The 72,089-nt window shown below is 47.6% G+C and overlaps 1 long non-coding RNA gene across 1 annotated transcript; it reads left to right on the plus strand.

Annotated features, from left to right (window-relative positions):
- The first annotated feature begins 12,996 nt into the window (after window positions 1–12,996).
- On the plus strand, window positions 12,997–40,454 carry LOC143768711 (uncharacterized). Its single transcript, XR_013213996.1, has 3 exons — window positions 12,997–13,110; window positions 33,032–33,166; window positions 40,202–40,454. It is a non-coding gene; the product is annotated as an uncharacterized LOC143768711 (long non-coding RNA).
- Window positions 40,455–72,089: the final 31,635 nt, after the last annotated feature.

Genomic DNA, 72,089 nt, shown 5'->3' on the forward strand with positions numbered 1-72,089 from the left:
TGGAGTACCAGCTGCTTCAGGCGCAAAGAAGTCGCAGTCAGCGCCGTACAGACTTCACAACCACAGAGTGGGCCACTATGAATGACGTCTGCCAGGTTTTGCGTCCCTTTGATTATTCCACGCGGATGGCGAGTGCAGATGATGCACTAGTCAGCATGACTGTCCCCCTTATCTGCCTGCTTGAAAAATCACTGCAAGCGCTAAGGGATGATGTTGTGGAAGAGGTGGAGGATGAGGATTCACCATTTCCATCATCTTCTGGACAGTCAGCGCCACGTGGTTCCTCACAAACGCGTAGGCAGGGGACAGTTTGTGAGGAGGATGAGGAGGAGTCAATGGAGGAGGAAGACATCCATCCAGAGGAGGGAGTTACACAATTGTCCAGTACTCAGTGTGTACAGCGAGGGTGGGGTGATGACGAGCGGGCAGAGATCATGCCTCCAGCAGGGGACAGCATTTCTTGGGCAGTTGGCAGTCTGCAGCACATGGTGGATTACATGCTGCAGTGCCTGAGAAACGACTGCCGCATCGCCCACATTCTCAACATGTCTGATTATTTCGTGTTCACCCTCCTCGATCCTCGCTACCGGGACAACGTAGAAAGCCTCATCACACCGTTGAACCGGGAGCGAAAAATGCGGGAGTACCAAGACACACTGGTGAATTCCATCATCTTCTCCATTCCAACTGAGAGAAGTGCTGCTAGTGCATTCCAAAGCAGCTCAGTGCGTCCAGGCAGTGGTGGAGGCTCTGCACACAGAGGGAGCAGAAGCAGTGCCTCTGCCCAAGGCAAGACCAGTATGGCCCAACTGTGGCACAGTTTTCTGTGCCCGCCACAAAAGTCTACACCATCACAGACGGCTCCAGTCAGCAGGAGGCAACGGTTCCGTCAGATGGTGACAGACTACATGTCTTGCCCTCTTGCTGTACTCCCAGACGGCTCTTCCCCTTTCAAGTTTTGGGTCTCAAAGCTGGATACATGGCCAGAGCTAAGCCAGTATGCATTGGAGGTGCTGTCTTGCCCTGCGGCCAGTGTATTATCGGAACGTGTCTTTAGTGCTGCAGGTGGTGTACTAACTGACCGTCGCATGCGACTATCCTCCGATAACGTTGACCGGCTTACTTTCCTGAAAATGAACAAGGCCTGGATCTCGCAGGAATTTGCCACTCCTCTTCCTGATTAAATAATTAGGTCACTGTCTACGTTATCCAGGTCTCCTGTTGTGTTCATCTTTCTACCACCTGAGCTTAAATTCCTGGGCTCCAACACCGCCAGTTGAGGCTCAGAAGTGCCATCTGCACAGTCAAAACATACGACCCAGTGTTATTGGGTTTCAGTAACGTCAGCTGATCCCCAGCTGTGTAGCCGGCAATGTGTCCTGCGACCGCCACGCTGACACAACAACTGAAATGTAAGGGAATCTGTCCCCCCCCCCAAGGCGTTTGTTACTGAAAGAGCCACCTTGTGCAGCAGTAATGCTGCACAAGGAAAAGGTAGCTATTTTTGTTTAGCTCCTTGCACACGCAGAACTTAACACTTATAAAATGTGTCCACTGATACCGTAAAACCGTCCCGGAGGTGGGACTTTCCTTCGTAATATGACGCAGCACAGCCGTCATTCCTACCCCCTTGGCGCCGTGCCCCGGCTCCTCAGCGTTGTTTGATTCCGTCCCGGAGCCTGCGCTGTTATGTTATCCCTTGGCCAGGCACACTTAGCGCTGCCCGTCTTCTGACATCATTTGGTGTCAGGATGGCTGCGCCTGTGCGTCCGCGCTGGCCGAGAGCCCGCCTCGCAGTGTCTTCTGATTTAATCCCACTGGGGGCCTGAGATCCATGGACATGCGCAGTGCATATCTGAACCTCCACCTCTCACTCATCTCCCTACGGCTTCTTCAGACTGTGCGGTGTCAGCTGGTCCCTAATAGCATGCCACGGCCGTGACACCGCACAGTCTTAAGAAGCCGTAGGGAGGGGAGTGAGAGGCGAGGATATGCACTGCGCATGGCCACGGATCCCAGGCCCGCGGTGGGATTACATTAGACGACACTGCGAGGCGGGCTCTCGGCCAGCGCGGCCGCACAGGCGCAGCCAGCCTGACACCAAATGATGTCAGAAGATGGGCAGCGCTAAGTGTGCCTGGCCAAGGGATAACATAACAGCGCAGGCTCCGGGACGGAATCAAACAACGCTGAGGAGCCGGGGAACGGCGCCAAGGAGGTAGGAATGACGGCTGTGCTGCGTCACATTACGAAGGAAAGTCCCACCTCCGGGACGGTTTTACGGTATCAGGGGACACATTTTATAAGTGTTTAGTTCTGTGTTTGCAAGGAGCATCATGAAAAGAGCCACCTTTTCCTTTTGCATCTTTTTTGCTGCACAAGCTGGCTCTTTCAGCTACAAACGCCTTGGGGGGGGGGGGTTAAAGGTTCCCTTTCGACTTTCTCCAATCAGGCTTCGGCCTACATTGTGTTCCTCTGCTTCTCCTCCTGTCCCTGGGCTCCAACACCGCTAGTTGTTGTCCAGTAGTGCTGTACGCACAGTCAACAGTCCCTCCTCTGTTATTGGGGTTCAGTAACGTCAGCTGTTCCCCTGCTGTGTGTGTGGCAATCCCTCCTACCACCTCCACCTCCCCCTCCTGTCCCTGGGCTCCAACACCGCTAGTTGCCGTCCAGTAGTGCTGTACGCACAGTCAACAGTCCCTCCTCTGTTATTGGGGTTCAGTAACGTCAGCTGTTCCCCTGCTGTGTGTGTGGCAATCCCTCCTACCTCCTCCACTTCCACCTCCCCCTCCTGTCCCTGGGCTCCAACACCGCTAGTTGCCGTCCAGTAGTGCTGTACGCACAGTCAACAGTCCCTCCTCTGTTATTGGGGTTCAGTAACGTCAGCTGTTCCCCTGCTGTGTGTGTGGCAATCCCTCCTACCTCCTCCACCTCCACCTCCCCCTCCTGTCCCTGGGCTCCAACACCGCTAGTTGCCGTCCAGTAGTGCTGTACGCACAGTCAACAGTCCCTCCTCTGTTATTGGGGTTCAGTAACGTCAGCTGTTCCCCTGCTGTGTGTGTGGCAATCCCTCCTACCACCTCCACCTCCCCCTCCTGTCCCTGGGCTCCAACACCGCTAGTTGCCGTCCAGTAGTGCTGTACGCACAGTCAACAGTCCCTCCTCTGTTATTGGGGTTCAGTAACGTCAGCTGTTCCCCTGCTGTGTGTGTGGCAATCCCTCCTACCTCCTCCACCTCCACCTCCCCCTCCTGTCCCTGGGCTCCAACACCGCTAGTTGCCGTCCAGTAGTGCTGTACGCACAGTCAACAGTCCCTCCTCTGTTATTGGGGTTCAGTAACGTCAGCTGTTCCCCTGCTGTGTGTGTGGCAATCCCTCCTACCTCCTCCACTTCCACCTCCCCCTCCTGTCCCTGGGCTCCAACACCGCTAGTTGCCGTCCAGTAGTGCTGTACGCACAGTCAACAGTCCCTCCTCTGTTATTGGGGTTCAGTAACGTCAGCTGTTCCCCTGCTGTGTGTGTGGCAATCCCTCCTACCTCCTCCACCTCCACCTCCCCCTCCTGTCCCTGGGCTCCAACACCGCTAGTTGCCGTCCAGTAGTGCTGTACGCACAGTCAACAGTCCCTCCTCTGTTATTGGGGTTCAGTAACGTCAGCTGTTCCCCTGCTGTGTGTGTGGCAATCCCTCCTACCACCTCCACCTCCCCCTCCTGTCCCTGGGCTCCAACACCGCTAGTTGCCGTCCAGTAGTGCTGTACGCACAGTCAACAGTCCCTCCTCTGTTATTGGGGTTCAGTAACGTCAGCTGTTCCCCTGCTGTGTGTGTGGCAATCCCTCCTACCTCCTCCACCTCCACCTCCCCCTCCTGTCCCTGGGCTCCAACACCGCTAGTTGCCGTCCAGTAGTGCTGTACGCACAGTCAACAGTCCCTCCTCTGTTATTGGGGTTCAGTAACGTCAGCTGTTCCCCTGCTGTGTGTGTGGCAATCCCTCCTACCACCTCCACCTCCCCCTCCTGTCCCTGGGCTCCAACACCGCTAGTTGCCGTCCAGTAGTGCTGTACGCACAGTCAACAGTCCCTCCTCTGTTATTGGGGTTCAGTAACGTCAGCTGTTCCCCTGCTGTGTGTGTGGCAATCCCTCCTACCTCCTCCACCTCCACCTCCCCCTCCTGTCCCTGGGCTCCAACACCGCTAGTTGCCGTCCAGTAGTGCTGTACGCACAGTCAACAGTCCCTCCTCTGTTATTGGGGTTCAGTAACGTCAGCTGTTCCCCTGCTGTGTGTGTGGCAATCCCTCCTACCTCCTCCACTTCCACCTCCCCCTCCTGTCCCTGGGCTCCAACACCGCTAGTTGCCGTCCAGTAGTGCTGTACGCACAGTCAACAGTCCCTCCTCTGTTATTGGGGTTCAGTAACGTCAGCTGTTCCCCTGCTGTGTGTGTGGCAATCCCTCCTACCTCCTCCACCTCCACCTCCCCCTCCTGTCCCTGGGCTCCAACACCGCTAGTTGTCGTCCAGTAGTGCTGTACGCATAGTCAACAGTCCCTCCTCTGTTATTGGGGTTCAGTAACGTCAGCTGTTCCCCTGCTGTGTGTGTGGCAATCCCTCCTACCACCTCCACCTCCCCCTCCTGTCCCTGGGCTCCAACACCGCTAGTTGCCGTCCAGTAGTGCTGTACGCACAGTCAACAGTCCCTCCTCTGTTATTGGGGTTCAGTAACGTCAGCTGTTCCCCTGCTGTGTGTGTGGCAATCCCTCCTACCTCCTCCACCTCCACCTCCCCCTCCTGTCCCTGGGCTCCAACACCGCTAGTTGCCATCCAGTAGTGCTGTACGCACAGTCAACAGTCCCTCCTCTGTTATTGGGGTTCAGTAACGTCAGCTGTTCCCCTGCTGTGTGTGTGGCAATCCCTCCTACCACCTCCACCTCCCCCTCCTGTCCCTGGGCTCCAACACCGCTAGTTGCCGTCCAGTAGTGCTGTACACACAGTCAACAGTCCCTCCTCTGTTATTGGGGTCCAGTAACGTCAGCTGTTCCCCTGCTGTGTGTGTGGCAATCCCTCCTACCTCCTCCACCTCCACCTCCCCCTCCTGTCCCTGGGCTCCAACACCGCTAGTTGCCATCCAGTAGTGCTGTACGCACAGTCAACAGTCCCTCCTCTGTTATTGGGGTTCAGTAACGTCAGCTGTTCCCCTGCTGTGTGTGTGGCAATCCCTCCTACCTCCTCCACCTCCACCTCCCCCTCCTGTCCCTGGGCTCCAACACCGCTAGTTGCCGTCCAGTAGTGCTGTACGCACAGTCAACAGTCCCTCCTCTGTTATTGGGGTCCAGTAACGTCAGCTGTTCCCCTGCTGTGTGTGTGGCAATCCCTCCTACCACCTCCACCTCCCCCTCCTGTCCCTGGGCTCCAACACCGCTAGTTGCCGTCCAGTAGTGCTGTACGCACAGTCAACAGTCCCTCCTCTGTTATTGGGGTTCAGTAACGTCAGCTGTTCCCCTGCTGTGTGTGTGGCAATCCCTCCTACCTCCTCCACCTCCACCTCCCCCTCCTGTCCCTGGGCTCCAACACCGCTAGTTGCCGTCCAGTAGTGCTGTACGCACAGTCAACAGTCCCGCCTCTGTTATTGGGGTTCAGTAACATCAGCTGTTCCCCTGCTGTGTGTGTGGCAAACCCTCCTACCTCCTCCACCTCCACCTCCCCCTCCTGTCCCTGGACTCCAACACCGCTAGTTGCCGTCCAGTAGTGCTGTACGCACAGTCAACAGTCCCTCCTCTGTTATTGGGGTTCAGTAACGTCAGCTGTTCCCCTGCTGTGTGTGTGGCAATCCCTCCTACCTCCTCCACCTCCACCTCCCCCTCCTGTCCCTGGGCTCCAACACCGCTAGTTGCCGTCCAGTAGTGCTGTACGCACAGTCAACAGTCCCTCCTCTGTTATTGGGGTTCAGTAACGTCAGCTGTTCCCCTGCTGTGTGTGTGGCAATCCCTCCTACCTCCTCCACCTCCACCTCCCCCTCCTGTCCCTGGGCTCCAACACCGCTAGTTGCCGTCCAGTAGTGCTGTACGCACAGTCAACAGTCCCTCCTCTGTTATTGGGGTCCAGTAACGTCAGCTGTTCCCCTGCTGTGTGTGTGGCAATCCCTCCTACCTCCTCCACCTCCACCTCCCCCTCCTGTCCCTGGGCCCCCCCCCTAGGCGTTTGTTACTGAAGGAGCCACCTTGTGCAGCAGTAATGATGCAAAGGGAAAAAGTGCCTCTTTTCGTGGTGCTCCTTGCACATGCTGAACCTAACACTTATGAAAAGTGTCCCCTCCTACCGTGATACCGTCCGGTTGGTGGAACTTTCCTTTGTGATGTGACGCAGCACAGCCATCATTCTTACCCCCTTGGCGCTGTGCGCCGCCTCCTCAGCGTTGTTTGAATCAGTCCCGGAGCCTGCGCTGTTAGGTTAGCCCTTGGCCATGCACACATTTTGCGCTGCCCGTCTTCTGACATCATTTGGTGTCAGGCTGGCTGCGCCTGTGCGGCCGCGCTGGACGAGATCCCGCCTCGTAGTGTCTTCTGATTTAATCCCACTGGGGGCCTGAGATCCATGGACATGCGCAGTGCATATCTGAACCTCCACCTCTCACTCATCTCCCTACGGCTTCTTCAGACTGTGCGGTGTCAGCTGGTCCCTAATAGCATGCCACGGCCGTGACACCGCACAGTCTGAAGAAGCCGTAGGGAGATGAGTGAGAGGTGAGGATATGCACTGCGCATGGCCACGGATCCCAGGCCCGCGGTGGGATTAAATCAGAAGACACTACGAGGCGGGATCTCGTCCAGCGCGGCCGCACAGGCGCAGCCAGCCTGACAACAAATGATGTCAGAAGACGGGCAGCGCTAAGTGTGTGCATGGCCAAGGGCTAACCTAACAGCGCAGGCTCCGGGACTGATTCAAACAACGCTGAGGAGGCGGCGCACGGAGCCAAGGGGGTAAGAATGACGGCTGTGCTGCGTCACATCACAAAGGAAAGTTCCACCAACCGGACGGTATCACGGTAGGAGGGGACAATTTTCATAAGTGTTAGGTTCAGCATGTGCAAGGACCATAATTAAAAGAGTTAAGTTTACCTTTTCCAGCATTAGTGCTGTACACGATGGCTCTTTCAGCTACAAACGCTTGGGGGGGGGGTTAAAGTTTCCCTTTCAACTTGCTCCAGTGCAGGCTTCGGCCTACACTCTAATCCCTCTCCTCCTCCTGCTGACCCTGGGCTCTAACACCGCCAGTTGGGGCCCAGATGTGCTGGTTGCACAGAGCCAAACACCAGCCAATGTGTCAGTGAGGTTCAGCACCGCCAGCTGTTCCCCTGCTGTGTAGCCGGCAACGTGTCCTGCAACAGCCACGCAGGCACAAGAACTGAAATTGAAGGAAACCTGTCCCCCCTCCCCCAGGCGTTTCTACGTTTTACAGCCACCTTGTACGACAGTAATGCTGCATGTGTGCAAGGTGGCTCAGAAACTTATTCTCCTTGCCCAGGTTGAACTGAACACGTCTAAAATGAGTCCTCTGCGACCATTAAAACGTCCGTCAGGTGTGATTTTCCTTTGTATTGACACGCAACAAGCTCCTTGGTAGCGCTGCCCGTCTTCTGGCATCATTGTTTGGCTGCCTGCGCCTCTGCGGCCGCCTTGCCCCACACAACGCCCCTCGGTGTCTTATTTATTTGGACTGCGAGGGTGTGATTGATGGGCATGAACGGTGCATTTCTTCGCCTGTCCCTCATCTCCTTCCGCCTTATTCGGACTGTGCGTCTTCATGGCCGTGGCATGCGATAAGGGATCAGCTGACGCCGCATAGTCTGAAGCGGGTGTAAGAACCCAAGCGAGAGGCGAACATATGTACTGCGCCAGGCCATGAATCCCAGCCCCGCAGTGTTTTAACAATGTTAAGACACTGCGGGGCTGGGATTCATGGTCATCGCAAACCGCACCGGCCGACATTAAATGATGTCAGAAGATGGGCAGCGCTAACAGCGCTAGGCCAGGGGATAACACGACAGCGCAGACTCCTGTACAGCAAATAACAACGCTCAGGAGGCTGCACCCAGCACCAAGGTGGGATTCTTGACATCTGTGCTGCGTCTCATTACAAAGGGAACTCGCGCCTCCAACACAGTTTGACTGTATAAAGGGCTAAATGTTATACGTGTTTCATTCAGCGTGTGCAAGGAGCAAAATTAAAAGAGCAACCTTTGACTTGTGCAGCACTACTGCTGCATAAGCTGTGGCTCTTCTACTTTGTAACACCTGAGGGGGGGTTAAAGGTTACCTTTGAAATTGGTTCAATTAGGCTTCGGCCTACACTCTGCTCCCCCTGCAGAGCCCGGGCTCCAACACCGCCAGTTGGGGCCCGGTACTGCTAGCTGCACAGAGAAAAACACCAGCCAATGTGTCAGTGGGGTTCAGCACCGCCAGCTGTTCCCCTGCTGTGCAGCCGGCAACGTGTCCTGCAACTGCCACGCAGGCACAACAGACCCAAAGCTGCCGCCAGTGCAGGCTTCGGCCTACACTCTGCTCCATCTCCTCCTCCTGCTGACCCCGGGCTCTAACACCGCCAGTTGGGGCCCGGTACTGCTAGCTGCACAGAGAAAAACACCAGCCAATGTGTCAGTGGGGTTCAGCACCGCCAGCTGTTCCCCTGCTGTGCAGCCGGCATCGTGTCCTGCAAAAGCCACGCAGACACAAGAACTGAAATTGAAGGGAACCTGTCCCCTCTCCCCCAGGCGTTTGTACGTTTTACAGCCACCTTGTACAGCGGTAATGCTGCATGTGTGCAAGGTGGCTCATAAACGTATTCTCCTCGCACATGTGGAACTGAAAACACGTCTAAAATGTGTCCTCTGTGTGACCATTTAACCGTCCCGGTGGTGTGACTTTCCTTTGTAATGACACGCTGCAACCCCCTTGGTAGCGCTGCCCGTCTTCTGGCATCATTGTTTGGCTGCCTGCGCCTCTGCGGCCGCCCTGACCCACACAACGCCCCTCGGTGTCTTATTTATTGGGACTGCGAGGGTGTGATTGATGGGCATGATCAGTGCATCAGTTCGCCTGTCCCTCATCTCCTTCCGCCTTCTTCAGACTGTGCGGCTTCATGGCCGTGGCATGCGATAAGGGATCAGCTGACGCCGCACAGTCTGAAGCGGGTGTAAGGACCCGAGTGTGAGAGGCGAACATATGTACTGCGCCAGGCCATGAATCCCAGCCCCGCAGTGTTTTAACAATGTTAAGACACTGCGGGGCTGGGATTCATGGTCATCGCAAACCGCACCGGCCGACATTAAATGATGTCAGAAGATGGGCAGCGCTAACAGCGCTAGGCCAGGGGATAACACGACAGCGCAGACTCCTGTACAGCAAATAACAATGCTCAGGAGGCTGCACCCAGCACCAAGGTGGGATTCTTGACATCTGTGCTGCGTCTCATTACAAAGGGAACTCGCGCCTCCAACACAGTTTGACTGTATAAAGGGCTAAATGTTATACGTGTTTCATTCAGCGTGTGCAAGGAGCAAAATTAAAAGAGCAACCTTTGACTTGTGCAGCACTACTGCTGCATAAGCTGTGGCTCTTCTACTTTGTAACACCTGAGGGGGGGTTAAAGGTTACCTTTGAAATTGGTTCAATTAGGCTTCGGCCTACACTCTGCTCCCCCTGCAGAGCCCGGGCTCCAACACCGCCAGTTGGGGCCCGGTACTGCTAGCTGCACAGAGAAAAACACCAGCCAATGTGTCAGTGGGGTTCAGCACCGCCAGCTGTTCCCCTGCTGTGCAGCCGGCAACGTGTCCTGCAACTGCCACGCAGGCACAACAGACCCAAAGCTGCCGCCAGTGCAGGCTTCGGCCTACACTCTGCTCCATCTCCTCCTCCTGCTGACCCCGGGCTCTAACACCGCCAGTTGGGGCCCGGTACTGCTAGCTGCACAGAGAAAAACACCAGCCAATGTGTCAGTGGGGTTCAGCACCGCCAGCTGTTCCCCTGCTGTGCAGCCGGCATCGTGTCCTGCAAAAGCCACGCAGACACAAGAACTGAAATTGAAGGGAACCTGTCCCCTCTCCCCCAGGCGTTTGTACGTTTTACAGCCACCTTGTACAGCGGTAATGCTGCATGTGTGCAAGGTGGCTCATAAACGTATTCTCCTCGCACATGTGGAACTGAAAACACGTCTAAAATGTGTCCTCTGTGTGACCATTTAACCGTCCCGGTGGTGTGACTTTCCTTTGTAATGACACGCTGCAACCCCCTTGGTAGCGCTGCCCGTCTTCTGGCATCATTGTTTGGCTGCCTGCGCCTCTGCGGCCGCCCTGACCCACACAACGCCCCTCGGTGTCTTATTTATTGGGACTGCGAGGGTGTGATTGATGGGCATGATCAGTGCATCAGTTCGCCTGTCCCTCATCTCCTTCCGCCTTCTTCAGACTGTGCGGCTTCATGGCCGTGGCATGCGATAAGGGATCAGCTGACGCCGCACAGTCTGAAGCGGGTGTAAGGACCCGAGTGTGAGAGGCGAACATATGTACTGCGCCAGGCCATGAATCCCAGCCCCGCAGTGTTTTAACAATGTTAAGACACTGCGGGGCTGGGATTCATGGTCATCGCAAACCGCACCGGCCGACATTAAATGATGTCAGAAGATGGGCAGCGCTAACAGCGCTAGGCCAGGGGATAACACGACAGCGCAGACTCCTGTACAGCAAATAACAACGCTCAGGAGGCTGCACCCAGCACCAAGGTGGGATTCTTGACATCTGTGCTGCGTCTCATTACAAAGGGAACTCGCGCCTCCAACACAGTTTGACTGTATAAAGGGCTAAATGTTATACATGTTTCATTCAGCGTGTGCAAGGAGCAAAATTAAAAGAGCAACCTTTGACTTGTGCAGCACTACTGCTGCATAAGCTGTGGCTCTTCTACTTTGTAACACCTGAGGGGGGGTTAAAGGTTACCTTTGAAATTGGTTCAATTAGGCTTCGGCCTACACTCTGCTCCCCCTGCAGAGCCCGGGCTCCAACACCGCCAGTTGGGGCCCGGTACTGCTAGCTGCACAGAGAAAAACACCAGCCAATGTGTCAGTGGGGTTCAGCACCGCCAGCTGTTCCCCTGCTGTGCAGCCGGCAACGTGTCCTGCAACTGCCACGCAGGCACAACAGACCCAAAGCTGCCGCCAGTGCAGGCTTCGGCCTACACTCTGCTCCATCTCCTCCTCCTGCTGACCCCGGGCTCTAACACCGCCAGTTGGGGCCCGGTACTGCTAGCTGCACAGAGAAAAACACCAGCCAATGTGTCAGTGGGGTTCAGCACCGCCAGCTGTTCCCCTGCTGTGCAGCCGGCATCGTGTCCTGCAAAAGCCACGCAGACTCTTGCTCTTGTACCTTCTGCTCCCCATCCTGGTTCCAGTACCGTCAGCTGGTTCCGGGCAGAGCCTTTGGCTTAGGTGCCTCCCTCTGGGTATCTGAGTTCCACCAACGTCAGGTGGTCCTTGGTAGTGCTTTCAGGCACGGGTACCTCCTGCTTAGTAACCGGGTTCCAGTAACGTCATCTGGTCCTCGGTAGTTCCATTGGCTCTTGGACCTTCGGCTACCCATCCGGGTTCCAGCACCGTCAGCTGGTTCTCGGCAGTGTCTTTTGCTCTTGTACCTTCTGCTCCCCATCCTGGTTCCAGTACCGTCAGCTGGTTCCGGGCAGAGCCTTTGGCTTAGGTGCCTCCCTCTGGGTATCCGAGTTCCACCAACGTCAGGTGGTCCTTGGTAGTGCTTTCAGGCACGGGTACCTCCTGCTTAGTAACCGGGTTCCAGTAACGTCAGCTGGTCCTCGGTAGTTCCATTGGCTCTTGGACCTTCGGGTAGCCATCCGAGTTCCAGTTCCATCAGCTGGTTCTCGGCATTTTCTCAGCCTTCTTGTACCTTCTGCTACATTTCCAAGTTCAAGAGACTAAACACGATGACCTGGAAGACCACCCCTAAGATGACGACGACACCAGAGACGACAACCACCGTGATGACGACGACCCTGGAGACGATGACCCTGAAGACCACCCCGATGATGACGACCCCGGAGACGACGACCCTGAAGACCACCCCGATGACGACGACCCCAGAGACGACGACCCTGGAGACGACGACGACCTGGAAGACCGAGAAGCAGAAGAACAAGAGGCTGCAGAACAAAGAGCAGAAGAACATTAAGCATAAGACTAAATATCAGAGCAAAAAATATTATCTAAATTATAAGCAGAAGAAGACTAAGCAGTGTATGGGGGTGAGTCCGTTCCTCCTCGTGGTGCCCCTGGATAAAGCCTGATGCTGCAGGCCAAACTGAACGCGGACAAATGTAACTGTTTTGTGACAGGCAGAACGGAAGGTGTAATCTTCAAACTTTTATAGATAACAACTACGGGAATGCCTGTCACAAATAAGAATATGATGAAGAAGTAGAATATGATGAAGATAATAGTAAAATAAAAAGAATATGAACAATGTAACCAAAAAAATTATAGGTAGAAGATGAAGAAGAAGATGAATAAGGTGAAGAAGTTGATGTCAAAGAAGCTGATGATAAAGATAATGAAGAAGAAAGTGTGGGAGAAGTAAAAAAGAAGGTGAAGGGCGTGGAAGTAGTGAAACATCAATATCTGACAAAATAAAAAAAAAATTAACATAGTCAAAATCTTTCTAACGCCGAACGTCATAAAAAACAAAACAAAATCCTGCTATTCTATTACATTGGGCTAAACCTCTGTGCCTTTCAGTAGCGTAGCTACTGGGGGGGCAGAGGGGGCGATTGCCCCGGGCCCCGTCACCTGAAGGGGCCCACCGGGAGATCCACTGCCGAGTCTGAGGTGTCAGGGAGAGAGCAGCACAATGCCGGCTGCAGAGCCTCCCTCCGTGCAGAGTGCATGTGGTCTCACCCGAGGAATCTCTTCCTGGTGGCAGCAGCAGCTGCAGATATTTTCTGGCTGTGCAGTGTGTGCACGCTGGGTTTGGCTGAGGCACGCTGTGTCCTAGTGCCCTCCCTGCAACTATCTGGTCACACTCCCTTCCTGGTTCTCCTCACTGTCTGCCTGAAAACTTCCTCAGTAAGTGGGGATGGAATTTATTAGAGTAATTCAGGCATATCATGGTCACTGTGGGGGTGAATGTGAGAGGATTGTGGTATTGTGGGAGAGGAGGACAGGGCACTGTGGGGTAAATGTGAAACGATGGGGGTTATTGTGGGTGTGCAGGGGGACATGGCACTGTGGGGGTGAATGAGAGGATGGTGGTATTGTGGGAGGGGGAGGGGGGTACTGGGGGTGAATGGGAGAGTTTGAGGGTATTGTGAGGGCTGACGTGGGTGAAGGGGCGCTGGGGGGCTGATTATTATTATACTGTTTAATGTTATGAGATATTCACTCCATCATATGTGAGGGTATGTGTCCTCGAGGTGTATTGGCAGCGCTTTGGACGCAGCAGATACCCCGCTCCACCCAAAGCGCTGCCCCCTGTTGTACGTGCAGTGATTCCGCATATATTCAGGTGGAATCACCGCATCCTATTCATAGACTGTTTTATTTATCTTATGGAGACTGAGCATCTCCACAAGATAAATAGACACGCTGCTGTCTAGAAAGACGTGCCACATGTCCGGTTACGCAGGTCTGCCACCTGAGTCTATGTACGCATAGTGGAGATGGGATTTCATAAAATCCCCTCCACTATGCTGTAACATCTGGAAGCTGCAGTTTCGACGCTGCGGATGTACACAGCGTCCAATCCCCAGCAAAAACCCAAGCAATACGCCCTGTGGAAACATACCCTAATAGTTGCTGTCCTGGGGGCTGGAGATGGGGAGGTCGGGGGCTTTTTATTATTGTGAGCTGGGTCTTTTATAAGTATTAGTAAAACGGGCATAGCAAAGAAGGCTAATATTACTATAACAAGAATAAGTATTAACATAAGGACGCAGACAGACACTGTATAACTCATGTGACGATCACATTGCAATCCTCGGACTGGCCCTGACACCTCTCCTGACATAAGCTTGACAGTGTGATAGATTACTATGCAACTGTCAGCCTCAGGTCAGGAGAGCCGACGGTCAGTCCGAGGATTGCGATGCGATCCTCACATGAGAAATACGTCCGTCTGTCTGTCCCCTAACAAGTATAACAATACAGTAACCACGGGCTGCATTCTATGTTATAAGAATAAATTGCTTATAATTAAATTATTATAGGGAACCTGTCACCCCCCCAGGGCCTATTAAGGTAATAGCCAGCCACCTTCAGCAGCACTAAGGCTGCATTCTGTGAAGGTGGCTCTTATGTTTTTGATCCCTAATAACCCTGAAATGTTCACTTTTATAAATTGCATGCCATACCTGTATTGAGTCTGGGGGGTACGTCTTTTGTCCCCGGACACAACCGCCTCCCAGCCGTCCATCATCCCACCGGGCGCCGATGCCTGGGCTGGGCTCTCATTTTTCGGGCATGCGCCGTGTGCGCTGCCCTGGAACTCACATCAGCTGATGTACTGATATCGCGCCTGCATGTAGCGGAGGACCGAGATCCCGCCCCGCAGTGTGTTATGATTTATTCACACTGCGGGGCTGGGAATCTGGCGCTGTGCATAGGTGCGATCTACTTACATCACTTGATATGAGTTCCAGGGCAGAGCACACTGCGCATGCCCGAGAAATAATTGCAGAGCGCCGGTGACGGCACAAGACAGAAATGCAGCGGTGCTCGGTGGGATGATGGACGGCTGCGAGGCGGCTGAGTCAGGGGGAGAAAACGTACCCCCCGGACTCAATACAGGTATGGCGCACAATTTATAAAAGTGAATATTTCAGCATTATTAGGGTGCAAAACCCTAAGAGCCTAAGGTGGCTCTTTTACCTTAATCGGCCCTGGGGGGGTGACAGGTTCCCTTTAAGTTATTAAAGGCTTGGGATAATTGTCTGCAGTCACTCTACAGACTGCCAAATCCTGATGGGGTGCACCTGGCGTCATGAGACCCCAAGACCACTGGTGTGATCAGGCGGTCCTGCGACCACGTTTGCTATTTGCACGTGTTGACTAGACAAGTTTGACTTGTCTAATAGAAGAAAATCGTCACATGCCCTCCTGCTCTCATCAGCGATGCTGGGGCCATTATTACTGTACATAGGGGACTCCTAAATATTAAGTAGGCACTTACAAAGCATTGAAGCCTAACTACTGGGTGGCAGGTAGTGCTGTACCGGCTCTGTCTGTCCCTGGGCATCAGTTACAGCCGCCACTCTCTATACACAGAGCGGTGACTGAAAAATGTTGACGTAATAGTATACACAGTTTGTCAGTCTGGGCCAGGTGGCAAAGATGGGAAAAGTGAATGGCTCCACCAGAAAGAACGTCCTCTGTAAGTCATCTATAACTGTACTGTGATCTCTCTATGTCATGCAGGACTGGTATCTACCACTATATAGTATTACCATATGGCGGTAATATCAGTGCTTGTTATTGTATAGAGATTTATTTTCAATAACAGTGCGGTCATCTCCTGAGGTTCCCCTATACCCACCGTAGTTACAATCATGGTTACCTGGTTAAGGGCCACAGGTGGACACAGACAGAAAAGGGACCATGTGCAAGAACAATTAAGGCTACTATCACACTAGCGTCGTGCACTGAACGTCGCTATGCGTCGTTTTGCAGAAAAAACGCATCCTGCAAAAGTGCTTGCAGGATGCGTTTTTTTCTCCATAGACAAGCATTAGCGACGCAGTGCGACGCATTGCCACATGTCGCAACCATCGTGCGACGGTTGCGTTGTGTTGCGTCGGACCGTCGGCACAAAAAAACGTTACATGTAACTTTTTTTTATGTGTCGTCAGCGTCTTTTCCGACCGCGCATGCGCGGCCGGAACTCCGCCCCCGCCTCCCCGCACATCACAATGGGGCAGCGGATGCGATGTAAAACTGCATCCGCTGCCCCTGTTGTGCGGCGATTTCACTGCTAGCATCGGTGCGCCGCAACGTCGCATAGTGACGTGCGGTGCACGACCCTAGTGTTAAAGTAGCCATATGGGCCCTTTGCAGCCCAAGAACTTCTAAAAATACAAAATTGCACCTTATTTAGAGGTAGAAATTGGCCCCCTTAACTCTTGGGCCCATGTGCTGCCGCATAGTTTGCACTAATGATATGTCCGCCTGTTAGGGGCCCACTCACATGTTTCGCCCCCCCTGAGCTGAACCCCTAGCTACGCCTCTGCCTTTAATGTCTCCGCCACGTCCCCCAATACATCCTACATTATTCTTAGTTGTTTTCCTTCATGTAGAATGAACCTACAAGTTTATAAAGGGTTTATTTTAATTCCGATATTTTCGTCCCATTGACTTGCATTGGGATCGGGTAGCGGTATCGGATTAGATCCGATACTTTGACGGTATCGGCCGATACTTTCCGATACCGATACTTTCCGATATCGGAAGGTATCGCTCAACACTAGTGGAGACCGATAAGTTTGCTGCAATCTCCGATGTGTGTAGATCGTTTGTCACCAACTGCATCGCTTCCTACAACCCTGGTCGACACATCACTATTGATGAACAGGTTTTCCCGTCAAAGACTCGCTGCTGTTTTCTGCAATACATTGCAACAAAACCAGACAAGTTTGGCATCAAGTTTTGGGTGGCTTGCGACTTGAAATCAAAGTACATCTGTAATGTAATCCCATATCTTGGCAAGGACCCCAGTCATCCCAGTGGGGAGAGACTGTCCGAAACTGTAGTGATGAGGCTGATGGAACCATTCATGGACAAGGGCAGAACTGTAACCACGGACAATTTCTTTACATCATTGTCACTTGCACAACGACTGCTTAGCCGGGAAACCACTATCCTCGGCACAGTCAACAAGAGTCGCCGGGAAATTCCTCAATCCGCTAGACAGATGGACAGCACTGAATTCACCACTCAGGTGTTTTCAACCACTGGTGCCACACTGACAGTGTATGCACCCAAATGAAAGAAGGCCGTCTACATTCTCAGCAGCATGCACAGCGTGGTTGAGACTGAGGATACCAACAAAAGGAAGCCAAACACGGTCACACAATACAACCACACAAAGTGCGGTGTGGATGTAATGGACCAAATGGTGCGGGAGTACAGCGTGCGTGCAGGAACACGGAGATGGCCAGTCGCCGTGTTCTACAACATGATTGACATGGCAGCACTCAATGCTCATGTTCTTTATCATAGTAGAAAAAATGGAACAGCACACTCCACTACTTATCTTCGGGTGCAAAGCCCAGACAACCCGTCCTCGGTTGTTTCCAATTCATGAACTTCACAAAAACAGGCAGCACTCCATATTCTTTTAGTCAATATGCAGGTGTTTATTGTGCCCACATCTCCATGCAACGTTTCGGCTCTAACTGAGCCTTTCTCAAGCCTTGAGAAAGGCTCAGTTAGAGCCGAAACGTTGCATGGAGATGTGGGCACAATAAACACCTGCATATTGACCTAAAGAATATGGAGTGCTGCCTGTTTTTGTGAAGTTCATGTTCTTTATCAGGCATGCACTGGGGTGTGCAGGAGAGACGGGTGGACTTCCTGGTTGAGCTTGCAAAAGAGTTAGGTGGCTGTCTTGTGACTGAAAAGAAGGCACGCAAGGAGAAACTCCTTTGGCAACTTCCTTCCACACCCAGCCCTGGCACCCTGGTGAAGTGTCAGGTCAACCATCGATGCACGAACAATTGTGCAACTGAGAGATGTGTTGACTGCTACAAATACACGTGTGGCAAATGTACCAGGGACATACCCAGGCAGTGCCAGGTATGTTCTGACATGTTCAGACAGACTGCTGAGTGAGTGCTGAAATGCTAGTCACACAAGGACATGCCACTCACACACACACAGCCCCCCACTGCAGCCTATTGAAAATATGTGTGGAATTGTTTTATTCCTTGTATTTTTTTAACATTTTTATAACAAAAATAAAAAGCATCCTTTGATGCGTGCTCCTTTACTCCCCTACCCCCATGTATTTGTCTTTACCCTTTCCCCCCTCCCCTCTTCCCACTCCTCCACCAACATCCCTCCCTGTTGTATAATTTGATTATATTGTTTTCTTGTTCACTGTTTTATCACATTTGTTTGGCCATGCCGCTTATACACTGCTCATCTTGAAAATGTGACTATTTGTTTGATGTTGGTGTGAAATAATCCTTTAGTGAAAAAAAAATCTTATTGGTTTTTAAAAAAAAATAAAAAGCATCGAAACAAATAACAGTTGTTCTTTTGTATATTTTTCACACTAAACTTTCAGTCCTCTTGTGCGAATTTTCTTCGCGCCAAACTTGCACAAGAATGAACATGCTGCGATTTTTTTTCGCTAGTGTGATTGAGGCCTAAAGGTACAGTTACACGTTACAATCTCGTTGACGATATCGTTTGAAAACGTCACGTGATCACGTCGTTCATGCGATGTTGTTTTCACATCGTTGCGTGTAACGTGAAGATATCGGACGAACACATCGTTGGATCGCTGATCGCAGATTTGAGGTCAGGATCTCAAATCTGACGATCCTCGTCCAATTATGTGTCAGAAGATGTGCAGCATCGTTCAGTGTAACGCTGAGATGAACGATGTCGGTCTAAATTCTCCTATTCCTGCCATTGTGAAAAATCGCTCTGCAAACGTTTGCAATGAGGCTAACGCGGAGCAAAAATTTATATCGTTAACAAGATAGTGGCATGTGACGCCTCTTGGACGATGTGAAACTGATTGCACGAACGATGTGATCACGTGACATTTCTAACTATATCGTCGACGAGATCGTAACATGTAACGGTACCTTTGACCGCTGCGGATCCGCAGCAGTTTCCCCTGAGTTTACAGTACAATGTAAACTTATGGGAAACAAAAAAAAATAAAACTAAACTAAATACAATATGTATAGTCTTTATATTATCAAATACAATAAACTGAACAGAACCAACTTGAAACTTGAAACTACATGGGTAAACTCGATGGAAAACAGCAAACAACCTCCTGTGGTGCAACAGTAATGGCCTTAATTACAAAACAATAGACAGTGTATAGAGATAAGATTAGCTATAGATAAAATCCTTTAGGTCATTTGACCCTTCTCTGGGTTTCAAAGGTAGAAATGTCAAATGACCCGTCTCTGGCACTTCTAGTGTTAAAAGTGACCACTGTGCCCAGGGCCATATTTGCCACTAAGCACTTGAGGGCTCGTGCCTTGGGTGGGGACAATGCAGGGGGCGGCACCTGAGCAAGGTTTTTTCTTTTTTTTATAAGTCCTGGGTCACCTCCCTCCCGCCCGCCCCCCCCAGCTGCCCGCCCGCCTCCCACCCACACTCCTTGAAGACGATACTCACCCTGCTCCAGCGATGCCTGGTCTCGGTGTCTGGAGCTCGTCCTGAATGAGCGGTCACGTGGTACCGCTCATTAAGGTAATGAATATGCGCATATTCATGACCTTAATGAGCGGTATCACCTGACCGCTCACGCAGGAAGAAGGTGCTGCGCCGGGAGTCGGGACAGAGCCAGAGAGATGTTGGCACAGCCACGCGGTGAGGGACAGGTGAGTATGAAGGACAGGGGGATGGGGATGAAGGAGGACATAAGCCGGCACGCCATGCAAGATGGGAGCGGGAGTGGGGGGGTGGAGAGATAAGCCATGCATACAGGGGGATATCAGCCATGCATACAGGGGGTGGGAATATGAGCCATGCATACATGGGGGGAATATGAGCGAAGCATACAGGGGAGGAATATGAGCCATGCATACAAGGGGGGGAATATGAGCCATGCATACAGGGCGGGGAATATGAGCCATGCATTCAGGGGGGAATATGAGCCATGCATACAGGGGGGGAATATGAGCCATGCATTCAGGGGGGGGGAATATGAGCCATGCATTCGGGGGGGGATATGAACCATGCATTCAAGGGGGGGGATATGAGCCATGCATTCAGGGGGGGGAATATGAGCCATGCATTCAGGGGGGGAATATGAGCCATGCATACAGGGGGGAATATGAGCCATGCATACAGGAGGGGGAATATGAGCCATGCATACGGGGGGGAATATGAGCCATGCATACAGTGGGGGAATATGAGCCATACATACAGGGGGGGAATATGAGCCATGCATTCGGGGGGAATATGAGCCATGCATACAGGGGGGGGGATATGAGCCATGCATATGGGATGGGAGGTAGGTGAGCCATGCATACAGGAGTGGGGGGTCATTATACAGTATTGACCGTGACACCACAAAAACACTAGTGCATGCCCTTATCATCTCCCGCCTCGACTACTGCAACCTCCTACTCTCTGGACTCCCCTCTAGCGCTCTGGCACCACTCCAATCCATCCTACACTCTGCTGCTCGACTAATCTACCTAATGTAAACAAAAACCGTGTGCACTGCTCAAATAACTGGTGCCCAGGTAGGTTCCAAAACCGTGTGATTCATATAGTAAAAAACCTGGCACTCAACTCGCATGAAGATGCTTTTTAATAGGTATAAGCGGGAACACAGTGACAGCAATAGCAAAACGTTTCGGTCATATATTGTCTGACCTTCATCAGTTGCTGTAAAATATATATAACAAAAACAATCCATATATGGTACAAACAAAATAAAGTATATACAAACAATGCGTTCAATTTCATGGCATTATGGAAAATTGTAGAAAATTGATTCGAAGAACCAAAAATAAACACATAGAGGCACAGTCACATAGCAATTAAGAGTTATGGCATAGAGTACGTACCAAATAGAGGTTGCTGATAGCGTGAATGATGTCACTAATAGGTGATATGTGGTACAGATAGCTGTAGGAATAATCAGTGGAGGTAATATTAAATATTAAATAAGGCAAGGTAAAAAAGTGGGGACGTGACTTTCAGTGTGCAGTGGTAATTATGAGAAAAAGAAAAAGGAAAAGAATATGCCTGCATACCCCTTCAATGGAAAGGCACTGTATGGTATAATGTATCATGAGCGCAGCCTGTATTGAAATAAGATCACTATTAGATGATAAGCGCCGGTGTGGGTATATTCGAGGGTGGGTAAAAAGCGGTCGGGTAACTTACCCTGCTGTGGTGCTGCCTGACGCGGAGTCCACCGCTTGTCTGTGGCAGGTAGTATCCCTGTCCTGTTAATATGCAGGGAGAGGGCGCGCAGATGCCGAAAACCGGAAGTAGGGCGGGTACTGTGAGTGCTGGTGTAAGCTGGGAGCGGACGTGACCTCACAGTAATGGAGGTGCGTTTCAGCACATGCAGTATGCGGTCCACTGATGTCCGGAAGTAGGGCGGGTACTGTGAGTGCTGGTGTAAGCTGGGAGCGGACGTGACCTCACAGTAATGGAGGTGCGTTTCAGCACATGCAGTATGCGGTCCACTGATGTCACAAGTTGTGACATATCTATCATAATGCGTCCTCATATTAATAGAGGAGCGTTCCGGCATGTATACTTTGCAAATCACTCATAGTGAAGAAAAAAATCATAGTAAAACTTTGTTTAATACAGTGACTCATGTGCGTTATCACATATAGCCTATAGGAGTCACTGGCATATATATGTTTCAGTATTATCGTGTAAGTATGCATCATATCCATAGAGGAGTCAGATGCGGCTTATTAGATGTCCCCCCAAGTACATGTATTCTATCAGAGAATATAAGTCTGGTGTTCAGGAACGTGGTTTATAATGATACTGTTAGTTTAGAAAAGACCTCTTTAGGAAGATACAGGGTGACTTATCTAAAGATATAATCTTACACACGGTGCAGCGGATAGAGAGGTGCTCGTGTAGCGTGATGTCGGTTGATCAATAGAGGTGACTCTACGGAAATAGAGAAGACACAGTTAGTGGCAACGTAAATGCAAGCAGGCATGAATTATAAAAATGCTAGTAAATCATAATCCCTATTCAATCCTTTGGGAGTTAGTGTTTCCAACGTATGGATCCAATAGGCCTCACGTTTTTTTAGGAGGGATATTCTATCGCCACCTCGTCTAGGCGGAGGAACGGAATCAATAACCTGAAATCTCAATTGAGAAATGGAGTGTCCCTGGGAGTGAAAGTGCTGTGGAATCGGGAGTAGTAGGTTTTTGCACCGTATTGTGGACTTATGCTTTGAGATTCTGTCGCGTATTGGTTGCGTAGTCTCTCCAACGTACAATAGACCGCAAGGGCATTTTATCAGATAAATAACATATGAGGCCTCACATGTATAATACTGCCTAATGTGATACTTCTTGCCTGATTGTGGATGGTAGAAGACATTGCCCTTTTGTACGTTCCCGCATTGAGCACAGTGTAGGCAGGGGAATGTGCCCATTTTCGGTGTGGATAGAAACAGCGTTTTTTTTACGTGTGCAGAGCCTACATCTGCCCTAACCAGACCATCCCTCAGATTTCGGGGTCTTTTAAAGCAAGGCAAAAAGGGCGTTTTGAATTCTGGAACGTTTGGATACGCTGTGGACAGGAGTGGCCAGTGCTTCCTAATGTTCTTATGGAGGATGAAGGAGACAGGATGATATGTGTGTACGAACGGAATTCGCTTTTGTTGGTATGTGTGTCGGACACGGGGTTGTGGGTCAAGTTGTCCCTTAAGTACTGAAGTAGGATAGCCCCTACTGGTGAATTTAGAGGTCATGTCACTAAGACGTTGGTTACGTGTGGCTTCATCCGTGACAATACGCTTCACACGTTGGTATTGAGACCGTGGTATTGACCTTTTCACTGCTGTCGGGTGGAAGCTTTCATAATGTAAGATGCTGTTTCGGTCCGTGGGCTTGATGTGGAGGTCTGTTGTAAGATGACCTTCTTGGTCCTTTATGACAGTTGTGTCCAAAAAACTGACTGAATGGCTATCATGCGTCATAGTAAATTTAATGCCGGGCCAGGAGGTATTGAGGACGGTCATGAATTGTTCCAAGGACTCCAACGTGCCCCCCCATAAGCAGAATACGTCATCAATATAGCGGGTCCACCGAAGGACATTGCTAATGAAGAGGGGATGCTTATAGATCACTTGTTCCTCATAATGTGCCATATATGCATTAGCATAAGGGGGCGCTACGTTGGAGCCCATGGCGGTCCCTCTCGTCTGTAAATAAAAGCTGTCCTGAAAGAGGAAAAAATTATTAAATAGAACTAGTGTGAGGAGGTCTATGCATAGATTGATCTGGTCTGGTCCCATTTTGGATGAAGTCAGAAGATGGTGTACGGAGTTGATTCCCTCAACATGTGGTATGGACGTGTACAGATCTTTAACGTCCATCGTCACTAGTATGGTATGTGATGGTACAGTATTGAGGTTACGGATGATGGTAAGAAATGCCCCAGTGTCCAACAGAAAGGATGGTGTCTTTTGGATCATGGGAGTAAGGATTTTCTCTAAAAACATAGAGATAGGAGAGAGGATCGACTCAGTTGATGCCACTATAGGCCTTCCCGGGGGGTGTTGTAGGTCCTTATGAATTTTGGGTAATGTGTAAAACACCGGGGTAACCGGGTTCTTTTTCCTGAGGTACTCAGTGGTCTTGGAATCAAGGATTCCCAATTGGGCATGTTTTTGTAAGATACTCTCTATTTTACTTTGTATATCATGTGTAGGGTCCTTGGTGAGTTTCTGATAGATGGATGTATCCGCCAGTTGTCTGGAGATTTCTGACAAATAGTCGGATTTGTCCATCACTACCAGTGCACCCCCCTTGTCGGCTGGTTTTAATATCAGGTTAGTGTCGCTCTGGAGTGACCGAAGGGCTTGATACTCAACGGGAGGTAAGTTAGGAGGAAAGAAGAGTCTTCCCCTCTCTATATCTTCCCGTATTGTGTGGAAGGAATTCTGTATGAGGCCGATAAATGTTTCCACAGCATGGGATCCATAAGGAGGCCGGAAATTGCTCTTGTTTCGCAATCCCAGACTGGTTATCGACAGGGTATTTTGTATGGGGGTAGGATCAACGTCAGGAGGAGGAGTCGAGGAGAAATGGACTTTCAATCTAAGGAGTCGGAAGAACCTTTGCAGGTCCATTTCCAGCTCAAACGTCTTACATTTGTAAGAGGGGCAAAAGGAGAGGCCCTTCTGTAATACGTGCATTTCGGCGATACCCAGGGATCTTGATGAAATGTTTATAACCAAAGATTCCGTACCTGGGATCTCGTGACTCTCATTCTGTCCTGGTTGTAGTCTCTGGTGGCGCCCCCGTCTCGTCTTCTTCTTGTAGGGCGGCGTTTCTGTCCTAAAAAAGGAGGAATATGGGTAGAGGGTGATGTATTCCTTTCGTGTTCCGACCCCGATGTAGAGGCGTCTGTCGAGAGATGTTGGTTGCGGGATGGTGATCTTCTGGCTGAAAAGCTGTCTTGCCATCGATAGACTCTATTTGACTCGTAGTCTGAGGTATCTCTAGAAAATTTGCTTCGTTTGCGACTTTCAGTGTCTTTTCTGTGCTGTTCCACACGAGACTGGATTTGAGTTTTGAGAGTGGCGAGTTCTTCTGTCGTGCCTGCTGTTGCAAGTTGGGACTCAATATTCTTGATCTGGGTAGAGTTGTTCTCAATGCTCTTGTGAAGATGTTCCACCGTAAGCGTCATTAAGTCAAAAGAACATTTGTTTAGTTTAGACAGCTTTTCAGCCAGAAGATCACCATCCCGCAACCAACATCTCTCGACAGACGCCTCTACATCGGGGTCGGAACACGAAAGGAATACATCACCCTCTACCCATATTCCTCCTTTTTTAGGACAGAAACGCCGCCCTACAAGAAGAAGACGAGACGGGGGCGCCACCAGAGACTACAACCAGGACAGAATGAGAGTCACGAGATCCCAGGTACGGAATCTTTGGTTATAAACATTTCATCAAGATCCCTGGGTATCGCCGAAATGCACGTATTACAGAAGGGCCTCTCCTTTTGCCCCTCTTACAAATGTAAGACGTTTGAGCTGGAAATGGACCTGCAAAGGTTCTTCCGACTCCTTAGATTGAAAGTCCATTTCTCCTCGACTCCTCCTCCTGACGTTGATCCTACCCCCATACAAAATACCCTGTCGATAACCAGTCTGGGATTGCGAAACAAGAGCAATTTCCGGCCTCCTTATGGATCCCATGCTGTGGAAACATTTATCGGCCTCATACAGAATTCCTTCCACACAATACGGGAAGATATAGAGAGGGGAAGACTCTTCTTTCCTCCTAACTTACCTCCCGTTGAGTATCAAGCCCTTCGGTCACTCCAGAGCGACACTAACCTGATATTAAAACCAGCCGACAAGGGGGGTGCACTGGTAGTGATGGACAAATCCGACTATTTGTCAGAAATCTCCAGACAACTGGCGGATACATCCATCTATCAGAAACTCACCAAGGACCCTACACATGATATACAAAGTAAAATAGAGAGTATCTTACAAAAACATGCCCAATTGGGAATCCTTGATTCCAAGACCACTGAGTACCTCAGGAAAAAGAACCCGGTTACCCCGGTGTTTTACACATTACCCAAAATTCATAAGGACCTACAACACCCCCCGGGAAGGCCTATAGTGGCATCAACTGAGTCGATCCTCTCTCCTATCTCTATGTTTTTAGAGAAAATCCTTACTCCCATGATCCAAAAGACACCATCCTTTCTGTTGGACACTGGGGCATTTCTTACCATCATCCGTAACCTCAATACTGTACCATCACATACCATACTAGTGACGATGGACGTTAAAGATCTGTACACGTCCATACCACATGTTGAGGGAATCAACTCCGTACACCATCTTCTGACTTCATCCAAAATGGGACCAGACCAGATCAATCTATGCATAGACCTCCTCACACTAGTTCTATTTAATAATTTTTTCCTCTTTCAGGACAGCTTTTATTTACAGACGAGAGGGACCGCCATGGGCTCCAACGTAGCGCCCCCTTATGCTAATGCATATATGGCACATTATGAGGAACAAGTGATCTATAAGCATCCCCTCTTCATTAGCAATGTCCTTCGGTGGACCCGCTATATTGATGACGTATTCTGCTTATGGGGGGGCACGTTGGAGTCCTTGGAACAATTCATGACCGTCCTCAATACCTCCTGGCCCGGCATTAAATTTACTATGACGCATGATAGCCATTCAGTCAGTTTTTTGGACACAACTGTCATAAAGGACCAAGAAGGTCATCTTACAACAGACCTCCACATCAAGCCCACGGACCGAAACAGCATCTTACATTATGAAAGCTTCCACCCGACAGCAGTGAAAAGGTCAATACCACGGTCTCAATACCAACGTGTGAAGCGTATTGTCACGGATGAAGCCACACGTAACCAACGTCTTAGTGACATGACCTCTAAATTCACCAGTAGGGGCTATCCTACTTCAGTACTTAAGGGACAACTTGACCCACAACCCCGTGTCCGACACACATACCAACAAAAGCGAATTCCGTTCGTACACACATATCATCCTGTCTCCTTCATCCTCCATAAGAACATTAGGAAGCACTGGCCACTCCTGTCCACAGCGTATCCAAACGTTCCAGAATTCAAAACGCCCTTTTTGCCTTGCTTTAAAAGACCCCGAAATCTGAGGGATGGTCTGGTTAGGGCAGATGTAGGCTCTGCACACGTAAAAAAAACGCTGTTTCTATCCACACCGAAAATGGGCACATTCCCCTGCCTACACTGTGCTCAATGCGGGAACGTACAAAAGGGCAATGTCTTCTACCATCCACAATCAGGCAAGAAGTATCACATTAGGCAGTATTATACATGTGAGGCCTCATATGTTATTTATCTGATAAAATGCCCTTGCGGTCTATTGTACGTTGGAGAGACTACGCAACCAATACGCGACAGAATCTCAAAGCATAAGTCCACAATACGGTGCAAAAACCTACTACTCCCGATTCCACAGCACTTTCACTCCCAGGGACACTCCATTTCTCAATTGAGATTTCAGGTTATTGATTCCGTTCCTCCGCCTAGACGAGGTGGCGATAGAATATCCCTCCTAAAAAAACGTGAGGCCTATTGGATCCATACGTTGGAAACACTAACTCCCAAAGGATTGAATAGGGATTATGATTTACTAGCATTTTTATAATTCATGCCTGCTTGCATTTACGTTGCCACTAACTGTGTCTTCTCTATTTCCGTAGAGTCACCTCTATTGATCAACCGACATCACGCTACACGAGCACCTCTCTATCCGCTGCACCGTGTGTAAGATTATATCTTTAGATAAGTCACCCTGTATCTTCCTAAAGAGGTCTTTTCTAAACTAACAGTATCATTATAAACCACGTTCCTGAACACCAGACTTATATTCTCTGATAGAATACATGTACTTGGGGGGACATCTAATAAGCCGCATCTGACTCCTCTATGGATATGATGCATACTTACACGATAATACTGAAACATATATATGCCAGTGACTCCTATAGGCTATATGTGATAACGCACATGAGTCACTGTATTAAACAAAGTTTTACTATGATTTTTTTCTTCACTATGAGTGATTTGCAAAGTATACATGCCGGAACGCTCCTCTATTAATATGAGGACGCATTATGATAGATATGTCACAACTTGTGACATCAGTGGACCGCATACTGCATGTGCTGAAACGCACCTCCATTACTGTGAGGTCACGTCCGCTCCCAGCTTACACCAGCACTCACAGTACCCGCCCTACTTCCGGACATCAGTGGACCGCATACTGCATGTGCTGAAACGCACCTCCATTACTGTGAGGTCACGTCCGCTCCCAGCTTACACCAGCACTCACAGTACCCGCCCTACTTCCGGTTTTCGGCATCTGCGCGCCCTCTCCCTGCATATTAACAGGACAGGGATACTACCTGCCACAGACAAGCGGTGGACTCCGCGTCAGGCAGCACCACAGCAGGGTAAGTTACCCGACCGCTTTTTGCCCACCCTCGAATATACCCACACCGGCGCTTATCATCTAATAGTGATCTTATTTCAATACAGGCTGCGCTCATGATACATTATACCATACAGTGCCTTTCCATTGAAGGGGTATGCAGGCATATTCTTTTCCTTTTTCTTTTTCTCATAATTACCACTGCACACTGAAAGTCACGTCCCCACTTTTTTACCTTGCCTTATTTAATATTTAATATTACCTCCACTGATTATTCCTACAGCTATCTGTACCACATATCACCTATTAGTGACATCATTCACGCTATCAGCAACCTCTATTTGGTACGTACTCTATGCCATAACTCTTAATTGCTATGTGACTGTGCCTCTATGTGTTTATTTTTGGTTCTTCGAATCAATTTTCTACAATTTTCCATAATGCCATGAAATTGAACGCATTGTTTGTATATACTTTATTTTGTTTGTACCATATATGGATTGTTTTTGTTATATATATTTTACAGCAACTGATGAAGGTCAGACAATATATGACCGAAACGTTTTGCTATTGCTGTCACTGTGTTCCCGCTTATACCTATTAAAAAGCATCTTCATGCGAGTTGAGTGCCAGGTTTTTTACTATACGACTAATCTACCGGTCTCCCCGCTATTCCCCAGCCTCTCCCCTATGCCAAGCCCTTCACTGGCTTCCTATTGCCCAGAGACTCCAGTTCAAAACCCTCACAATGACCTACAAAGCCATCCACAACCAATCTCCTCCATACATCTGTGACATGATCAACCGGTACCTACCAACACGCAACCTCCGATCCTCTTAAGACCTCCTTCTCTACTCCCCTCTCATCTCTTCTTCCCACAACCGCATCCAAGACTTCTCCCGTGCTTCACCCATACTCTGGAACTCTCTACCCCAGCACATCAGACTCTCGCCTACCATAGAAACTTTCAAAAAGAACCTGAAGACTCACCTCTTCCGACAAGCCTACAGCCTGAAGTGATCCTGAACCTACTGAACCGCCGCACAACCAGCTCTGCCCTATCCTAGTGTATCATCACCCATCCCCTGCAGATTGTGAGCCCTCGCGGGCAGGGTCCTCCCTCCTTATGTACCCGTGTGCCTTGTTTTTTGCTCATGTTTAATGTATTTGTCTATATTTGCCCCGTATTTCACATGTAAAGCGCCATGGAATAAATGGCGCTATAAAAATGAATAATAATAATAATAATAATAATAATGTGGGATCATTATACAGTATGGAGAACTGTGTGTGGCCATTATACAGTATTGAGCATCATGTGTGGCCGTTATACTGTATGGAGCATCATGTGTGGCCGTTATACAGTATGGAGCATCATGTGTAGCCAATGGCTATTATACAGTATGGAGCATCATGTGTGGCTGTTATACAGTATGGAGCATCATGTGTGGACATTATACAGTATTGAGCATCATGTGGGATCATTATACAGTATGGAGAACTGTGTGGCCGTTATACAGTATGGAGCACTATGTGTGGCCATTATACAGTATGGAGCACTGTGTGGCCATTATACAGTATGGAGCACTGTGTGGTTATTATACATTATGGAGCATCATGTGTGGTCATTATACACTATGGAGCATCATTTGTGGTGGCCGTTATACAGTATTGAGCATCATGTGTGGCCATTATACAGTATGGAGCACTGTGTGGCCATATTTTTTTGTTTATAATTATTGTATATAAAACAGTGTGATCAGCAGTGCTAAATGGCTGTGGTTGGGATGTGGATATGGGTGTGACTAGTTGTGAAATGGGTGTGGTCAGAGGCGTGGCCTAAAATTTGCCATGGCGCGTGACACGCGCTACAAACTTTATACCTCCTTCCCTTCTTCAAAAGTTGGGAGGTATGGTACCGCATTTGCCAGATCATGGCACGTGCTGCAAATCCCATAGGGAATGAATGAGGCTGAACGCAGTGTTGCCGTAATTGATCCGTTACGCGGCACATGCAGAAAAACTGCTGGATCTGCTGCAAAAGGCGACTTTCACATCAGCGATTCTTGCCAAAGTCACTGCCGATAGTGTCATACTCACCAAAGGGGGAGGCAGCACTAAAAGTGCCTAGGGCAGCAGAAACTCTAAATACGGCCCTGACTGTGCCCTGCTTATGCGGGGCCTGGCTAGCGGTGCAGTCCTTGGGGGCCTGGACTTTGACCTGCAAATCCCTCTTATTGAAGGCTCTGCGCTGGGCCTGGTGTTGTTCCTCTTTTTCCTCCCATCTGCGGGCAAGCTGGGCCTGGTAGTCCTCCCAACATAAGACCTCCACAGTCTCTCCTTTCTGCTTCTCTGTCCTGTGGAACCCCATAAAGTCTGACCCGGGATTCACCCAGCGGTACATGACTCTCTCCGCATGGATCTCACTAGCCAGGCTGGCGGGTTGGATCTGGGCCTTTAGAAACTGCTCCATCCCCGTGGCCTGGTCCTAGGGCGCGAGGTGTTGGAGCTGGCTGGACCTGTGGGGAGGTGGCGCTGCTACCGGGTCTATCAGCAGCTCCTTGGTCACCGGGACAGGGTCAGCGTCCTTACCTGCCGCAGCGGTGTCTTCGGTGCCGGTCGGTTCCACTGGCGGCGGAGTCTGCAGCTGTGCTGCCAATGGCTCTGGAAGCGATGCAGGGAGCGGTGCAGGAGGCGGTGCTGGTGGATCCTCCGCAGGCGTCGTCCAGCATGTGGCCTTGGTGCTCAGCCGCATCTGCAGGAGCTGGTCTACTAACTCCTCTAAGCCGGCCTGCAGGAAGTCAGGGCCAACTGGTAATTCCTGGCTGCGGTGCCTCTCCAGCTGGCTGGGGGAGTCCTCGGCCTCTACCCCATGGTCTGGTTCTGGACGGCTGGCCATGGCGTCCTCCACGTGGCTTGCTCCTTCCTTGTCCTTTTCTCGCTCTCTTCTCCTGGGGTGGTTTCTTTTTCTTTTTCTCCTCCCTTCATTCAGGATCAGGAGGCGGATCTCTGCTGCTGACGGACACGTCCTCAAGGTACAGAGGTATTTGGACTGGGAGGCCATTTTTTTTCACGCTCTCAGTTAATTCATGCCCACGATGGCACGCCCTTCTTCTTCTCCTGCTCTCCTCGTGGCGCTGTAATGGTGGCAAATGGCAATACACAGTCTTTCCACAAATCACAGTTCAGGCACAATTCTGGCACAGTCTCTAGGTGCACATGACCTGATTTTTCAGGCTTAAGTAGATCCTGTTCGTGACGCCAATATTTGGAGCGCCCCCGTAGGGCAGTGAGGTACTCGGTACTGGGTCCTTCGGTTCTCAGGGGGATGTCATGGTGGCTGACCCGGTCCGTGACCCTAGGGACATCCATGTAGAAAAGGGGAAAGGTCTTTAAAGGGGAAGTGTTCGTGATGCCACCTGTGGTATTCGGTCAGGGTGACCGACGCTGCTTTAAGGGGTCCGCTGGGGTGATGTTATTACAACTAGATGGTATACCTTCCCACAGGTGAAGTATATCCCCAGGGCTTCCCAGTGTGTAGATGGTGGTATGGTGAGAGGCACAGTGAAGAATGAGGACACAAGGTTGCAGTCTCTTTACCTTTTACTGTAGGCTTCAGCATCCACAGTCCAGAGCACCAGACCACAGGGTAGGCAGAGTTCGGATGGTTTGGAGGCAAGTCCATAGTCCCCTTATCCAGGTGGAATTCAGTAGTCTTCCTCTAGCACCGTGGTGTTGTAGTACCTTACAGCTAAGTGTCTCATAAGGTCCCCACAGATGTTGTAGATGCTATGTCTCTCTCTGTCCCCCAGATAGATAGGACAAACCAGTATGACCGGTGGCTTGAGGTGTTTTACAGGGACTCTATCATGCCCCAGCCTCTCGTGGGTGCCACCTTGCCTCCTGGGTATGGGGGCGGACAGGTAACATGAAATTATCTGTCCTGCCGGTCTCTGGAGCAAGACATAAAGGACTATTGCTCCCTCGGTGTTCCGGCTACCAGGATCCTGCGCCTCAGAAGGAGGAAGCCTGTGCAGGGCAGAACTCCTTCTGGTATCCACTCCTTTGCTATGACTTCTTCACCCTCTCTACAATACAGTTCGCTTTTGTGTCCGTTCTTAGGAACTGCCGCACTTAGGGCAGGCACAGTTCCGTGACCTTCCGTCTAGGCCTCTGACAGGCTCCCACCCCTGTCAGGGACCAACTACCCGAGCAAAGCCCAGCCAGCAACTGCCTAAGGGTACCTTCACACTGAACAACTTAACAACGATATCGCTAGAGATCCGTGACGTTGCAGCGTCCTGGATAGCGATATCGTTGTGTTTGACATGTAGCAGCGATCAGGATCCTGCTGTGACATCGTTGGTCGGAGCTAGAAGGCCAGCACCTTATTTCGTCGCTGGATCTCCCGCAGACATCGCTGAGTCGGCGTGTGTGACACCGATTCAGCGATGTCTTCACTGGTAACCAGGGTAAACATCGGGTTACTAAGCGCAGGGCCGCGCTTAGTAACCCGATATTTACCCTGGTTACCAGTGTAAATGTAAAAAAAAAAAAACACTACATACTTACATTCCGGTGTCTGCCGCGTTCCCCGGCGTTCTGCTTCCCTGCACTGTGTCAGTGCCGGCCGGCCGTAAAGCAAAGCACAGCGGTGACGTCACCGCTCTGCTTTAGAGCTGGCGCTTACAGTGCAGGGAAGCAGAACGCCGGGGAACGTGGCAGACACCGGAATGTAAGTATGTAGTGTTTGTTTTTTTCATGAGTTTGATAAAAAAAAGTGCATTTCTCACAAAACAATTTAACATTCTCAATGAATTCGTACAACATGCTAGTAAAACCCTCAACAGACTGTAGTGCACATCACTACCATGGCCATGTATAGGCACATATAGCATAAACTCTCTCCCGACAAAGTTCAGTGAAGTTATGCGTCATTCCATTCATCTTAGGATGTATTAAGCCAAGAGCAAGGGCAATCCTTCCAACAAGAAGAAGGGTGGATGATGACAGATCTTCACAAGATCAGACATGAAAAATGTTATTGTGTAAATATTTATTGAAACAAATCTTCTTTTAACTTCTTCTGTTTGACTTTATTACCAGAACAAGGACATAACCCCAATGGACTGGTCTGTCGATCCTGCATGTCTGCTGACTCTACTTGGTGTTACACTGAGAATACAATAGGGTGCACTGGGGAAGAGAATATGTGTCTTTTCCAAACAACAAAAATACGAGGTACTAAAAATACTTTCTTTTACAGGGTGGGTCATTTATATGGATGCACCTGGGTGGGCCATTTATAAAGTTGCATCCAAAATGGACAAGTTCAAAAGGGCCGCCATGGTAAGACTCACCACCCATCTTGAAAAGTTTTCCCCCTCCTATATACTAATGTGCCACAAACAGGAAGCTGATATCACCAACCATTCCCATTTTATTTAGGTGTATCCATATACATGGCCCGCCCAGGTGTATCCATATAAATGGCCCACCCATGTGTATCCATATAAATGGCCCACCCTGTATTCTTTAATTCACTGTAGTATCATATGGGTGTATGGAACCAACATTGGAGCGGAATTGGCTCCATCTGTGTTATACAGCTGGCACCGGGCCATAACAACAAGAATCAGTGCTAACGCTGATCGCTGCTCTTTAAATACTTAAATTTTGCTCTCAGTTTCTGACAGCAGCATTTCAGTCAGCCAATCCAGCAAGTGCCAATAAGTTATCATGTCAGCCATGGAGATCTATGGCTACATAGGGGATCATTCATTTTACAATGTACCCACATGGTCTTATTTACTGCATAAGTAGTGCTGTCCTAGAAACCAAGTAAAGATACATGCAATCTTGATTCCTTGGGGATGTTCATATGTTGTGATTTAATTACTGTATTATTGAGACATACTGTAATAGCAACATGTAAATGTAGTCTTACAGTATTTAGATCTGGTTCACATATGATATTTTAGTTGTAACTTAAAGGGAACATGTCACCCCCAAAATTGAAGGTGGGCTAAGCCCACTGGCATCAGGGGCTTATCTACAGCATTCTGTAATGCTTCCTAGGCTATTAATATCAGCTCACACCTGTATGTATAGCTTTTACTGGTTAGTAAAGGAGGGACCCCTCCAAAAAATGAAGTGGAGTCCCCTCTAATATTACTAACCAGCAAAGGCTAAACAGACAGCTACGGGATGATATTAATAGGCTGCAAAGGGCCCATGATTATTGGCCCCCGATCAGACTAAAAACACCTGCCTCCAGCCACCCCAGAAATGGTGCATCTATTAAAATCGCAAAATGTGATTCTCATCCACTGTTCTTCCCACTTGCCCTGGTGCAGTGGCAAGTTGAATAATAGTATTGGGGTTGATGTCAGCTTTATTATGTCAGCTGATATCAAGCACAAGGGTTAGTGATGGAGAGTTGTCTATAAGTCACCCTATTACTAACTTCATAGTCAAAAGTAATTAAGACACATGCAGAGAAAAGTCCTTTAATTGAAAAAACTCCCCCACAGTAACCCTCTTTTACCCCTTTATTAATGTAAAACAAATCACAATATCCCTCCATTGTTGGCTGAAAATCTATATGTCTGGATTAGTGTTGAGTGATACTGTCCGATACTTAAAAGTATCGGTATCGGATAGTATCGGCCGATACCCGAAAAGTATCTGATATCGCCGATACCCGATACCAATACAAGTCAATGGGACACCAAGTATCGGAAGGTATCCTGGATGGTTCCCAGGGTCTGAAGGAGAGGAAACTCTCCTTCAGGCCCTGGGACCCATATTAATGTGTAAAATAAAGAATTAAAATAAAAAATATTGATATACTCACCCGTCCGGAGGCCCCTGCACCTTACCGCTGTTAACCGGCAGCCTGCTTTGCTGAAAATGAGCGCGTTCAGGACCTTCCATGACGTCACGGCTTCTGATTGGTCGCGTGCCGCTTATGTGACCGCCACACGACCAATCACAAGCCGCGACGTCTGTTGTGAATTTGGATTCTGGGCTCCCCCGGTGGCTACTGGTGGAATTGAACTGGTGTTGTCATCTTCTCTGTTCACCTGTTCCCATCAAGATGTGGGAGTCGCTATATAACCTTGCTGCTCTGTTAGTTGCTTGCCGGTCAACAATGTTATCAGAAGCCTCTCTGTGCTTGTTCCTGCTCCTAGACAACTACTAGATAAGTTGGACTCTTGTCCATGTTTGTTTTTGCATTTTTGTTCCAGTTCACAGCTGAAGTTTCGTTACTGTGTCTGGAAAGCTCTTGTGAACAGGAATTGCCACTCTGGTGTTATGAGTTAATGCCAGAGTTTTAAAGTAATTTCTGGATGGTGTTTTGATAGGGTTTTCAGCTGACCATGAAAGTGTCCTTTCTGTCTTCTGCTATGTAGTAAGTGGACCTCAAATTTGCTAAACCTATTTTCATACTACGTTTGTTATTTCATCTTAATTCACCGCCAATACATGTGGGGGGCCTCTGTCTCCTTTCGGGGTATTTCTCTAGAGGTGAGCTAGGACTAATATTTTCCTCTGCTAGCATTATTTAGTCCTCCGGCTGGTGCTGGGCATCTAGAATCAACGTAGGCATGCTACCCGGCCACTGCTAGTTGTGCGTTAGGTTTAGTTCATGGTCAGCTCAGTTCCCATCTTCCAAGAGCTAGTTCCTATATATGCTTATACTATGTTCTCTTGCCATTGAGAACATGACAGACGTCATTCTCAGGTCCTAAATTCCTAGAATGAGGAGTTTAGGGCCTGAGAATGACGTCGCGGCTTGTGATTGGTCGCGTGGCGGTCACATGAGCGGCACGCGACCAATCAGAAGCCGTGACGTCATGGAAGGTCATAAACGCGCTCATTTTAAGCAAAGCGGGCTGCCGGTTAACAGCGGTAAGGTGCAGGGGCCTCCGGAGAGGTGAGTATATCCATATTTATTATTTTAATTCTTTATTTTACACATTAATATGGTTCCGATACCGATTCCCGATACCACAAAAGTATCGGATCTCGGTATCGGAATTCCGATACCGCAAATATCGGCCGATACCCGATACTTGCGGTATTGGAATGCTCAACACTAGTCTGGATGCATTGCTGAGTGGTGGCATGATGTGACTGTTCAGCCCTGCATCCGGGATACTCTGAGCTGAGAGTGAGAACGTGGCTACATTTTATCTGCAGACATCATTAAGGTTACTGCCGGTCACCTGCAGCTGCATTCTCACACTCAGCTCAGTGTATCCCGAATGCAGGGCTGAACAGTTACACCATGCCATTGCTCAGCAATGCATCTAGATGTAGTAGAGTTGGAGCATGTCATGGAACATATGGGTTATCAGAAGACAGGTGAGGAATACATGATTTTTATTTTTACATTAATAAATTAATAAAAGAAGGCTATTGTGTCGTAGTGTTTTATTTCAATTAAAGGACTTTTTTCTGTGTGTGTCTTTTGTACTTTTCATTGCGGGGTTAATTAGGTTTCTGATAGATGCTTCTCCTTTACTAACCCCTGGGTTTGATGTCAGCTGACATTACAAAGCTGACATCAACCCCAAACTATGACCTAACTTGCCTCCATACCAGGGCAAGTGAGAAGAGCCAGGAAAAGCAACAAAATTGGCGCATCTAATAGATGCACCTTTTCTGGGGCGGCTTCTGGCTACTATTTTTAGACTGGGGGGCCCAATATTCATGGCCCCTTCCTAGTCTGAGAATCTGAGAATGCCAGCCGCCAGCTGTCTGCTTTAGCTTGGCTGGTTATAAAAAATAGGGGGACCCTATGGCCTTTTTTTTAATTAAAGGGCCACTGTCACCCCCCTCCAGCCATTATAAACTAAAAGAGCCACCTTGTGCAGCAGTAATGCTGCATTCTAACAAGGTGGCTCTTTTAGTTTTAGGTTCAAGCATACCCCAAATAAAACGTTTTTATACTTAGCCACAATTCCTGTCTCTAGCCAGGTAGGCGGGTCCTCACTCCCCAGCTTGGCCAGCTCCTCTGCCGTCACTCACATCTTCCTGCGCTTTTGGCGCCGCCCCCTCAGCGCTGTTATCGTTTCAAATCCGGCACCTGCGCTGTGTACTGGTGTCCTGCGCAGACGCAGTAAGCTCTGGCCGTCTGATGTAATGGCTGATACCAGAGAACAAAAGACATCCACAGAACACCAGGATGGATCTGCTGCACAGCAAATAGCTGTAGGACCTGCGATGATGTCACGGCCATGTGATTGCCCTAATGCAGCAAAAATAAAAAAAGATACCAATAAAAGTAAAATTAATTGAGACATCAGTAGGTTAAGTGTTTTTGAATATCCATATTGAATCAGGAGCCCCATATAATGCTCCATACTGTTCATTATGGCCCCATAAGATGCTCCATACAAAATAGACCCCATATAATGCTCCATACAGTTCATTATGGCCCCATAAGATGCTCCATGTACAAAAATGCCCCCCATATAATGCTCCATGCAGTTCTTTATGGCCTCATAGATGCTCCATATAATGCTCCATGCAGTTCTTTATGGCCCCATAAATGCCCCATATAATGCTCCATGCAGTTCTTTATGGCCCCATAAATGCCCCATATAATGCTCCATGCAGTTCTTTATGGCCCCATAAATGCCCCATATAATGCTCCATGCAGTTCTCTATGGCCCCATAAATGCCCCATATAATGCTCCATGCTGTTCTCTATGGCCCCATAAATGCCCCATATAATGCTCCATGCAGTTCTTTATGGCCCCATAAATGCCCCATATAATGCTCCATGCAGTTCTTTATGGCCCCATGTAATGCTCCATATAATGCTCCATGCAGTTCTTTTTGGCCCCATAGATGCCCCATATAATGCTCCATGCAGTTCTCTATGGCCCCATAAATGCCCCATATAATGCTCCATGCAGTTCTTTATGGCCTCATAGATGCTCCATATAATGCTCCATGCAGTTCTTTATGGCCCCATAAATGCCCCATATAATGCTCCATGCAGTTCTTTATGGCCCCATAAATGCCCCATATAATGCTCCATGCAGTTCTTTATGGCCCCATAAATGCCCCATATAATGCTCCATGCAGTTCTCTATGGCCCCATAAATGCCCCATATAATGCTCCATGCAGTTCTCTATGGCCCCATAAATGCCCCATATGATGCTCCATGCTGTTCTTTATGGCCCCATAAATGCCCCATATAATGCTCCATGCAATTCTTTATGGCCCCATGTAATGCTCCATATAATGCTCCATGCAGTTCTTTATGGCCCCATAAATGCCCCATATAATGCTCCATGCAGTTCTTTATGGCCCCATAAATGCCCCATATAATGCTCCATGCAGTTCTTTATGGCCCCATGTAATGCTCCATATAATGCTCCATGCAGTTCTTTTTGGCCCCATAGATGCCCCATATAATGCTCCATGCAGTTCTCTATGGCCCCATAAATGCCCCATATAATGCCCCATGCAGTTCTTTATGGCCTCATAGATGCTCCATATAAGGCCCCATGCAGTTCTTTATGGCCCCATAAATGCCCCATATAATGCTCCATGCAGTTCTCTATGGCCCCATAAATGCCCCATATAATGCTCCATGCAGTTCTTTATGGCCCCATAAATGCCCCATATAATGCTCCATGCAGTTCTTTATGGCCCCATGTAATGCTCCATATAATGCTCCATGCAGTTCTTTATGGCCCCATAGATGCCCCATATAAAGCTCCATGCAGTTGTTTATGGCTCCATAGATGCCCCATATAATGCTACATGCAGTTCTTTATGGCCACATAGACACTCCATATAGCATTGTGCCACATGTAATGCTGCTGCTGCATAAAAAAAAAATGACATACTCACCTCTCGCCGCTGCTCCTCAGCGTCCCTCCGCACTGACTGTTCAGGCTGAGGGCGGCGCACACACTAATACGTCATCGCGCCCTCTGATCTGAACAGTCAGTGCAGAGGACGCGGAAGACGAGGCGGCGGTGGAACGCGGAAAGGTGAATATGACATACTCACCTGCTCCCGGCGCTCCTGACGCGGTCCCCGAATGTCCCACGTCTCCGGGAGCGGCAGCTTCTTCCTGTAGTGAGCGGTCACGTGGCACCGCTCATTACAGTAATGAATATGTGGCTCCACCCCTATGGGAGTGGAGTCCATATTCATTACTTTAATGAGCGGTGCCACGTGACCACTGAACAGGGGAAGAAGCTGCTGCTCCCAGAGACATGGGATATGCGGGGACCGCGTCAGGAGAGCAAGTGAGTATTTGACAGGCGTCACTCCCCCTCACCCGCCGACCCCCCGCCTTCCATGACTCGAGTATAAGCCGAGAGGGGCACTTTCAGCCCATTTTTTTGGGCTGAAAATCTCGGCTTATACTCGAGTATATACGGTACTATTAATATTAGGAAAAAATTGGCACTCAGTCTACGAAATAATTGTTTTTGCTTCCTTTTATTAATGCATCCAGACCAAAAATAAACGTTATCGGTCCAACAGTGTACCATTATCAGACAAATCTTGATATGGAACTGTATGTCCAGGTCTGAGATGCAGGAGTGCCGTAAAGCAGCAGGAACGCGTTTCTTAATATTGTTTGATGGGTTGGAGACCCTACTTGAGCACCAACAACAATTTTTCCTATTGAGTGCCATGTTTTCCTCTATTATTTAGATATATAAAGTACATCATAAAGTGCATATAATATGGACAGGGCATATTCTGGATGCATTACATAGCTGGCATTAGCCTCTAACATTAGCAATCAGCATTACAGACGATCATTGATATTAACTCCTTAAATGACTCTGTCAACAACTAATAGGGGAATCTAACACCGTGATCTAACCCAGACGTCCTTTGGGTTTTGTTTTTCACAATTTCAAACCATTTGGAATGTTTTTCCTATTTTCCCATATATTATGATACTTCAACACTTCCCTCAATAAAGAACTGCTAAGGTTTGTCGCTGAAAAAAATTAAAGCAAATAAAGGGAATTAAAAACAAAAATGAAAATTGTTTGCAAATCCATTTTCATTGAAGCAATTTGTTTGTTGCTATTTATCAGGTCTTTAATTGGGGTAATTGATTTAAAATCTACTAAATAAACCTTGTTTCTTAAAATTTTCAAGAGAAAAAAATAAACCTTTTCTTTAATAGTAGCACAATTGTTCTCCTTGGTTAAAAATGCTGAATGTTATGTTCATTTATTTTACGTTGTGTTGGATTAAAATTCTTACGTGCATATTTGCAGAACCAGTCTCATCTTCCGTAGCCCTTAGAGGGTGCGCAACAGAATCTATCTGTCATCTTGGCAACCAGTATTACACCATCGGAGACTTAACAATGGAAATGGAGTTTAGTTGCACCAGTGAAGGCACAAGGGTCCACAAAGTCGTGTCTTCAACTGCTGAAATTGTTCTAACAAGTGTTTTGTTACAAAAATCCTGGGATGAGTGAAGTACTGATGTAATAAATCATTATATAAATAGAATCATCAATAAAGCTATAAAACAGTAAGAAACTTCTGTCCTGCATGTTCTCCTTTCTCATAATTCTGCTACATTTATAACAAACATTTCCAATAGAGGGCACTGTTGTTGATACTTATAAATGGTACTGCGTATTCTTTTTGTTTCCTTAGTGGAGCCAGTGCTGCATCTATATCATAGTACTCTGTTAATAGTCACTGGCGTTTCTCAGATTAGACACTACGATTCTGACTGTAAGGCCGGCGTCACACACAACGTATAAAAAATCGGTCCGTTTTCACGGATGAGAATCGCACAAATGTTTCATGAAGAGTGATCCGTATGTCACCTGTGTGTAGTGCGAGGATGCGATTTTCTCGCATGTAAGCATCCGTGTGACATCTGTGTGACATCCGTATGGCATCCGTATGCCGAGATTTTCTCGACGGCTTGCAAAATGGACATATAATGGATACATTAGTAGTGTGTGTGTGTAAAATTTGGGAGCTGTAGGTGTTAAATTAACCCCTTCCCGACTTTTGACACCACGTAGGCGTCATGAAAGTCAGTGCCAATCCGACCTGTGACGCCTATGTGGCATCATGGAAAGATCGCGTCCCTGCAGATCGGGTGAAAGGGTTAACTCCAATTTCACCCGATCTGCAGGGACAGGGGGAGTGGTACTTCAGCCCAGGGGGGGTGGCTTCACCCCCCCGTGGCTACGATCGCTCTGATTGGCTGTTGAAAGTGAAACTGCCAATCAGAGTGATTTGTAATATTTCACCTAAAAAACTGGTGAAATATTACAATCCAGCCATGACCGATGCTGCAATATCATCGGCCATGGCTGGAAACACTTATGTATCCCCCCCACCGCCGATCTCCTCCCCGGTCCTCCGTCCGGTGCTCCGCTCCCCTCCGTCGTCCTGTCTGCTCCCCCGTCCTCCTGCCCGCTCCCCCGTGCTCCAATGCCACCCCCCGTGCTCCAATGCCACCCTCCGTCCTCCGATCCACCCCCCATGCTCAGATCCCCCCCCTCATACTTACCGGGCCTCCCGGTGTCCGTCCGTCCTCTCCCTGGGTGCCGCCATCTTCCAAAATGGCGGGCGCATGCGCAGTGCGCCCGCCGAATCTGCCGGCTGGCAGATTCGTTCCAGGTATAGTTTGATCACTGTGATATAACCTATCACAGTAATCAAAATAAAAAAAATAGTAAATGACCCCCCCCTGTATCACCCCCATAGGTAGGGACAATAATAAAAAAAAGAAAATATTTTTTTTTCTTTTTCCACCAGGGTTAGGGTTAGAACTAGGGTTAGAACTAGGGGTAGGGTTAGGGTTAGGGGTAGGATTAGGGGTAGGGTTAGGGTTAGGGCATGTGCACACAGTGCGGATTTGGCTGCGGATCCGCAGCGGATTTGCCGCGGATCCGCAGCGGATTGGCCGCTGCGAATTCGTAGCAGTTTTCCATCAGGTTTACAGTACCATGTACACCTATGGAAAACCAAATCCGTTGTGCCCATGGTGCGGAAAATTCCGTGCGGAAAGGCTGCATTGTATTTTCCGCAGCATGTCAATTCTTTGTGCGGATTCCGCAGCGTTTTACACCTGTTCCTCAATAGGAATCCGCAGGTGAAATCCACACAAAAAAACACTGGAAATCCGCTGTAAATCCGCAGGTAAAACACAGTGCCTTTTACCTGCAGATTTTTCAAAAATCGTGCGGAGAAATCTCACACGAATCCGCAACGTGGGCACATAGCCTTAGGGTTAGGGTTGGAATTAGAGTTAGGGTTGGAATTAGGGCTAGGGTTGGAAATAGGGTTAAGATTAGGCTTGTGGTTAGGGTTACGGATAGGGTTAGGGGTGTGTTGGGGTTACAGTTGTGGTTAGGGTTGGGATTAGGGTTAGGGCTGGGATTAGGGTTAGGATTAGGGTTAGGGTTGGGATTAGAGCTACGGGTGTGTTGGGGTTAGGGTTGTGGTTAGGGGTGTGTTGGGGTTAGGGTTGTGATTAGGGTTATGGCTACAGTTGGGATTAGGGTTAGGGGTGTGTTGGGGTTAGTGTTGAAGTTAGAATTGAGGGGTTTCCACTGTTTAGGCACATCAGGGGTCTCCAAACGCAACAAGGCGCCACCATTGATTCCAGCCAATCTTGCGTTCAAAAAGTCAAATGGTGCTCCATCCCTTCCAAGCCCCGACGTGCGCCCAAACAGTGGTTTACCCCCACATATGGGCTACCAGCATACTCAGGACAAACTGGGCAACAACTGTTGGGGTCCAATTTCTCCTCTTATCCTTGCAAAAATAAAAAATTACTTGCTAAAACATAATTTTTGAGGAAAGAACAATTATTTTTTATTTTCATGGCTCTGCGTTATAAACTTCTGTGAAGCACTTGGGGGTTGAAAGTGCTCATCACACATCTAGATAAGTTCCTTGGGGGGTCTAGTTTCCAAAATGGGGTCAATTGTGGGGCGTTTCTACTGTTTAGGCACATCAGGGGCTCTGCAAATGCAACTTGACGCCCGCAGACCATTCCATCAAAGTCTGCATTTCAAATGTCACTACTTCCCTTCCGAGCCCTGACGTGCGCCCAAACAGTGGTTTACCCAAACATATGGGGTATCAGCGTACTCAGGAGAAACTGGACAACAACTTTTGGGGTCAAATTTCTCCTGTTACCCTTGGGAAAATTAAAAAATTCTGGGCTAAAAAAATATTTTTGAGGAAAGGAAACACATTTATTATTTTCACGGCTCTGCGTTATAAACTTCTGTGAAGCACTTGGGGGTTCAAAGTGCTCACCACACATCTACATTAGTTCCTTGGGAGGTCTAGTTTCCAAAATGGGGTCACTTGTGGGGAAGCTCCAATGTTTAGGCACACAGGGGCTCTCCAAACGCGACATGGTGTCCGCTAATGATTGGAGCTAATTTTCCATTCAAAAAGCCAAATGGCGTGCCTTCCCTTCCGAGCCCTGCCGTGCGCCCAAACAGTGGTTTACCCCCACATATGGGGTATCATTGTACTCAGGAAAAAGTTGACAACAACATATGGGGTCCAATTTCTCCTATTGCCCTTGGGAAAATAAAAAATTCCGGGCTAAAAATAATTTTTGAGGAAAGAAAAATAATTTTTTATTTTCACGGCTCTGCGTTATAAACTTCTGTGAAGCACCTGGGGGTTTTAAGTGCTCACTATGCATCTAGATAAGTTCCTTGGGGGGTCTAATTTCCAAAATGGGGTCACTTGTAGGGGAGCTCCAATGTTTAGGCACACAGGGGCTCTCCAAACGCGACATGGTGTCCGCTAACGATTGGAGCTAATTTTCCATTCAAACAGTAAAATGGCGCGCCTCCCCTTCCGAGCCTTGCCGTGCACCCAAACAGTGGTTTACCCCCACATATGAGGTATCGGCGTACTCAGGAGAAATTGCCCAACAAATTTTAGGATCCATTTATCTTCTTGCCCATGTGAAAATGAAAAAATTGAGGCTAAAAAAATTTTGTGTGAAAAAAAGTATTTTTTCATTTTTACGGATCAAATTGTGAAGCACCTGGGGGTTTAAAGTGCTCACTATGTTCTAGATAAGTTCCTTCGGGAGTCTAGTTTCCAAAATGGGGTCACTTGTTGGGGAGCTACAATGTTTAGGCACACAGGGGCTCTTCAAACGTGACATGGTGTCCGCTAGCGATGGAGATAAGTTTTCATTCAAAAAGTCAAATGGCGCTCCTTCCCTTCCGAGCCTTACCATGTGCCCAAACAGTGGTTTACCCCCACATGTGAGGTATCGGTGTACTCAGGAGAAATTGTCCAACAAATATTAGGATCCATTTTATCTTGTTGCCCATGTGAAAATGAAAAAATTGAGGCTAAAATATTTTTTTTGTGAAAAAAAAGTACTGTTTCATTTTTACGGATCAATTTGTGAAGCACCTGGGGGTTTAAAGTGCTCACTATGCTTCTAGATAAGTTCCTTGGGGGGTCTAGTTTCCAAAATGGGGTCACTTGTGGGGGAGCTCCAATGTTTAGGCACACGGGGGCTCTCCAAACGCGACATGGTGTCGGCTAAAGGTTTGGAGCCAATTTTTCATTCAACAATTCAAATGGCGCTCCTTCCCTTCCGAGCCCTGCCGTGCGCCCAAACAGTGCTTTACCCCCACATATGAAATATCAGCGTACTCAGAACAAATTGGACAACAATGTTCGTGGTCCAGTTTCTCCTTTTACCCTTGGGAAAATAAAAAAATTGTTGCTAAAAGATCATTTTTGTGACTAAAAAGTTAAATTTTCATTTTTTACTTCCATGTTGCTTCTGCTGTTGTGAAACACCTGAAGGGTTAATAAACTTCATGAATGTGGTTTTGAGTACCTTGAGGGGTGCAGTTTTTAGAATGGTGTCACTTTGGGGTATTTTCAGCCATATAGAACCCTCAAAATGACTTCAAATGTGAGGTGGTCCCTAAAAAAAATGGTTTTGTAAATTTTGTTGTAAAAATGAGAAATCACTGGTCAAATTTTAACCCTTATAACTTCCTAGCAAAATAAAAATTTGTTTCCAAAATTGTGCTGATGTAAAGTAGACATGTGGAAATGTTATTTATTAACTATTTTGTGTCACATAACTCTCTGGTTTAACAGAATAAAAATTCAAAATGTGAAAATTGCTAAATTTTCAAAATTTTCGCCAAATTTCCATTTTTTTCACAAATAAACTCAGAAATTATCGACCTAAATTTACCACTAACATGAAGCCCAATATGTTATGAAAAAATAATCTCAGAATCGCTAGGATCCGTTGAAGCGTTCCTGAGTTATTACCTCATAAAGGGACACTGGTCAGAATTGCAAAAAACGGCCAGGTCATTAAGGCCAAAATAGGCTGGGTCATGAAGGGGTTAAAGGATTAGTTCACAGAAAAAACTGGAAAGGGCTCCCACGCAATTTTCTCCGCCAGAGAGGGAAAGCCAGTGATTCAGGGCAGAAATTAATAGACTAGAGAGGGACCATGGTTATTGCCCCCCCCCGGCTAAAAACATCTGCCCCCAGCCACCCCAGAAAAGGCACTTAGCCTCTCTCTTCCCATTGCCCTGTAGCATTGGCATATGGGGTAATAAGGGGTTAATGTCACCTTGGAGGGGGAGCGGCAGGAGTCGGCGGCTGTCACATCATACTCACCCACTCCTCGTGCGATCGCTGCAAGTCCTCCCTGCATCACTCTGTTGTCCTGGCGCCTGCCTGCAGCTCTTCCTGTCTTCAGCGGTCACGTGGTACCGCTCATTAAAGCAATGCAAATGGACGCGTCTCCACTCCCATAGGCGTGGAGCACATATTCATTACTTTAATGAGCGGTACCACCTGGAAGGAGCTGCCGGCCCGGGACGACAGAGAAGCAGGGATGTGCCAGGAGGGGGTGAGTATGATGGGGGCTGGGTGAGCCATGCGATATTCACCTGTCGTCTTTCCACCACCACGCTGTGCCTTCTGCGTACTCTGGCTGTGATGTTCAGGTCAAAGGGTACAATGACGTGTTTAGTGCGTGCCCTCTGCCTGAACAGTCACTGCAGAGACCCGGAAGACAAGGCGGCGCGCGGCGGTGAAATGGAGACAGGTGAATATCTCAAGTGCCGAGGGCCTGAGCCAGCAGCGACACCGGCACCTCACCCCCATAGCGCGCCGGTGTCCCCGCCTACTCAGGACACTGGCACCTCTCCCCCAGCGACGAGAGGTGAGTATGTCTTTTTTTTTATCGCAGCAGCAGCATATGGGGAATATTATTCTATGGAGCATTTTATGGGACCATCAACCTTTATGGAACATTAGATGGGGAATATTATTCTATGGAGCATCTTATGGGGCAATCAACTATTATGAAATATTAGATGGGGCATATTATTCTATGGAGCATCTTATGGGGCCATCAAACTTTATGGAGCAGTAGATGGGGCATATTATTCTATGGAGCATCTTATAGGGTCATCAACCTTTATGAAGCATTAGATGGGGCATATTATTCTATGGAGCATCTTATGGGGCCATCAACTTTTATGGAACATTAGATGGGGCATATTATTCTATGGAGCATCTTATGGGACCATCAACCTTTATGGAACATTAGATGGGGCATATTATTCTATGGAGCATCTTATGGGGCCATCAAACTTTATGGAGCAGTAGATGGGGCATATTATTCTATGGAGCATCTTATAGGGTCATCAACCTTTATGAAGCATTAGATGGGGCATATTATTCTATGGAGCATCTTATGGGGCCATCAACTTTTATGGAACATTAGATGGGGCATATTATTCTACTGAGCATCTTATGGGGCGATCAACTTTTATGGAACATTAGATGGGGCATATTATTCAATGGAGCATCTTATGGGGCCATCAACCTTTATGGAGCATTATATGGGGCATATTTTAATATGGAGCACCTTATGGGCCCATCATTAACCTTTGCGTAGCATTATATGGGGCGTATTTTGTATGGAGCATCTTATGGGGCCCATCATGAACTGTATAGAGCATTATATGGGGCTCCTGATTTAATATGGATATTCAAAAACCTTTAACCTACTGATGTCTTAATTAATTTTACTTTTATTGATATCTGTTTTTATTTTTGAACTTTACCAGTAGCTGCTGAATTTCCCACCCTAGGCTTATACTCGATTCAATAAGTTTTCCCAGTTTTTTGTGGCAAAATTAGGGGCCTCAGCTTATACTCGGGTCGGCTTATACTGGAGTATATACGGTACTTTATTCTTAATGTTTGGGTGTATTTTTAACCCTTTCATACTATTGGATTAATAATGGATAGGTGTCTTATTAACACCTCTCTATTATTAACCGGGCTTAATGTTACCTTACAATAGCAAGTTGACATTAACCCCTTATTACCCAATATGCCAATGCTACAGGGCAGTGGGAGGAGAGAGGTTAAGTGCCGGAATAAGCGCATCTTACAGATGTGCCTTTTCTGGGGTGGCTGGGGGCAGAAGTTTTTAGCCAGGGGGGGCAATAACCATGGTCCCTCTCTAGTCTATTAATTTCTGCCCTCAGTCACTGGCTTTCCCTCTCTGGTGGAGAATATTGTGCGGGAGCCCATGCCAGTTTTTTTTCCGTGAATTAATCCTTTAATTTAACACCTACAGCTCCCAAATTTTACACACACACACTACTAACATTATTAGTGAGGGACATATAAAAATCTAACTGTTCTGCAATGGTTTACTGTATGTAAACCATGTCTCATATCCTGTCGGGTTCTGCAATGATTGTACTGAAGCTGATAATTGAATTATCGGCTATTCTGCTATCTAACTCTCTATGAAATATAAGATATATACAGTATATACGTGTGTCAATGATATATATACAGTATATATATATCTGTACTATGTGTATATATCTATTCTATCCTATTCTTCTAACCTGTCAGTGTGATTTTACTGTACATCGCACTGAATTGCCGGCTTTTCAATAGGACACCGGTGCGTATTTTTCACAAGTCACACTGATGATCCATGTGCTGTGCGAGTATTTTTTTGCACCCATAAACTTTAATTCGTGATTCTCGGCCGAGATACGGTGGAAATCGCAGCGTGCTGCAATTTTTCTTGCACGTAGAATACGGCCGAGAAATCAACGGATGAAGGGAACTGCCCCATAGATTAACATTGGTCCGAGTGCTATGCGATTTTTTTATCACATAACACTCGTCCATATTACGGTCTAGAGTGACTCCGGCCTAACTGAGATCACAGTGCCATGGCAGCATAATGCATGTGAATAGGGGGTCCCATCATAACCCTCAGGGTATGTCGATTGCAACACCCGAGTTGCAAAAAGTCAGAACCATTTGATATTTTTGTTCCTTGTTTATAGTAGTACCTTGGGTTTCGCAATGCCATCCCATTCACCTGTATTATGCTGCAATGTTGTATTATTATTATTATTATTTATTTATATAGCACCATTAGTTCCATGGTGCTGTACATGAGAAAGGGGTTACATACAGAGTTACAGATATAGTTTACAGTAAACACGTTTACAGTGACAGACTGGTATAGAGGGGAGAGGACCCTGTCCTTGCGGACTTACATTCTATGGGATAGTGGGGAAGAGACAGAAGGTAGAGGGCGAGGCGATGGCGATGCGGTGGCTCTGGCGATGGAGAGGCGGCGGCTCTGGCGATGGTGAGGCGGCAGAATGGTTATTGCAGGCTGTAGGCTTTCTTGAAAAGATGGGTTTTCAGGTTCCATCTGAAGGATCCGAGGGTGGTGGATAGTCGGACGTGTTGAGGCATGGAATTCCAGAGGATGGGGGATATTCGGGAGAAATCTTGGAGGCGGTTGTGTGAGGAACGAATAAGTGTGGAGGAGAGTAGGAGGTCTTGGGAGAATCGGAGATTACGTGAGGGAAGATATTGGGATATTAGTTCAGAGATATAGGGAGGGGACAGGTTGTGGATGGCTTTGTAGATCAGTTTTAGTAGTTTGAACTGGATTCGTTGGGGAATTGGGAGCCAGTGGAGAAATTTACAGAGGGGAGAAGCAGGGGAGTAGCGAGGAGAGAGGTGGATTAGCCGGGCAGCAGAGTTGAGGACAGACTGGAGTGGTGCAAGAGAGTTAGCGGGAAGGCCACAGAGGAGGGTGTTGCAGTAGTCGAGGCGGGAGATGATGAGGGCATGCACAAGAGTTTTGGTAGATTGTGGGCTGAGGAAGGGATGGATTCTGACAATATTTTTGAGTTGGAGGCGACAGGAGGTGGCAAGAGTTTGGACGTGCAGTTTGAAGGACAGGGCAGAGTCGAGAGTTACCCTGAGGCAGCGGATTTCAGGTGCGGGAGAGAGCGTGATGCCGTTTACCATAATAGATAGGTCAGGTAGGGGGGATACGTGAGATGGGGGAAAGGTGATGAGTTCGGTTTTGTCTACATTGAGTTTTAGGAAGCGAGAGGTGAAGAAGGAGGATATGGCTGATAAACACTCCAGGATTCTGGACAGCAGAGAGGTGACATCTGGGCCAGAGAGGTAGATCTGAGTGTCGTCCGCATACAAGTGGTACTGGAAGCCATGGGAATTTAGGGTATACATGGAAAAATGTAGGGGCCCTAGGACAGAGCCTTGAGGGACTCCAACAGAGAGAGGGCGGGATGAGGAGGAGGTGTGGGAGTGGGAAACACTAAATGTGCGGTCGGAAAGGTATGAGGTAATCCAGGACAGGGCAAGGTCTTTGATGCCAAGGGAAGTAAGAATCTGTAGCAGTAGGCAGTGATCGACTGTGTCGAAAGCAGAGGACAGGTCAAGAAGGAGGAGGATGGAGAACTGTCTGTTAGCTTTGGCTGTGACTAAATCATTAGTAATTTTGGTCAGAGCAGTTTCGGTGGAGTGGTGGGGGCAGAAGCCAGATTGGAGGTTGTCAAGGAGAGAGTTAGATGAGAGGTGGGAGAAAATTTGAGCATGGACATGCTGCTCAAGGAGTTTTGAAGCAAACGGGAGCAGTGATATGGGGAGGTAGCTGGGCATAGCAGTTGGGTCAAGGTTAGTTTTTTTGAGGATGCGTGTGATGGTGGCATGTTTGAAGGCAGAGGGGAAGGTACCAGAAGATAGCGATAGGTTGAAGAGATGGGTTAGGGCTGGAATGAGCATGTTAGTGAGGTTGGGGAGCAGGTGGGAGGGGATGGGGTCAAGTGCACAGGTGGTGAGGTGCGATTTGGAAAAGAGGCGAGTAAGCTGTCCAGTGATGTTGGAGAGGGAGGTAATTAAGGAAGGGCAGAGGACTGGTATATGGAGTGGTTGGGGTGGTAGAACAGTTAGGGTTTGCCTTGTTTGGTCGATCTTGTTTTTGAAGTAGGTGGCAAAGTCCTCGGAAGAGATGAGGGGAGTTGGAGGTGACAGTGGTGGAGGAGGGAGGTAAATGTGCTGAATAGTTGTTTTGGGTTGTAGGATAGTGAAGATACAAGGTTAGTGAAATAGGTCTGTTTAGCGGAGGTGAGGGCTAATGTAGCTCGTTTGAAAGCAGTGAAGTCGTCTGGCAGGCGTGTTTTCTTCCAACGCTGCTCCGCAACCCTAGATGCTTGTCGAAGTTTTTTTGTGAGATTGTTATGCCAAGGTTGCCTATTGGTTCTTCGCACTGTGCCATGCATGAGAGGGGTGACTGTGTCTATGGCTGATGTGAGGGTAGAGTTATAAAAAGCGGTGGCGCTGTCCATGTCGTGGAGTGAAGATATGGAGGACAGAGGTAGAAGAGAGTCTGAGAGTCTGTGAATGTCTAGATGTGCGAGGTTTCTGCGAGGATGTGGTAATGGCTGGACATGGGGGCAGGTGAGGAGGACAAGGATGAGAAGGTGAGTAGATGGTGGTCAGATAGGGGGAAGGGAGAGGTTGTGAGGTTAGATAAGGAACAGAGGTGGGTGAAGATGAGATCTAGTGTATGTCCGTCTGTGTGGGTGGCTGTGGAGGACCACTGAGTGAGTCCAAAGGATGAAGTAAGGGCCAGTAGCTTGGAGGCTGCTGGCTGGCGGGTGTCAGTAGGGATATTAAAGTCACCCATGATGATGGTGGGGATGTCAGCAGAGAGAAAGTGAAGGAGCCAGGTGGAGAATTGGTCGATGAAGGCAGTGGCTGAGCCTGGTGGTTGGTATATGACAGCCATTTGGAGATTGGAGGGAGCGTAGATACGGACAGAGTGAACCTCGAAAGAAGGGAGAATAAGGGAGGGTGGGGGTTGGATAGGGTTGAAGGAACAGTTTTTAGAAAGAAAGACACCCACTCCTCCACCATGTCTGTTGCCAGAGCAAGGAGTGTGGGTAAATTGGAGGCCACCGTAACTCAGTGCTGCAGGCGAGGCCGTATCAGGGGGCGTCAGCCAGGTCTTATTGAGGGCCAGAAAGGAAAGTTTGCGGGAAGTGAAGAGATCATGGACCATGTGGAGCTTGTTGCAGATGGAGAGGGCATTCCAAAGTGCCCCAGAGAGAGGAAGCAGGGGGGTGGGGGTCAGTGGCACAGATTTTAAGTGTGAGGGGTTGCGATAGTTTCTCATGGTGTGAGAAGGATAGGGGTGAGGATTAGTGATGAATGAGGTGGGGGGCAGGATTGGGGGGATGTGTCGCCAGCAGTGAGAATAAGCAGAGAAAAAGAAGAAGGTGGGTGAAGGAGAGTGATTGGCTTATATTATATTTTGGTAGTAGCAGCAAACAAAGATTTGTGTTATATGATTCAACTAAAATCACTGTGTAATCCCAACCTTATTCGTCCTTTTATATATTACAGTATTAGTTGTTTTACACCTTTAGACAGAATGCTGGTCAAATGGTTCCTACCTGCTGTCACGCCACAGCTATGCAGGTAGATGCACGCTCCACTAGATGGCAGTAGAGTGGAGGGAAGACTGCAACACTTGCGAGAGCAGACCTGCAGTGCTGCAGCGAGGCCACCACCAGGTGGCAACAGGGTGGTCAAACAAGCTGCGTCAAAACCAGGAGAGTAACGTAGTACAAAGGGGAAAATCAACTCAGAGTCAGAGACGCGCCAGGGGGTCAATGCCTGACGGAAGCAGAAGTACCAGGAGCAAAAGACAGAGTCAGGTCAGAGACAAAGCTGAGTCAAGTACCAGAGAGTCCAAACACAAAGGGAAAATACTGAGTCGGAATGGGGGAAGGGGAATGAACTGACACAGGAACAGTCAGGAATCGCAGCAGGATAAATCAGGATATAACCAGAGTCAGCTACTCAAGCTGAAAGCAGAAGTTATAACTGACACCGCCTACAGGATGCAGCGGAGACAAATAGCAAACCTGAGACCAGACCGAGGCTGAGAAAAGTTAACCCCTGACATGATCAGACCAGGAAAAGAAAGACAGGATTCAAAACCCGGTCTGGGTCATGACACCTGCATTTTCTTGATTATATTTAAAAGACATGGTTAAAAGCTAACCATTGATGTGATTTGCCACAGCCAAGACTCAGGGGGTAATGTGGTCTATAGTTAGAGGCTCTCTGCCTCGATTCATCAATATTTCGATGGGTGCCTTGTCTGCGTATCTCACTTCAGATGATGCCAAAGTAAGTGAACATCTTCTAGGGTAGAACTCTTCAAATCTCAATCATCCTTTAGCTGTTTCACCTTGGGTGATTGTCTTATCAATCGAAGTCTCGTTAGCTTGAAGTCAGAGTCTGCAGACCTTACATTCTACTGGAAAATGTTTTCATGCACTTTCAATCAATTGTTCCTTTAATAATTACATGGTGTCAAGGTTCCGAGAAAACAAAATATCCCCAACCATTTTGCTCCTTCCACTATGAAGCTCTGTCTACTACGAAGCTCCTTCATCATCCTTAACAATTAGGATGAGATTCCGACATTCGTTTACAGTTTAAGAAGTAACTGTTCTCTTTGTGGAAAGTGAAAAGCCAAGCCTGGCACGTCAGAGTGAGGAGACTTATAAGCCATGCATGCTCCCCTGGGAAACTAAATCTGCAAATTGTCTCTCCAGAGAGGAAGAGGCCTAGAACTCTAGTGCCACCTACCAGAAGCAGAGACCCTAAATGTCAATATTGATTCTTTAACAAGCCTTGCATGTTTTGGGTTGGTCGTTATGATTTAAGAGGAGAAAATACAATAGTTTGACAATAAATGGCTTCACCCAACCACTAACCATGAGTGGAGAAAACGTTTTGGTGTTATCATTCATATTCTCTGAAAAAAGGCCAAGAAAGCAAAATTCTGCCGGGGTATGTAAACTTTTCAGCACAACTGTATATAGATACATATATATACTGTATATATTAATTATAACCTGTTCCTGTCCCTTTTAAATCCAGCAAAATGAAGACCAGTCAGCTGCCTTCTAACTCAATTCACATCATGACTCACAAATAATCAAATTCACACGTATCCAAATTTTAGTGAAACTTAAGACGAATTCAATTACTCTCATATTGATTCGCTCTTCTCTACTTTAGTAGGATTTAGTGGCTTCATACATCTCTATAACACATCTTCTGAGACCTTCTAACTTCATAGTTCAAACTAACTAATGTTTCTCGTGAAAAACTTTTTTGTCCTTAACCAGGATTTTTGAGCCTTATTTTATGGACAGTACATGTGCAAAACCCACATTCTCAAACCCAAATTGCTTATTAAACCTTGGAGAAATTTTATTACAACTCTTAAAAGTTCACCTACAGTACTTCTCCCCACACTGTGGAACGATTACTCAATGTGCTTGATAAAAGTCAAGAATGGGACAACGAAGTGCTATTCGTTTGGTTACATTGTGTTGGTCCATTACTATGACTTAGATAACAATTAGAGCACATTTTTTTAGTTATCAATGTAGAAATCCAAGTAGTATCTTGGGAAGTAAAGAGGTTGTCCACTACTTCATCATTGATGACCTATACTTATTGATTTGAATAGGATGCGCAATACCCAGCCGTGGCCACTATCAGAAGACAGTGCAGCTCCGCGTTTGAGCATTTACAGCTGGCGGCCGCCGACATCGAGAACATTTGATCAGAGGAGGTGCCTGATGTCGGACCCAACCTATCAGACCTAAAGATAGGCCATCAATGATGAAGTAGTGGACAACCTCTTTAAAGGGAACCTATCACCCCGTTTTTTAAAAATTAGATAAAAATAGTGTAAAATAGGGGCAGAGCTGGGCTTTACATTAGTGCCTTTTTGGTGCCTTTACACCCCCGTTAGGCTGCCGAAATACCTTTGTGAAGTGGCCGTTTTGTCCTGTCACTCAAGTTGGTCAGGTCGGATGGGCGTGGTCACAGCGCTGTTTCTCCCCCAGATCAGGCTCATCATTACGTTGGTGGCGTAGTGGTGTGCGCATGTCCAAAGAGAAGATCCACTGCCCAAGAGATTCAAAACAGCGCGATCTACGCTATTCGCCATTTACCGGTGGGCGCGGCCATCTTTCCTGTGGCCGCGCGTGCGCAGATGGAGCGCTCTGCTGCCCGGGGCTTCAGGAAAATGGCCACGGGATTCCGCGCGTGCGCAGATGGAGATCGCGGCGGCCATTTTCCTGAAGGCCCGGGCAGCAGAGCGCTCCATCTGCGCACGCGCGGCCACAGGAAAGATGGCCGCGCCCACCGGTAAACGGCGAATAGCGAAGACCGCGCTGTTTTGAATCTCCTGGGTAGTGGATCTTCTCTTTGGACATGCGCACACCACTACGCCACCAACGTAATGATGAGCCTGATCTGGGGGAGAAACAGCGCTGTGACCACGCCCATCCGACCTGACCAACTTGAGTGACAGGACAAAACGGCCACTTCACAAAGGTATTTCGGCAGCCTAACGGGGGTGTAAAGGCACCAAAAAGGCACTAATGTAAAGCCCAGCTCTGCTCCTATTTCACACTATTTTTATCTAATCTTTAAAAAACGGGGTGATAGGTTCCCTTTAAATACTTTTCCTTTCAACTGTAACATAACAGTTCTGTACCCATAAGTTCACCATTTAGTTACGTTCATTGTTATTATTGTGATAGACTTACATATTATGTTTTACTTATATACTGAAACCCTGTCCATCTCCCTGGAATATTTACCGATATGTATTATACCAGGAATTTTTATCTGGTATCATTACTTGAACTTACACTATATGTAAGTTGAGATAAGGAAAACCCTGATCAAGAAAAAACATTTGCGACCATTTCCAAGGTTCATTAAGCAATGCATCGATCACCAGACTATGTTAGTAGTAGGAATACCGTAGCAAACATTCAGATTTCCTCATTTCAGGTTATGTGAAAAAAGTACAGTAGGAAAGCACAAAAATGTGCCCAGTGTACATTCTTACTACAAACTGGTTATGCTAAAGAAGCAGCATTTTATTCAAATGAATGCTACCTTTACTGGAACCTTCACATTACGGGAACCGACAAGATGATTGATACGGGTTTGTTGAGATCAATAGCTTCCTGTAAAAATGTCTAAAGGGAAATATTTATGCTATTGTTAGTGTTAAAAAATGCAAAAAAAATTTAAAAAACTGTCTCCGTCCCTCCGCCCCAATAACACTTTGTTATCCTTATATGTGCCAGCTTGTTACCATAGAGACTTTCAGTCTCAAAATTGTTTTCACAGAAGCTCAAATGACTGCTTCATAATGATTAATGGGGATTGGAGATGAGAAAATGTAATTGAGTTGAATTGAATTCTACTTTAATTTTATGAAATCCATATTCACCAAAATGCAGATTTTTTGCACTTCCCCTTCACGCAGATTTAGAAGAATGGCGGCTCGGTGGACGCCATTTTGCTGAATCATAAAGGGCCACCAAAAGGTAATGAAAAAACCATTCTTATACTCTGTAAGGATCACCTGGTGAAATTGACCCACAAAGCTCCGAGTCCAGGTGAGCCCACATACCCCAAGCATCAGAGAAACTGTCAGGATGACACATGGAGAGCAAGGATAAGACAACCTCAGGAATTTTGAGAACAGCAGGATGGATGCAGCAAAGTCATCAGGGCAGCAGGGATAGTAATAAATAAGATTGTGTGCAAAGTACAAGGAGAGTAACATTCTGAAGACACAGATGTGTGTCCTAATGGGCCTTATAAGGCCTAGCAAGAAGATATTGAATGCCAGGCCACCTGTAAAGCCCGACTTGGAGCACAACAGAGGGCAGCAGACAGGGGTGAAGTGAGCAGAGCCCAGAGCCGGGATAGGTGTTTAACAGTTTAACATACTCAGTTTGCTGCTCACCACTTCAGCCCTTCGGCTTCTCACCATCAACCTTCCAGGCCCTGTGAGCGCTGAAATTCCAGGGCTCTTCATACTAGGCCAAGGACTCCTGGCTCTGATGGGGCCTAGGACGATTCTGCACATGTGCGAGCAAGGTCACAATTTTGCATTATGTGCTGTGACCTTATGGAATTTCAGCATTTAGGACCTTGATGACAAGAAGCAACAAGGAGTGAAGGGGATATAGAAGGGAGTAATAAAGTGAGTATAGTTTTTTTTGTTTTTCTAACATATTATGTTTACAATGCTCTGCAGTCTGGAGAGACCCCTGTACATATTAAAAGACACTTAATTCATGGAGAACAACTTGAATTAATTTGTAAATAGAATTTGTTGGAAAATCGTCCAGATCTGGCAAATTTGGTTCTGTAATGAGAATGTCAACCGTCATCTTCTAACAAATCTTAAAGTTTGTCTAAGGCTGTCAGTTTGAAAAGCCCGACTTAGTGATATCCACTTGCTCTGGCATTTCCTAGAGTCACTCCGGCCTTTACTCTTTAACCCATACAAAGAAAAAAGAAATTTTGACTTATAATGGGGCCCTATGGGTTGTTTTCACAAAGTAGCTGCTGGCCAGAGGAGCAATCTTGAAAAATGTATGATACAACACAAACGCTAGAAGGGACAGAACATGAGACAAAAACAAACAGCAAAGTCAAAGTCAAAGGAATAGGCAAGGTCAAAAACAGAAGGTCGGTCACCAAGAAGAATCAGTCAAACCTGAGCCAAAATCAAAATCAGAAAGCATTAGAGAGTCAGACGTAGCCTAGATACAGACTTGATCAAGATTATAATATAGAAGATAGTTAACAGCATGGGAGAGTAAATAATATAATAATAATAATCTTTATTTATATAGCGCCAACATATTCCGCAGCACTTTACAATTAAGCGGGGACATATACAGACAAATTCAATACAAGTTAAGACAATTTAAACAGTGACATTAGGAGTGAGGTCCCTGCTCTCAAGCTTACAATCTACAAGGAAATGGGGTTGACACAATAGAGTAAATAGATAAGTCCAAGTGCAATAACTGGAATCTCGCAGCAGTATTCTAGGAGTTTAAGTAAGGAGTGGTATTGCCCATTGGCCACAGCAAGATGCTGATCACTTCTTCTGAGCTCATGGACAGCATACACAACTATTCTTCCTGACTGGGTTATATTAAAGAAGCAGCACTTTATTTAAATTAATATTACCTTTAATGGAAGCTGCAACCTTAACATTACGGGAACCTACAAGATGATTGATACGGGTTTGTTGAGATCAATAGCTTCTTGTAAGAATGTCCAACGGTAAATATTAAGACTGTTGTTAGCACTATAAAAGTGTAAAAAAACAGTCTCCATCCCACCTCCTAAAATGACACTTTGTTATCCTTAGATGTGTCTGCTTGTTATCATAGAGACTGTCAGTCTCAAAATTGTTTTTACAGAAGCACAAATGACTCCTTCACAATGATTAATGAGGATTGGAGATGCGAAAATGTAATTGAGTTGAATTGAATTCTACTTGAATTTTATGAATTTAGAATTCACCAAAATGCTCATTTTTTGCACTTCCCCTTCACACGTATTTAAAAGAATGGCGGCTGAGTGGACGCCATTTTGCCAATGGGATGCTAGTGATGCAGAGCTGACAGTGTCTAGAGCAGTGTTTCTCAACCCAAGTCCTCAAGACCCACCAACATGTCATGTTTTCAGGATTTCCTTAGTATTGCACAGGCGATAATTTCATCACCTGCTCAAGCATTAATCCCATCACCTGTGCAATACTAAGGAAATCCTGAAAACATGACCTGTTGGTGGGTCTTGAGGATTGGAATTGAGAAACACTGGTCTAGAGTGACAGTTTAGCCATCCAAACCAGGACCAGGGTGTGCGAAGCTTTATTCAGGTGTTCTTTGTCTAGAGTAATTGCCTGGAATTTAACCAACTCTCTGCGTTTTATTGCTGACAGTTGTAGCTTTGATAATGAAGTGTATGCTTTCTCTTTGCTCCTTGCCTGGTATTCTGATCTTTGCTGCTTAACCTTGGATTTGCCTTGACCATCCATTGCCTAGCCCTTTTGTCAGCAAACCCTTTTTTGGAATTCTGACCTCAGACTGTTTCCTGACTACCAAAACAGAATCTTTGTGTCATGATCAGCTGCAGCTGCTGATGCGGCCCATCCCATAGACGCCCCCACGCCAACCGACCACGACAGCGTGGGGAGCGCGTCCCCCATGGATGCAATACAGACCCTTTACATTGCAGAGGGGTACCCAGGCCTATCCGGAAATAGGGGAGGGCAGAGACCGGGGTACTGTGGAAGCTGAGCATGTGGACAAGGAAAGAGACACGTAGGACTTGATTACACCGCACAACTTCAGGTATAGAGAAAGTAAAGTTTACTAAAGTAAAGTCACACAGTACATAAACCAAACATGATTATGCCAGGCTCCCGATTCCACACTTCCCAGAAGGGTACCACCCAGTGGACCCCAAGGCACCAACGGATCACCGAGGCACAGATAGGCGGGACATCAGGACACAGGCAGGACGTCAGGACATCAGGGTACATGAGGTCATCAGGACATCAGGGTACATCAAGTCATCAGGACATCAGGGTACACGAGGTCATCAGGACATCAGGATACATGAGGTCATCAGCATGCAGGCAGGACATCAGGGTACAGACAGGACATCTGGACACAGGGTCAACAGCAGATATCAGACAGGAGTTGTTCGGTTCCGGACATCCAACACGACCTACAGGCACCACGACAGTCATCAGGCTCCAAACTCCAGGCAGCTGTCATCAGGTTCCAGACAGCGGTCGTCAGGCTTCGGGCATCGAACCTAGGAAGGAACTCAAGCGGGATGGTGCTAGAACCGCAGGATTGCTGGGCCTGACAGGAGCTAGCACCGCATGGTAGCCAGAGCAAAGAGTAGTAGATGCTCAGCAGAAACACCGGTTACAAGAGACTCAAAGTCACTGGGTGCGAGGCTCCAGACGCAGAGGGATTCCAGGAACATAGCACAGCAGACACAGTTCAGGCAGGGTAAGGTACAGGACAAGCACAGGATCAAGGATTTAGGCCTGGATATACCGCCTCCAGGACAGGCTCCAGAACAGGACATAACAGGAATCAAGGCAAGGACTTTGGTACCAAAACATAGATAGAAAAGGTGCAGGAACACAAGCCACACATTGCAAAGTTCAGGAGCTTTGTGAGTAGCTCAGGCCCCGCCCATAGGGCAGGGGAACTTTATATAGGAGCTGCCCCTCAGAAATTGGCTGGGGACAGCATTTCAAGTACACACACTAACCCTGATAAAAGCAGGGGAGGTGTGGCCAAACACACCCTTAGTACAAACAGAAACCATTAGAGCACAATCAGTGCAGGAACTGAGGCTCAAGGCACCTGGCAGCGACTGCACGTCCTGACACAGGTAGAAAGTCATGCACCAGCTGCAAATGACCTCGCAACCCGCGGACAGCTTCCACAGCGGCAACCAGAGACCGCACATGAGGATGGCCAAGCAGCAGAGCAAAGACCTAACCACCCTTGTACGGCTATGCAGCAGAGCAGGGAACTAAGCAGGCTCCATACAGGTAACAGCCAACAGTATCCCAGCTCAATTAGGGGGAAAGGAGCAAATGGTTAAAGCAAAGACATGCATTGTCACGCCAAAAGCCAGATAAAGACAGAATGGTGTGACACTTTGTGCATTTCAAATTCTTTGTTTTACGCTCTTGTCTCTTTCTCTTGCCCAATTCCAGTACCATCAGTAGACTCTAGTCCCAATGGTAAAGTCTGTCCATCCTGCATGACTACATCTTCTGCTTCATGTGACTCTTCAAACTCTTTACAGTGCAACGGGAATGAGAATATGTGTATTCTCCACTCAACAAAATCAACAGGTAACAAAACATTATTCTTCATTTTTACAGAATACCAAGTAAAATCTTTAAAAGAAACCTGTCATGTCAAAAAACGCAACTTGGAATTAATCTTCCTGTTAATATCATTTTAAAGCTTTGCGGTCTCAGCACTGATAGGCCGGTTACAGGGAAATAATCAACATTCTTCCTCCCAGCAACTTCCAGCTTTCAGTCATAGAGGCGTGGCTTCAGTTAACGCTCAGTACTGTAGCCACACCCCAGCACTGACTGACAGCCAGCTCTGTAGTGCATCAGTGCAGAGATGGCTGTCATTTAGTGCTGGTCTGGCTGCAGCCGCCAAGCTTTCAGTGCAGCAGCCACACAGCTGTATAACACTATTAATCTGCAGATTAACCCTATATCTGCAGGTTAATAGTTTTTAGGGACATTTCCTTTTAAAGGAAATCTGTCAACATATTTTTCAACTTTACCAGAGAGCAACATGAAGTAGAAACAGAGATCCGGATTCCACCGATTTGTCACTTACTGGGCAGTCGTTTTCAAACAAATCTCTTTTTTATCAGTATGTGATTACCACTAAAAAAACCTGGTAAACCTGGTTCCGTGTAGTTCAACCACACCCCTAACCACTGATTAGCAGCTTTCTGCCTATGCACAGTGTACACAGAAAGCTGGCAATCAGTGGTGTGAACGCGGTTATACACGGCTCAGCAGCAGATCGGATTTTACCAAAACTGCAGAAACCAGTAAAACAAGTCATTCATCTTTGGAATCCGAATCTCTGCCAATACATCATGCTGCTTTCTGCAAAAGCCTAGTGACAGAGTCTCTTTAATATATATTAAAATCTAAATATATGCTAAAAGGTAATATATTACAATTAAAAAAAACTTATCCATCTAATAATTCCTTTGACGCTCCTGCACCTCCGCTCCAGTGATCCTCCCGATATTTGCAGGAACGGAGTGTCAGGGGACCTATTAATTTATTATTTTGGCAATTACAGAACCAGTAAAATAACTTCCCTTTCTTCTGATAAGGGGTAATAACAGCACTGACGCATGGGGAACTTTCCTGTTATGTGTTGGTCTCAACACCTTTCAGCAGTAAAGATAATAACACAGCAGTATTGGGAAATTCAACCACAGATTGTAGCTTATGACATTTTACAACTGGATGGTAAAAGTGACTAAGCCAAAGATCGATCACCTTCAGCCTATTGTTGCCTGTTATTTCTAGATTGAGGAAATGCCTAGTGTGATATTACATTTACTCCACACTTACTCCTTGCAGGCAAAGGATAAAATCTAATCCTTCTATAGAAAACTGAGCCGTTTTATTAGAAATGAGTTATAGGGTTGAGCGACTTTCATTTTTTAAAGATCGAGTCGGGTTTTGCGAAACCCGACTTTGTCCAGAGTCGAGTCGAGTGCAGTCGGCCGATTATCGCTAAAAGTCGGGGATCGACCGAAACACGAAACCCAATGCAAGTCAATGGGGAAGCATAGTCGGCAGTGAGTGGAGGCCAGGAAAACACCTACAGTGCCCATTTTAATGCCAAAAACATCCATTCTTGTTTCTGAAGCTTGTCAATCTTAATTAACTTTATAATAATAGTTGTTCAATGGAACTTGGGGGTCATTTGGCAAAAGTTGTGGGGGGTAGGGCTGGTTCAAGGTTTTAGTGGGCCCAGGAATCGTGGACTACGTCACGGCGGTGTTGCAGGGAGAGGTAAGTATTTCAACGTTGCAAGTGCTGTGATCCTGAGCAAGCAGGGGGGCACACTCGTTCGCATTGGCACTGGCACAGGGCCCCTCAAAGTACAGCGGTGTGTTTGCACGGCGGGGGCGCCTCCCACCAGCAGCGACACTTTTGCGTACTCTGAGGGGCCCTGTGCCAGTGACGTCGCCAACGAGTATGCCCCCCCCACCTGATGAAGGAACCTGCACTTTCATCTGCACCTTCCTCTTTGTCCCTGTGTAAAGTGGTATAACATGCGGGAAGGGGAACCTTACTTTCAGCAGGGTCAGATTCTGGCTGTGTAGAGTGCAAGGGGAATGTAGTGGCCTAGGTCAATGTACCAGCAGACTCATCTAGCAGTGGCTGGGCAATGGGCAGGATGAGGAGGAAACAGATATAGGGCCAAAGAATAAAGTAGGCTAAATGCAGTTCAAAATTGGTAACAGGACTAAACAGGCGGCATTGCTTTGTTCAGTGGAGTAGCAAACCCAGGAGCAGCAGACACTGTTTTAAGGGCCCAAACACACTAATAGGCCAAATGCAGTTTAATATCTGATACTTTAGGCCAAAAGCCTAAAGACTGAAGCTCAGCTTTATTCAGTTGAGGGCAAACACCAGGGAGGGGCAGACACCGTTAGTAGGCCCTAACCACCAATTTTTAAAAACACAGCACTTAATGAGAGCCAGAAGGTTGAAGCTCAGCTTTATTCAGTTGAGGAAAAACACCAGGCAGGGGCAGACACCATTAGTAGGCCGTAGCCAAAGTTGAAGGCCAAATGCAGTTTAATATCTGATACTATAGGCCGAAAGCCAGAAGGTGGAAGCTCAGCTTTACTCAGTTGAGGGCAAACACCAGGGAGGGGCAGACACCGTTAGTAGGCCCTAACCACTAATTTTTAAAAACACAGCATTTAATGAGAGCCAGAAGGTTGAAGCTCAGCTTTATTCAGTTGAGGACAAACACCAGGGAGGGGCAGACACCGTTAGTAGGCCGTAACCAAAGTTGAAGGCCAAATGCAGTTTAATATCTGATACTATAGGCCGAAAGCCAGAAGGTGGAAGCTCAGCTTTATTCAGTTGAGGGCAAACACCAGGGAGGGGCAGACACCGTTAGTAGGCCCTAACCACCAATTTTTTAAAACGCAGCACTTAATGAGAGGCAGAAGGTTGAAGCTCAGCTTTATTCAGTTGAGGAAAAACACCAGGCAGGGGCAGACACCGTTAGTAGGCCGTAACCAAAGTTGAAGGCCAAATGCAGTTTAATATCTGATACTATAGGCCGAAAGCCAGAAGGTGGAAGCTCAGCTTTATTCAGTTGAGGGCAAACACCAGGCAGGGGCAGACACCGTTAGTAGGCCGTAACCAAAGTTGAAGGCCAAATGCAGTTTAATTTCTGATACTATAAGCCGAAAGCCAGAAGGTGGAAGCTCCGATTTAGACAGTGGAGGAAAATTTGAATTAGGGACTGCAGACAGACTTAGTAGGCTGTCCCCTGTGGACCATGCATCCACCACATTAACCCATTGCGCCGTAATGGACACGTAATCTTCCGTGGCCATGCCTACAGGTCCATGCGTCTGTTGTCAGGTGCACCTTTGTACTCACAGATTGCCAGAGTGCATGGACAATGCGGTCTTTTACATGCTGGTGGAGGGTTGGGATGGCTTTTCTCGCAAAAGAAGTGTCGACTGGTTAGCTTGTAGCGTGGTACAGCGTAGTCCATCATGGCCTTATTAATAGTAAATAAAATATATCACTAGGCTCTATGAACTTTTAAATAGGTTCCAGGGGTACACGGGCAGCATTGGTGTGGTCAGTGGAGGAGTATTGCAAGTAGGGGCCGCAGACAGGCTATCAAAGGCCTAAAATAACAAACAATAGGCAGGCATGGCAGTTTTAAATCGGTTACATGGATACACAGGCAGGCAGCATTGTGGTCAGTGGAGGAGTATTGCAAGTAGGGGCCGCAGACAGGCTAACAAAGGCCTAAAATAACAAACAATAGTCAGGCATGGCAGCTTTAAATCGGTTACATGGATACACAGGCAGGCAGCATTGTGGTCAGTGGAGGAGTATTGCAAGTAGGGGCCGCAGACAGGCTATCAAAGGCCTTAAATAACAAACAATAGGCAGGCATGGCAGTTTTAAATCGGTTACATGGATACACAGGCAGGCAGCATTGTGGTCAGTGGAGGAGTATTGCAAGTAGGGGCCGCAGACAGGCTATCAAAGGCCTAAAATAACAAACAATAGTCAGGCATGGCAGCTTTAAATCGGTTACATGGATACACAGGCAGGCAGCATTGTGGTCAGTGGAGGAGTATTGCAAGTAGGGGCCGCAGACAGGCTATCAAAGGCCTTAAATAACAAACAATAGGCAGGCATGGCAGTTTTAAATCGGTTACATGGATACACAGGCAGGCACTCCAGGCAGCATTGTGGTCAGTGGAGGAGTATTGCAAGTAGGGGCCGCAGACAGGCTATCAAAGGCCTAAAATAACAAACAATAGGCAGGCATGGCAGTTTTAAATCGGTTACATGGATACACAGGCAGGCACTCCAGGCAGCATTGTGGTCAGTGGAGGAGTATTGCAAGTAGGGGCCGCAGACAGGCTAGCAAAGGCCTAAAATAACAAACAATAGGCAGGCATGGCAGTTTTAAATCGGTTACATGGATACACAGGCAGGCAGCATTGTGGTCAGTGGAGGAGCATTGCAAGTAGGGGCCGCAGACAGGCTATCAAAGGCCTAAAATAACAAACAATAGGCAGGCATGGCAGTTTTAAATCGGTTACATGGATACACAGGCAGGCAGCATTGTGGTCAGTGGAGGAGTATTGCAAGTAGGGGCCGCAGACAGGCTAACAAAGGCCTAAAATAACAAACAATAGTCAGGCATGGCAGTTTTAAATCGGTTACATGGATACACAGGCAGGCAGCATTGTGGTCAGTGGAGGAGTATTGCAAGTAGGGGCCGCAGACAGGCTAACAAAGGCCTAAAATAACAAACAATAGTCAGGCATGGCAGTTTTAAATCGGTTACATGGATACACAGGCAGGCAGCATTGTGGTCAGTGGAGGAGTATTGCAAATGGGGTCCGTAGACAGGATAACAAAGGCCTAAAATAACAAACAATAGGCAGGCATGGCAGTTTTAAATCGGTTACATGGATACACAGGCAGGCAGCATTGTGGTCAGTGGAGGAGGCCTATTGCAAGTAGGGGCCGCAGACAGGCTAGGCTAACAAAGGCCTAAAATAACAAACAATAGGCAGGCATGGCAGTTTTAAATCGGTTACATGGATACACAGGCAGGCAGCATTGTGGTCAGTGGAGGAGTATTGCAAGTAGGGGCCGCAGACAGGCTAACAAAGGCCTAAAATAACAAACAATAGGCAGGCATGGCAGTTTTAAATCGGTTACATGGATACACAGGCAGGCAGCATTGTGGTCAGTGGAGGAGTATTGCAAGTAGGGGCCGCAGACAGGCTAACAAAGGCCTAAAATAACAAACAATAGGCAGGCATGGCAGTTTTAAATCGGTTACATAGATACACAGGCAGGCAGCATTGTGGTCAGTGGAGGAGTATTGCAAGTAGGGGCCGCAGACAGGCTAACAAAGGCCTAAAATAACAAACAATAGTCAGGCATGGCAGTTTTAAATCGGTTACATGGATACACAGGCAGGCAGCATTGTGGTCAGTGGAGGAGTATTGCAAGTAGGGGCCGCAGACAGGCTAACAAAGGCCTAAAATAACAAACAATAGGCAGGCATGGCAGTTTTAAATCGGTTACATGGATACACAGGCAGGCAGCATTGTGGTCAGTGGAGGAGCATTGCAAGTAGGGGCCGCAGACAGGCTATCAAAGGCCTAAAATAACAAACAATAGGCAGGCATGGCAGTTTTAAATCGGTTACATGGATACACAGGCAGGCAGCATTGTGGTCAGTGGAGGAGCATTGCAAGTAGGGGCTGCAGACAGGCTATCAAAGGCCTAAAATAACAAACAATAGTCAGGCATGGCAGTTTTAAATCGGTTACATGGATACACAGGCAGGCAGCATTGTGGTCAGTGGAGGAGTATTGCAAGTAGGGGCCGCAGACAGGCTATCAAAGGCCTTAAATAACAAACAATAGGCAGGCATGGCAGTTTTAAATCGGTTACATGGATACACAGGCAGGCAGCATTGTGGTCAGTGGAGGAGTATTGCAAGTAGTGGCCGCAGACAGGCTAACAAAGGCCTAAAATAACAAACAATAGTCAGGCATGGCAGTTTTAAATCGGTTACATGGATACACAGGCAGGCAGCATTGTGGTCAGTGGAGGAGTATTGCAAGAAGTGTCTGACACAGTTAGTACTCCCAAAAAATAAATAGATGTTAATGTCTTGCAAAACAATTATAAATAAAAAAAAGGGTGGCATGCTTAGGTACAGGGGTGGGCTCATCTGCAGAGTTTATGACAAAGTAATTTGGCAGTAAATTAGTATTTACTGGTGTCAATATAGGACACTGACCCTGACTACTTTAACTAGCATCATAGATGTCAACAAATTGGTATTGTTTGTCAGTGCCAGGCATTGAATGATGTCAGCGCATAGACTAAACATTGGTGGAGCTGTGCGAGATAATTTTGCACGTGGTAGAGCACAGTTTGAGCTGGGGGGGGGGAACTCTCTTGTGGCCGGCGGTACCGCCCCAGGGCCCCTCATGTTACAACGGTGTGTCTGACGTTGGGTGCGCACCACCACCGCCAGAGACACTACATTGTACTATGAGGGACCCAGTGGCAGTGCCGTCGACCAAAAGCGAGCACACCCACCTCTTCTGACAAACAGCACTGTAACTAACGGGTGCTTGCGCCAAGTGTCGAGAGTGAGACAACGGCCCCGTGGGGGGAGTTTTCCCATTGGGGGATGTGTAAACATGTCGTATGCTGGTCAAACAGCTGCTGCAAATTAAGAGATTTGAACACTCAGTAAGACCAGTCCACAAGCAAGACCTTTTTATAGGAAAGCTAGGTGTCAGCCGGGAAAGGTGGGGCAAAATAATTTGAAATCCAGGAGTGGTTCATTTTAATGAAGGTGAGATCATCCACATTTTGGGTAGCCAGACGAGTCATTTTTTCGGTTAATATTGAACCAGCAGCACTGCATACTCTTTCTGATAGCACACTAGCTGCTAGGCAAGCAAGCTCCTGCAACGCATATTCTGCCAATTCAGGCCAGGTGTCTAATTTGGATGCCCAGTAATCAAATGGGAATGACGGTTGAGGTAGAACATCAATAAGGGCTAAAAAATAGTTAGTAACCATACTGGACAAATGTTGTCTCCTGTCACTTTGAATAGATGCTGCAGTACCTGTCCTGTCTGCGGTCATTGCGAAATCACTCCACAACCTGGTCAGAAAACCCCTCTGTCCAACGCCACTTCTGATCTGTGCACCTCTAACACCTCTGCCCTGTAGCCCCCTGCAGCTCGTGTGAGAACCATCATCGGCGCTGTGTGCTGGGAATGCCTGAATCAAACGGTCTACAAGAGTAGCTTGTTTGGTTGCTAATATTTGTTCGAGGTTCTCATGTGGCATAATATTTTGCAATTTGCCTTTATAGCGAGGGTCATGGATGCAGGCCAACCAGTAATCGTCATCGCTCATCATTTTAATAATGCGTGGGTCCTTTTTGAGGATACGTATGGCATAATCCGCCATGTGGGCCAAAGTTCCAGTTGGCAAATCTGCGGTTGTGCTGGTTTGAGGGGCAGTTACAGGCAAATCTACGTCACTTGTCTCCCTTACAAAAACAGAACCCGGCCTTGCAACGCCACTAATTTCTGTTGGCCCAGGAGAAGCTTCCTCATTCAAAAAGTACTCATCCCCATCATCCTCCTCATCCTCCTCCTCCTCCTCTTCGCCCGCTACCGCGTCCTCTACACGGCCCTGACCAGACAATGGCTGACTGTCATCAAGGCTTTCCTCTTCCTCGGCTGCAGACGCCTGCTTCTTTATGTGCGTCAAACTTTGCATCAGCAGACGCATTAGGGGGATGCTCATGCTTATTATTGCGTTGTCTGCACTAACCAGCCATGTGCATTCCTCAAAACACTGAAGGACTTGACACAGGTCTTGTAGCTTCGACCACTGCACACCTGACAACTCCATGTCTGCCATCCAACTGCCTGCCCGTGTATCCTCCCACAAATACATAACAGCACGCCTCTGTTCGCACTCTCTCTGAAGCATGTGCAGTGTGGAGTTCCACCTTGTTGCAACGTCGATGATTAGGCGATGCTGAGGAAGGTTCAAAGAATGCTGATAGTTCTGCATACGGCTGGAGTGTACAGGCGAACGGCGGATATGCGAGCAAAGTCTGCGCACTTTGAGGAGCAGGTCGGGTAACCCCGGATAACTTTTCAGGAAGCACTGCACCACCAGGTTTAAGGTGTGAGCCAGGCAAGGAATGTGTTTCAGTTGGGAAAGGGCTATGGCAGCCATGAAATTCCTTTCGTTATCACTCACTACCTTGCCTGCCTCAAGATATACAGTGTCCAGCCATGACTGAGTTTCTTTCTGCAAGAACTCGGACAGAACTTCCGCGGTGTGTCTGTTGTCGCCCAAACACTTCATTGCCAATACAGCCTGCTGAAGCTTGCCACTAGCTGTCCCATAATGGCACACCTGGTGTGCAACAGTGGCAGCTGCGGATGGAGTGGATGTGCGACTGCGGTCTGTGGACGAGCTCTCGCTTCTGCAGGAGAAGGAGGAGGAAGAGGAGGAGGGGGGGCGAACGCCTACAGCCAACTCTTTCCTTGACCGTGGGCTAGGCAGAACTGTCCCAATATTGCTGTCCCCTGTGGACCCTGCATCTACCACATTCACCCAGTGTGCCGTGATGGACACGTAACGTCCCTGGCCATGCCTACTGGTCCATGCATCTGTTGTCAGGTGCACCTTTGTAGTCACAGACTGCCTGAGTGCATGGACGATGCGGTCTTTAACATGCTGTTGGAGGGCTGGGATGGCTTTTCTAGAAAAGAAGTGCCGACTGGGTAGCTCGTAGCGTGGTACAGCGTAGTCCATCAGCGCTTTGAAAGCTTCGCTTTCAACTAACCGGTAGGGCATCATCTCTAATGAGATTAGTCTAGCAATGTGGGCGTTCAAACCCTGGCTACGCGGATGCGAGGATGAGTACTTCCTTTTCCTAACAAGAGTCTCATGTAGGGTGAGCTGGACTGGAGAGCTGGAGATCGTGGAACTAGCGGTGGTGCCGGTGGACATGGGTGAGTGAGAGAGGGTTGGAGATGGTATTCTTGCCGGTGCCCTACATGCAGTGTTTCCTACTACTAACCTGGTGATTCCCTGACTGCTTTGGCCTGGCGCCGAAAGCTGCACAGATACTGCAGGTGGCGCGGGAAATGGTGGGCTTACAGGGAGGGAAGGGATGTAGCGTTGCTGACTAGCTTCATTGGCCGAGGGTGCTGCAACCTTTAGGGACGTTTGGTAGTTAGTCCAGGCTTGCAAATGCATGGTGGATAAATGTCTATGCATGCAACTTGTATTTAGACTTTTAAGATTCTGACCTCTGCTTAAGGTAGTTGAACATTTTTGACAGATGACTTTGCGCTGATCATTTGGATGTTGTTTAAAAAAATGCCAGACTGCACTCTTTCTACTATCGGATACCTTTTCAGGCATTGCAGACTGAGCTTCTTTAACCGGATGGCCACGCTGTCCTCCAACTGGTTTTGTTTTTGCCACGCGTTTTTGGCCAGATACGGGCCCGGTAGATGGAACCTGTTGTGATGTTGATGCCTGCTGCGGCTCCTCCTCCTCCGCTTCAGAACTACTGCCGCCTGCACCCTGTTCCCCCAATGGCTGCCAATCGGGGTCCACAACTGGGTCATCTATGACCTCCTCTTCTATGTCGTGTGCAATTTCGTCTGTGTCACCGTGTAAGCCGGTGGTATAGCGTTCGTGACGGGGCACCATAGTCTCCGCTGGGTTTGATTCTGCCTCAGTACACTGCAAGGGCAATGTTCTGGTCTGAGTCAAAGGAACAGCATAGTAATCTGGCTGTGGCTGTGCATCTGTGCACTCCATGTCCGATTCAACTTCTAATGGGCATGGCCTGTTAACTGTTTCACTGTCTAACCCAGGAACGGTATGTGTAAAGAGCTCCATGGAGTAACCTGTTGTGTCGACTGACGCATCCTTAACTGTTGTTTTTAGTGAAGGACACAAGGAAGCGACTTGTTCCTGACTGGGAGCATCCACTGACGATGCACTGCTCTGACATTTGGCACTTTCCGAGGAGGAGGCGAAAGAGTTAGAGGCAGAGTCAGCAATGAAAGCCAATACTTGTTCCTCCTGCTCCGGCTTCAAAAGTGGTTTTCCTACTCCCAGAAAAGAGAGCGTTCGAGGCCTTGTGTAGCCAGACAACGAACCTGGTTCAACAACTCGAGACTTAGGTGCTGTACTGCTTTTACCACGACCAACTGATGCTCCACCACCACTACCATCATTACCAGCTGACAATGACCGCCCACGGCCACGACCTCTTCCACTAGACTTCCTCATTGTTTGCAAAACGTAACCAAAGTAACGCTATTTGTTACTGTAAAGCAACTTATCAGGTGAACTCAAACTTCTGTAGGATTTATATATACCTTTATAGGTGCCTGACACTGAAAGGAAAATCAGGCCCAATGTTACACACTAGGTTTTCTGTGCCCCAATAATTTGAGACAGATGGCACACACAGGACCAGCACTCAAGCAGAAATGCCAATCTTAATCTCCCACTATTTTTTTTTTTTTCCTGGGAGAATTTACCCTAAAAAAAAAAAGGCCCAGTATTACACAGTGGTTTTCGGTGGCACACAATGAGAGACAGATGCCACACACAGCAATGGCACAGAGGCAGACTTGCCAATATTTATCTCCCACTCATTTTTTTTTTGGAAAAGGGAGAATTTAGCAAAAAAAAAACAAAAATGGCCAAGTATTACACAGTGTTTTCGGTGCCACACAATGAGAGACAGATGCCACACACAGCAATGGCACGGAGGCAGACTTGCCAATATTTATCTCCCACTATTTTTTTTTTTGGAAAAGGGAGAATTGGGCCTTGGTTCCCCCCCCCCCCCTCTGTGGACTTCTCTTTGGTAACCTTTATATGCACCTTAGCCTTGCTATTTGCACAGTTGGGACATTTTCCTGGCCATGCCTATCCGCACCAGGCTTAGGGTAATCAGTACAAGTCTTTGTCCGCACTAGGATTGGGGTGGACATCTCATGCATTATTTGATTTAAGATTTTACCCTTGCTTATTTATTTTCTAATATGATACTGATAAAAATGTTGGTTATTTAATACTCTCCATCGAGACTGGTAGCTCAAGGCTGAGGTTGGCTGGCAGTATAGGCTGTTACTTATTTGGTGTTTTTGTACTGTATGTATACATCTGTACTTATTCTGTATATACCTATATTGGTCTGGAGTTTTGTTATTTAAGATTTATTGGGGGGGACCTGGGTTGGTCTTGGCTTTTAAATGTTTTTATACTATGTGTTCCTGTTGTTGTCCTTTGTAAATTAATGTTAAATAAAGGTTAATATGGATGGTTGATCCCACTTTTGTGCATATCTTTGTCTTTTGCTCAGTTTTCATACGTTGTTATATGCACGTGGTTGATCCCTGACTTATCATTATTGCGTGGTGCCCGCCATCTCTCTTCTTTGTACACAATGAGAGACAGATACCACACACAGCAATGGCACGGAGGCAGACTTGCCAATATTTATCTCCCACTAATTTTTTTTTTGGAAAAGGGAGAATGTACCCAAAAAAAAAAAAATGGCCAAGTATTACACAGTGTTTTCGGTGCCACACAATGAGAGACAGATGCCACACACAGCAATGGTACAGAGGCAGACTTGCCAATATTTATCTCCCACTAATTTTTTTTTGGGAAAAGGGAGAATTTAGCACAAAAAAAAAAATGGGCAAGTATTACACAGTGTTTTCGGTGGCACACAATGAGAGACAGATACCACACACAGCAATGGCACGGAGGCAGACTTGCCAATATTTATCTCCCACTAATTTTTTTTTTGGAAAAGGGAGAATGTACCAAAAAAAAAAAAAATGGCCAAGTATTACACAGTGTTTTCGGTGCCACACAATGAGAGACAGATGCCACACACAGCAATGGAACGGAGGCAGACTTGCCAATATTTATCTCCCACTAATTTTTTTTTTG

The sequence above is a fragment of the Ranitomeya variabilis genome, chromosome 4 (genome assembly GCF_051348905.1).
Source record: "Ranitomeya variabilis isolate aRanVar5 chromosome 4, aRanVar5.hap1, whole genome shotgun sequence".
NCBI lineage: Eukaryota > Metazoa > Chordata > Amphibia > Anura > Dendrobatidae > Ranitomeya > Ranitomeya variabilis.